This window comes from Pithys albifrons, chromosome 6 (genome assembly GCF_047495875.1).
Source record: "Pithys albifrons albifrons isolate INPA30051 chromosome 6, PitAlb_v1, whole genome shotgun sequence".
Classification (NCBI taxonomy): Eukaryota; Metazoa; Chordata; class Aves; order Passeriformes; family Thamnophilidae; genus Pithys; species Pithys albifrons.
This window is the reverse complement of record NC_092463.1, coordinates 65,096,898-65,166,617: the sequence shown is the minus strand read 5'-3', so window position 1 is coordinate 65,166,617 and position 69,720 is coordinate 65,096,898. Positions and strand designations below refer to the sequence as shown.

The following is a 69,720-nucleotide window of genomic DNA, read 5'->3' as shown; positions in this document are numbered from 1 at the left end:
TGGTAGCTTAATGTCAACCTCCAGGAAAGGAAAAACAAAACACATTCATAATTTGTTACAGTTTCCAGGTGAGTTTCACCTCTTGGTTGTCATGAAACAGCCAAGTTCTGTGTTGATGGGTCAGAATAACTATTGCCACTTTTAGAAGCTTTAACAAGAAAGATGCACATTTTAAAAACAACTCTCCATACATAAAAAAGAGACAATCTAAAATGTCAAAAGTTCAATTCAATGTCTAACTAAATGCTGTGAAGACTACTGCAGTTATGGAATTATTTTGCTTTTTTTTTTTTAATATTAGATGCTTCCATAATTTCAGCATCTATTAGAGACAATGAATTTTCTGTGTGGAAAACCTTAGAAAAATGAGGTCAAATGTACAGAGGAGAACTTTGGCTTGAAGAACAGCCATACCTAAGTCTATGGAATAAAATCTGCTGTTTGTTTTGCATACATCTACCTGTGGCCAAAACACTCAAGGGCTTGTCCAGGGCTTTCATTCAGAAGCAGGCCCATGGCAATTGTGTAAGTCTTAAACAAAACAATGGCCATCTTTGCAACCCATAATGATACATAACTAGGCAGGGTGAAAAATTGCTTTTAGCCAAGGAGTGGAACAACAGCTCCACTGGTGCCCTTACACAGGAGAGCTGGGGCAAAGGGCATCAACAAGCTCCTGGCCATATGGAAGGCACGGGGGTGGATCAATTATTCCAGGCTGGAAGAGCTGTTTGATGTTTATTCAAGATGCTACTAATTGTTATATTTCACTCTGACCATGCACCTTGATTCTTTTGAACCTTCTAAGACCTCAGAATTTTTTGTAGTCATTTATATTGTCAAAATTAAGAGATGTAAGCAGATGGTTTACAGATTTTTGCCATTACTCCATCCTCAGATGCCTCCTATTATGATGTAAAATAGACTGAGAGTGGAGCTACTTAAAGGGAAAAAAAGGCTAAAATATTCACAGCAAAATAAAAACAGATTTTTAAAGGTACTGAGACCCTGCAGCTCCTTCTATTCAAACATTACTAATTGGTGTGGTGGTGCCCTAGGATTAATTATTCCCTTGGTTCTATTTGCCACCATCTCAAGGGGCAAACCTTCAGTCTTCTGTCTATGACTGTTATTTGTCTTCAACAGGACAACCAAAGAGATGCCACAATTCATCCTCCAGAATAAAGCAGCTCCTTAAAACTGCATTTATTTTACAATTCATTGAAATTATCTTAAAAACATAAGAGTTATGTTCAGCATCTATTAATTAATGAAAGTGAATCAATGAGGAGCTGCCATTAAATATTTTAAGTGTATATTTGCTTTCAGGAAAAAATATTAAACTAATTTGAATTATATGCATATCAAAGTTGTCTTCCTGGCATCCTGGCAGTCAATCTGTACACTGGGAATTTGCAACAATTCCCTGCAGGTAATTCCATGGGAACCTGACCCATCAAGTCATCAGGGCAGATTATTTCTATATGTAAAGTGCTCTCTGATAGTGTGGCACCCAAACACCACGTGTCCCTGTGCCAGCTGTCACATGCATTGGCAGAGGCTTTGATGTCGCTCTCCTTGCAGAGCTTCTCATCTTTCCCGACTGAAACAAAGGAGATGGGTCCAGCCTTTCTTTAGGCACCTGCACACCATTATGTACCTGACTTATCCTCGGGTTTAAGTTTTGCCTCGGTGACTAGGTGGAGTGTGGAGAATTTTTACCTATTTGCCCATTGGTTTCAAAGGTAGTGACATCTCCTTTTTTGCCTTACTAAGCTTCTTTGTCCTTCCTTGTTTTCCAGTGTCCATATTTGTCATGGTTACAGCAAACTCTTCTTGCTTTTTGCCATTCTTCTGGCTGGGGTTTTTTGGTTTTCTTCCCATCAACTCCCTATGATGACCTTGCAGTCTATTCCAGTCATCACCACGGTATTACACTCACAGGAACATTCAAAAATCACCCCTGTAAAGAACAATGTGTGATCAGAGGACAATTTTCAACATCATTTCAGTACCAAAACTAACTGAAATTTGTTATTCACCTCACAACCTAAATGTCAGTCACGCACTCAGAATTACCCTGGCTGGTGCTTTTCTTTCCCTGATGGTAAAGCAGTGTTGATATTGTTAGACATATATGCCTTTATCCAAATTTTTCAAAGGCATGTGTCTGATTTTTCCTGGCAATGAAACAATAGCCTGATTTTCCAGTCCTGCTAGGCAGCCAACATTTTTACTTGCCTTTAATTTTCTGGAAATTCAATTGGTTTGCAAAACCAGTTCATGTAGGATTCTCTTCTTTCTAGAGAGTTGGAACACATGAAATGACACCTATTGTATCAAGGTATCTCTTGGATCAAACATCTATATTTTATACATGCAAACATCCAGCATGCCAATTAAGCACTTGACTAATTTAAAGTGCATGTGACTAAGTCATACTGATGTTTGACCCATTAAAAAGCTTAAGAGCTTCTGATTCTACCAACAGAACAAAATATTGCTGTGTTTAGCTGGAAATCTTTTCTCATACAGAATGAGGCTTTAATGGGCAAAACCATGTTTCAAAGCAGAGGTTTTATTAGCTTCAAATGGATAAATGCTTTAGATAGTGCTGCTCATACTGCAGAGAACAAATGCAGAAAAGCTTTCATAACCTTATGGGTGCTCGAGCTTCAAAGGGAGTCACATAAAAACAGATGTATACATAAAAGAAATTTGTATGTATATGATGTGAAATAATTTTAATAATATATTTTTGAGGAATAAAAACATAAAACTGAGATATGTAGGATGCCAAGCACATGTTTAAATAACTCCCCACTTGAGAAGTGCTGCATTTCCTATTCTGTTCTTGCTCTTCTTTCAGTTATCTCCAGGACTACACTGCAGCTCTTTCCAGCACTAAATATGAAACACAACTTCTTGATGATGATGATCATGAGTAATGCTTATGAAAATTAATAAATTATTGCAAATTACATTTTATTTTTGGTAAAAAATACCAAAAAAAGAAATTATTTTCCTCTGGGACTTGTGTATCCATTGGCTTTTATGAACCCCATACAAACCACAATGGTTGAAGACATCCTGCTCCAGAATCATGAAGTCACTCTCGTGTTTTCAGTGTTTTCCACTACATCTGATGTCTGAAAACACAGAATTAAAAAGCCTACATATAATGCAAGTTGTTGTATGATAAAGTTACCATCATAGATTAAGCTGTAAGATGTTTTCAGGCATATCTCACAGAGTACATAGAGATGCCCTTTATTCTTACCTATCTCTTGTTCCATCTCTCCTCCTCCCACATGCTGTGTCCAACATCTCCCACACGTTACCAAGAGGTTGGCTGGCCTTTAACAGCATCCAATTCATGTCTATATAATTGCAAGTTTGACATATAAAATTGCTTTGAGTGTGTATTGGGACCTTGGAACCAAGACAAACAATATGTTCTGTCTACTGTATTGCAGTGGACATTAGTTTTGTTGTTGCTATTCATATTTCTCTGGGTTTTTTCTAAAATATAATAGCAACCTTCTTCTATTACCTGTCCATGTCATACTCAGTCCTCTGTCATGTGAGTAAACAGATAAATATTAGTCTATCTTGCTCTTTCAGTGATTTTTCTGCACCTTGATATTTACACCGGGTGTGACAGAAGAAGGATGGGTGGAAAAGTAATTTGTAGAGGCTCCTGAGGCATTGTAAGTTAATTAAAGTAATGTAAATATCCAAAGGTTGGATATTTATAAAGGCCAATTACTATTCCAGGTCTTGAGAATAGATTCATTATATTATTTCACTGTTGGAGTACATGCAGTAGCTGAATTTGTTTCATGACTGAAAACATACTTGGAAATATAAATTATATTTTTGTTATGTGAGCCTAAACCAGAGGTTTTATGTTTTTCTTTCTGATCTTATTCCTTGTGGCACAGGGAAAAAAGGTATCCAAACCTCATCTCCAGACACATAATTTGAATACTCTGAAAGATAAAAGTGTTAACATCTCTAATAGAAGGGTCACAAATGAAGTTTCCCAATCCTGTGAAAAGTCTTCTCATCAATAATCAATTTAATTAAGAAATGAGCATTCTCTGTCTTGTGCTTCTCTTTTCTGATCTTTTAGAGTAACATAAAGCTTTGGATGCCCGTGTAACTTAATTAGCAAAGCAACAGGCACTTTCTACTCAACAATTCTAGATAATTCCCTTGGGTGTAAAACACTGAATTATGTGTATGTGTTATTTGCAGCACAACTCTGTGTGTGCATTAGTGACATTGACCTTGTAGTTTGTGTTTAAACTCACTTTAAATAACAGAAAACAAAACACAAATGCAAAGCAGCATGACTCTTAATCTCCCAAAATCTTAATTAAGGGTGAAGTGTGGTTTGCATTATGCCTCAGAAAGTCATGCAGCAACACAGAACCAGTCTCCCCAGCTAAATAAAGGTGATTAATTTGGAATTGTTAATGGTTTGTTTACTTAATGTATGTACAATAGGTGGCTCACACGGGCAAATAAGAAGCCACAGGAAACAAATATCAAGATAGAAGGGGTAAGAAAGGAGATAAATGAAGATACTCACAGCAAGGTACCTGTGGGATTCAAACCAGTATTCACTGTTTTCTTTACTGCAAAGGTAGAAAATTACAGCAGGATGAGACACACATGTATTTGTGTCAGGCTTGGCTTTGGGTGACCTTTCTTATGAAACGGTCACTCGCTTTTAGCTGAGCTCAAGTGCAAACACTGAATGCAATATGTGCCATTGATGTTGCCACCTGCTCTCCCTTGAGCTTTGCTTTGTGTTTTGCATATGGTTTTAGTCAGGATTTAATCTCTTCTTGTTTGCTTTTTTATGGCAGGCAAGGGGAAGGAAGGGCACAGAATCCCAGACTGTTCTGAGTTGGAAGGACCCCCAAGGATCATCGAGTCCAACTCTTCAGTCAATGGCCCACACAGGGGACTGAACCCATGGCATTGTTACAGCCAGGTTTGAACCAACCAAGCTAAGGCCTGTGGCACATACAATTTTATAGATACACATATATCCTTTCCTCTGGCATGTAAGAAGGGTTGATGTGAAGGGGAAAAAAAGTCATTTTTGCAAGTTGCTCTTAGTTTGAAACAGATTAATGACCAACCAGCAAGTTTATCTGCACACCTTGACCGGCAATGTTAAACTTTAAAGGAAAAGCAAACAGTAACTCTTCATTTTCCTCCTGTTGTTGGTTAAGCAAATTGAAATATCAATTACTGATTCGTTAAAAAAAGTCATGTGTGTGCACTCCTAATATCAAATCTAGATGTAGAAGTGGGTATAGTCTGATGATGTGTGTTTTGTAGAAAAATATTGGAAACACAGATGATCTCTTTTGCTCTTTATCATGATGTTGGTTATCATGTTAACAAAGATTGTGAGATTTGGAGACATGAAAGAAATGTCCCAAATAAGGCTGCACCAGAAAAAAAAAGGGAGTTTTCTCCATTCAGTGGGAAAGGAGTGCAGCTGGTGATGTTCCCTGTGTGTCACAGACCTGTTCTGGGAGGTGTAACCCTCCAGTTCACAGCAACACACACCAGGTGAAGGATTGATTGAAATAATGAGCTGGACAATGCTTTGTGTCTGCTGAGAGAAGAGAATGGAGACATAACTCTGCAGTTTAAGAGAGAATATTCATGTTGATCAAAGATTTTACCTGTGAAGTAGGAAACATAGTAAGTTGTATCACCTGTGGTACATGAATTAGACACCAAGTCAGGGGTGCTCCCTATCAGTGCCTAAGTGAAGAGCAGCATTTACTTCAAAGTTTACCTCCCAAATGAGGCTGAAGCAGAAAAAAAGGGAGTTTTCTCCATTCTGAGGGAAAGGAGTACCTGTGTGTCACAGACCTGTTTTGGGAGGTGTAACCCTCGAGTTCACAGCAACACACACCAGGTAAAGGGTTGTCTGACTGAAGTAATGAGCTGGGCAATGCTTTGTGTCTGCTGAGAGAAGAGAATGTAGGCATAACTCTGCAGTTGAAGAGAGAATATTCATGTTGATCAAAGATTTTACCTCAGAAAAATTGGAAGAATAACCAGTTTTATCGCCTGTGGTATCTGAATTAGGCACCAAGCCAGGGGACCTCCCTATCAGTGCCTAAGTGGAGAGCAGTATTTACCTTAGAACTTGTAAACATAACCACACTGTTAATTCAGCAGCGTTTCTTTTTAAGTTTACAAATTCAGGGCTCTAAACAATATTGGATTCTGACCAATGTTAATGTACGACCTGTACCTCATTTAAGGTACAATACAAACCCGAGCATTTATATAGTTATACAATGATACAGCTATATTTGGTCACCGTGATTTTGCAATTTAAAAACATATTTTTCTGCCAAAACCAACCCCGCCTCTGAAACTCCTTAAGTAAGTGCAGTTTCCAGCGTGCCCTGACCCTGTAACTCCTTATGCCACTGAATAACACCCCACCGCGAGCCGCGGTAGAAAGCTCCGGCGTCTCAAAATTGTACTTGGAGCCGAAACAAGCACTTTCACAGCCCCGGTTGGTCGGTCGGTCGGTCGGTTGGTTGGTTGGTTGGTCGGTCGGTCACAGCGGGACAATTCCGTCCCCCCCCCCACTCTCACCGCCCCCTCAGGGCGAGGCGGGGGCGATGCCTCGCGCGCCTGATTGACGTGTCCGCCGCCCAATCGCGGTTCGCGCTGCCCGCCTGGCCGCGATCCTATTGGCTGCAGAGGTAGCGGGGGGCGGGCGCAGCGCTGAGCGGGGCCGGGCCGTGCTCGTGGTGCCTCCCGCTACCCGCCGGTGCCGCGGGGTGACAGGTGACAGCGCGGGGACAGCGCGGGGACAGCGCGGGGACAAGGCCCCAGGGCGACCTCTGCGGCGCTGCCTCCTGGCTGGGAGCCCGTGCAGTCCCTCCGCTCCGGTTCTCCGCAGCTCCCGCTCCGCTCTGCGCCGCCCTTCCTGCCTCGGGGGTCGCCCGTCACCGCAAAATGGCCGACGGGCGGGACGACGCCGCGGACCAGCTGAAGCACTGGAAGAACCAGCGGGGCTCGCAGGTACTCGCCGCGACACCCCGGGACACCCCATTCCTCGCGTCCCCGGAGCGAGCGGGTGGGAGCCGGAGGGGGTAGAGCCCGGGTATGCCCAGGGGACGCGGGGCTCGGTGTGCCCGGGGGATGCGGGGCTCGGTGTGCCCGGGGGATGCGGGGCTCGGTGTGCCCGGGGGATGCGGGGCTCGGTGTGCCCGGGGGATGCGGGGCTCGGTGTGCCCGGGGGATGCGGGGCTCGGTGTGCCGGGTGTGCCCGGGGCATGCGGGGCTCGGTGTGCCCGGGGCATGCGGGGCTCGGTGTGCCCGGGGGATGCGGGGCTCGGTGTGCCGGGTGTCCCCGGGGGATGCGGGACTAGGCGTGCCCCGCTGTCCCCGGCTCAGCGTAGCAGGGAGAGCCGCCCTGGCCGCCGCTGTTTGGTGCCGTGCCCGGGAACACCGAGGCACGAAGGGCATGGGAGCTGCCAGCTGGCCCCGAGCGACAGGGGCGGTCAGCGCTGCCTGGCCCCGGCCTGCCCTGTCGGTCAGGGCTGCTTGGCCCCGGCCTTTCCCCTGGGCACGGATGGGACTGCTCTGATACTGTGCATTTTTCTCGTCTCGAATCAGGTTTCACTTTGCTGTCACGTCGGTAGAACGCAGTGAAAATGTAACTTAGGGATTAATATACGAGATAAAGCATGTTCAGCACTATATGGGGACTCGCTGACCAGGTCGAAGTGAATTTTTTAGGAAGAAATCCTTCCCTGTGAGGGTGGGAAGGTCCTGGCACGAGTTTTCCAGAGAAACCGTGGCTGCCTCATCCTAGGAAGTGCCTGAGATTGGACGGGGCTTGGACCAACCTGGGTTGGTTGGAACTAAATGGTCTTCAAGGTCCCTTCCAGCCCAAACCATTCTGTGATTCTGTGGATTGGGGCAAGTGGTTGACTGAAACCATACAAGTGTGTAACCAGCAGTGTGGCACTCAGCCATGGGAAGATGTAGGCTATCTCCAGAATATTTGGTTAAGTGCATAAATGCTGGAAGAGTTGATTTCCTTTCATCATCAAATTCCTGTGACAGTTTCTATATGTATTTTGTGACAGAAATGTATATTTGGCACTGAATACTCTTCCTGCTGGTTTTACTAAACAGCAGTCACACAAGATTCAAGTGGATGCCTCTGTTCCCACTGTCTGTATCTGTTAATCCATCTTAATTTTATTTTATTCTTTTCTCAGAAAGCTGCCTGATGCATTGTGACTTCATCATATCCTTGCATGTGTCCTCATAGTTCCCTTTTTTCCATGAGTAGTGTTTTTGTAGGGATGTCAGCCTTTCTGTAGCAAAGCAGCATTTGAAAACAGGCCAAGGTTAATTTGAAGGTTGGGAGGCAACCCAAAGTCTGTGTTGCATAAGGAGTCATGAGACTTTAAGATAGAAAGTAGGGAGGACTTATTAGACTTTTAAAGTGGGTTGTATAAGGTCCAGAGTATCAGTAATGCCTGGAAGTGTGTACTTTGATGTGTGGTGTTTACAACAGCAGTGACTAAAATTCTCCTGGCTTTGTTTCCCTTCTTTCTGTCATGGCAGGTTGGTGCTGTAATGAAACAGAAATTCAGTAGTTCTTATCTTTTAAGGTTTGGACTGTATGCAGATCCCAGCTGCATGAAAATACAGGCATCAAACAACCTCAAGCCCAAGAGTAGCATGAGAATACTTTTTACAGCTACTGAGTAGTTTATTTTCCTCTCCCTTGGCACTGATAGAACTTATTTTGTGTGTCCCTGTTATCCTGAAACAGAAGTGAATATGTCCTGCCATTAAACAAATAAATATTTTTTAATTCTAATGAGAATGGTAGAAAGAACCTTTCAAAAAGTCTGCTTGCACAAAAGAGACAGCCACAAAGCTGTTAATTTTTTATAGTCTTAGCTTCAACAAGCTGTGGTTTTAGCAACCCCTTCTGCTAGTCCTAAATGTCAGCATTCTGGATGAAGTGGGTTTTAGCCAACAGTGTTGCCTTTTGGGCCGAGGAGGGCTGTGTTACCCCCACAGACCTTTGCTCTTTGGTGCAGGGCTCACAACTGACATGCAAAGGTTTTCTCTACCCTCGAGCTAATCCCAGGATAGGTATTGTGCAGGCATAGCTGACTCTGAAAGATTCTTTAAGGATACACTTTCCCCCCCCTTCTGTCTTTTACCAAGCCCTTGCATGGTAAAAGAGGAGAAGGTCATAAGGTGAGGTGTGTGCACTGTAGTTCTACCTCTGTGGGTTTAAACCTCCTGGGCTGCTTAGAATGCATGTAGAACTCCAGGATAACCTGGGCTTTAATTCCACAAAACTTCATGTTTCTCAGTGGACTGAGTGAAACTTGGTTGGTGCTTCAAGATGACAGAAGTATTAGTGGCATTAAAAGGTCACTGTATGAACTGGAGGGGTCTTAAGAGTTACGTGTCATGTTGAAACAGTTACCAGAATCCAGGCCTCAGATTTTCTATTTTTAGTATTGTATTAGTGTGATTTCATAAATGGTGCTGGAACTGTAGAGAGGGGTTTGTGTCACAGGCTGCCTTCAAGTGAGGGGGATGTGGAAGTCTCTGTGTTCGTGGAACACGTGGGAAGGATGGAAAAGTCTAATGGATAATAACACAGGGAGGTTGGAGAGGAAAATTCACACTTAGGGTGCTGTTGGTGGGAGCTGTTCTTTTTTGTCACATTCCAGCAACCTCCCGTCTTAGATGAGTATGTCAGTCATCAATTAAAAAAATACATTTAAAAAAAATCAATGAATCTATGATTAGAAAAACGAATATATTGGATTTTATCTGTGAGAAGCTTGAAGCTTTTAATCAGCAAAAGTAATGAGTTCCTGGAGTATGGTGGTGTCCTTCCACTTTAATATGCAAAATTAAATTTAATTCAAAAAATCCAACTAGAAATTGTAGTTGCCATTACAAAGGAAGATGATGGCTAAAGCTTAACAAAGCATGCATATTTAAGGTTGCTAAATTGTACCCCACAGGACTGAATTTGAAGAAGTTGAGCTCTCAGATTGATTTGAGATTGAGGAACTTCCTGTGCAGTCTAAATAGGTGATTTCTCAGAGCAGGAATGGAAATGTTTTCTTTGGCTCATTTAAAATTGAGCAAAATACAAGGTAGGAGGTGTGTGATAAATAAACAGTAAAAAACCCCACTGGAAACAGTTGCATATTTCCATTGACAAACCATAGATGATGTTTTGAGTTAAGCAGATGTTGCTTTGACTTAATACACTTTAAATAAAGCTAAAATGGTAACTTTCCTGTCAGTTTCTGAGCTTCGTGTCCCTGTTTGTTGTCATATGTTGTGTTTTTAAATGTGTGCACACACTTGAGTGTCGGTGAGGATTCCAGGCAAGCTGAAGGAATTGCATTCATGCTTATGGCCTTATGCTAATGGAGTGGTGCAGGAAGAATAAAGATCTTGGCTGTTTTGGGAATGCAAGCCAGCTGAAGCAGTGTGTACAGACTGTGTTGCACATTAGTAAGAACACAGTGGAAATGCAGTTATCCCTCAAATGCCTTTTATGTGGTTTTTCACATACCTGAGTTAAACAAAGTGTGTGTAACTCCCTGTGTTCTCTGCCTCATCCACAGCTCTGGGTGTGGATGTGAATAATTGTTCTCCTCCCTTTGTGGGTTGCCTCCTGGGGAAAAGAAAAAAAAATCTTCCATCAGATGAGAATTTTGTCTGTTTACAGTAATTAAACCCCTAAAAGCAAAACTCGGGCTGTCAGTGTGAAAATTGGAACCCTGTGAAGTCTCTGATGGGAAATCAAGGTTTTGTCATCCATAGTTGCTTTTTCCTTCTTTTCTCCATCCCTTTCATTTATAGAATTTAAAAAGAAGAGCTGGTCAGGAGGGGGCTGAGTGTGTGCTGGTGTGTGTGCTGTGTCAGGTGGGGGGGTATGGACAGGGAGCCCACATGGATTAGTGTCAGTTTAGTGCAACATGGGATGGATTTAGTGTGAACTGCTCCTGATCTGTGACTCGAGTATTTCAACTCACCCTGTTGCCAACCTTTTCCTTTTATTTTTCTTTGTACTAACTTCTCTTCTTTTCTTCTATGTCCTTTATATGCATTGCCCTGGCTCTGAACCATAAAAGTACTTCAGGAAAAACTGGCACCTGTGACCATCAGGTCTCTGGGGCTGGTGTATTTCCTACAGTACCAGTAAAATAAGAAAATTGCCTTAAAGGAGCGTGTGACCCCGTATGTGATGCAGATAAAGTCCTTTCTACTGGGATTCTTTTTTGAGAAAATAGGAGTACACTCAATTATAGTGCTGCAGAGTTCCAGTGGTGATTCTTGAAGTTGTCTTGGAGACTTTTCCAGTTACAGGGTCATTCCTCAAAGTGGCCTGTGAGAGTGATTGACTTAAACTCTTAAGGTGTGGAAGGGAGGGGAGAAGGAGGAGTATGGGCTGTCTTGGCAGTTTCTTTATGGACGGTAACAGTGTTAGTAAAAAAAGACAAGTTGGTGGTTGCTGTCATTCTGACAGGACGTTTCCTGGCAGTTTTCCTGACACCAGGGCTTCTCAGAGCTTGTGTAATCATGGCCCTTCCATGGGTGATTCCTCAGGTGCTCCTGCTTCTGTTATTTGCCACAGCTCCTGCAGACCGACAGTAATGATGGACACCCCCTGTTAATCTTGATGCTGTGTGACTGTAGTTCTTTCCTTGTGCCTCTCTCCCTGTGCTGACATTACCTCCTTCTTCCTCTCCTTTCTCCTTTATTACTTTCCAGCACTACTCCTTTTTTACCTCTCTCCTCCCATCCTCAGTTTTTCTTGATGCAAGATGGAATAGTCTCAACAAGTGATATTTCTGAACCATGAGAAACATTCTTGGGTTATGTGACCTGAACACACAGCCCTGTGATGGAGTTGACATCAGTATTTTCTGTATGTGCCATGTAATGGTTGAACAGTCATGCACATTATGTGAGTTAAATATAGAGGGCTTTTAATTTCTGATACTGATTGACTGTCTGCTTTCAGAAACCAGATGTCTTGACCACTGGTGCTGGGAACCCCATAGCAGATAAACTGAATATTCTGACAGTGGGGCCACGTGGACCTCTCCTTGTCCAAGATGTTATTTTCACTGATGAGATGGCTCATTTTGACAGAGAGAGGATTCCTGAAAGAGTTGTACATGCTAAAGGAGCAGGTATGTTTAAACCTTTTCTTTGTGTAGAATTACACTCAAAATCTTTTGAGTTAACATGTACATCATGACAGATAAATGACTTTGTTACCTATAATGTAGTGTTATCAGTTGTAATAAATGTATGTAAACAACAGTGGTAGGACCAAAACTTGAAGCCCTGAAAAATTGTTTGAAAAAGTTAACATACTTTTAGTAATTTGATTTTTATTGTATTTGCTGTAATCTCTGCTTCCTCTGCCTGTTCCTGCATAATGCCCTATTCCTCTGGAAGGGAAGAATTACCATCCCTATCTTAATGTTTGTTTGCAAGTTATTTAATAGAGAATGTAGATTTTGTCCTCTGGTGTGTCTATCTGTCAAAGCAAGCTGATGATCTAATATTTGCATTTTAAAAACTAAGCAAGTTTAAATTTTGTTATTAATCTTAGGAGGGTAGAACTGTTTACTCTGATTTTTGTTGCATGTTGCCTTAGAAGGAACAAGTACAGGTCTGAATTTATAATGTGCATGCACATGGGAAAAGTTGCTCTGTGGGGGTGGGAAGAAGTTTGTTGCCTCATCCAGCTTGCAGGTGCACCAAAGGTTCTGCAACACGTAGCAGGATTGGAGAAATAATAAATACCCAGATCTTGGCAGAAGAGCATCTTCTGTGCCTCTGCTGGGAGCAGTGAACAGTCAGTGAAGGAGCAGAGGGGTCACTGTGCAAATAGCAATTTGTGTTAAAGAAGTTTCATTTTGTGGAGGCGAGTGGAGTGTTCAGTGCATGGATATAAACTGTTTAAACTGCTGTATTCCCATGTGCTTTTGACTTCAAGTTGTATGTTGGACCAGAGTAGAACAAGAGATGAGTGGAAGGAAGGGACCTAGAGCTGATCTGTTGGAATTACTGTTCTTCAGGAGCCTTTGGCTATTTTGAAGTCACTCATGACATCACCCAGTATTGTAAGGCGAAAGTGTTCGAGCACATTGGAAAAAGAACTCCCCTTGCTATTCGCTTTTCCACTGTTGGTAAGAGTTCAGAGTTACTGTGTATCCTCTTCCAGGTGTCTTGGTTACCCTGCTATTAGTGGGGCATCGTGGGGCACTTCAGGTAGTTTCTGCCAGTCAGTTCCTCCTCTGTGAATTCCACTTAAATGTAAGACCTTCAGCAGCTTCTGCCTCTTTCTGTCAGACCTGTCTGGAGACACTTTTCTGTCTGAAATGTGAGAGGAAAGGTGGCCTGAGCTGTGTTTGTTTCCAGCAGAAATCCTGCTTTGTTTCTGGTTGGATCATAACCAACACTTGCACAAACACTTGGAAGTTAAATACATATAATCTCTTATGCCCTGGGAATGTTTTGGGGATAACTGATGTAACCTAAATACTGGGTAAAGGGAAAAAAACAATCTTCCATAAATAAACTCTGATTTCTTAAAGAGCTAAATAGCAAAATCTTAAATGCCATGAGCTAAAACATGCTCTGTGATCAATATCTGGTCTGATAGAAAAACTATAATTCCTAATGTGTGTGTTATTACTTTATCTGTATTTAGAATAATCCTAAAGAGGATTCTGTTGTGGAAGTACTGGAGAGAAAAAAGTAGTCCAAGAAGGCTCTGTCACCAAAATTTAGGGGGTCCTGATAGAGAGTAAAGACACAGAGCTGGTTTGATCTGTGGATGTTGCTGCAGGAGCTGTTGCCCAGTTCCCTTTCCCTGCTCTGTTTGAACACGTTTCTTCCTTGCTGTTCTGAACAACACTGTGGTTTTAATGAGAGGATGAGTGTCCTACTTCTTTTGTCAGGGTGTTCTGAACACTTCTGGAACATCTTTGCTCAGGTGTTGTGTTGGCACTTTTCCTCTGGTAGAAGTTACCCATAGAAAATTCCATCCTGGATGAAGCAGGAGGAATTTAAAGGATTACAACCCTGCCATAATAAGCTCCTTTTTATTAGGCACGCTGTTTAGATTGCTACCTTCTACCTGGGAGCTTTCACACTGGGATTTGTTGCACAGAAACAAATGTGGGTTTAGATGATTCATCCTTATAATCTGATGATGTCTCTGTTAGTGATAATGCAAATTCCCCTCTTAATTGGTTCATGTGGATATACTTGTTTTTTGTTTCTTTTAACTTTAATATTTGGGTGAGTTTCTTGCTCACACTTTAAAGTACTCTTGAAAATATGCCTAAAATTCCTTGGTATAGAAAAGACTTGAATAAACCCTGCCCATTTAGGATATTATAGCCTATTTTCAAGTTCTGTGGGGTTTTGCTCACAATTTGTATGCACTTCCTATCCTAAGACTTCTGTGTGTTCATGTGTGTCTTCAAGCTGGAGAATCTGGGTCAGCTGATACAGTTCGTGACCCTCGAGGCTTTGCAATGAAGTTCTATACAGAAGATGGGAATTGGGATCTCGTGGGAAATAACACTCCCATCTTCTTTATTCGGGATGCAATATTGGTGAGTGAGCACCAGAGCTGGGGCTACTCAGTGACAGGGTCCAAAAGTTCATTCACATGATCTTCTTGCCTCACTGAGAAGCAAAAGCTGTTATTTTGACACACTTAAACTCTGTTGTCAAATGGTCTGAACGTTATTGACTTGGAAAGATGTTCCTGGAAACCTACACTGGAGAACTAATGCTTGATCACTTATGTGTGTTCATACTTTTCACTTTAACTTTCCACTTCAAAAACTTCTTGCAGATTCTTTTTTTAAATCTAATTTTTAAAAATATTTTAATAATTTTAGCAGCCCTTTGTAAGTAGAGCAGCTTTCCTTGAGTGGTGGAGTTCTGCACAGATTTTTTATAGTATATCTGTATTCATTTATGCATCAGATACTCAGTAAAGTTCAGATATACAAATTTGAAAGGATTTACCTCTGACCTTACAGATAACAAAATGGAAGTGTTACCTCTGAACAGCCTGTTTATCCTAATTGTAAATGTTTGACTTTACCCTACTTTTACTGGGCTGTGAGTGAATTTGGTTGCAGGAGAGGGGTATGACAGAAGAACATTTTTCAGTGATCTCACAGCTTTGTCTCAGTTCTCAGTGTGCTGTTCCTGTCATGGTGGAATGTATTGAGAAACTCTCTTGTTTTTTACCAGATGGTGCTTAGTTTACCTCATATAGTTTCTTTTTTTTCTTTTTTCTTCTCTGCTTCTGGACAAATTAGTTCCCATCCTTCATCCATAGCCAAAAGAGGAACCCTCAGACCCACCTGAAGGATCCAGACATGGTGTGGGACTTCTGGAGTCTTCGCCCTGAGTCTTTGCATCAAGTAAAGCTTCTCCTTTGACAGCATATTTTTAACCATCTCCTTTCCATGTTTGATCTAGAAGTCTGTGTAGTTTTGCTTACATTTGTAATTTAAATTATCTATGCTTACCTCTTCTGTGCTTATGGGGAAAATCATAACATTCTCCTGAGGTTCATGTCTTTTTCTTGTCGGCATAAACCTTGACACAGGTTTAATCCACAGTTGTTCCTTGTGCAAAACCAAAGCAGTTTTTTCATTAACACTGTTAAAACCTGAACTAGAAATTCCTCAAGGGATTCCTAACATTAACATAGCTTCCAGTGATGCAGCTTAATGCAATAAACAAACTCAGTCTCAAATGATCCCTGTATCTTTGGTCTGATGAGCCCATTAATATTGCCTGGTCCTTCCCTTTAGGTGTCGTTCCTGTTCAGTGATCGTGGAATTCCTGATGGTTATCGCCACATGAACGGATATGGATCACATACTTTTAAACTGGTTAATGCTGAGGGAAGAGCAGTTTATTGCAAATTCCATGCAAAGGTAATCTTTTATTCCCCAGTTATGTATTGGAGCTATACATCATGTTGGATGAAAAGCATAAAAATGCTCTGAGACTTTCCAAGTTTAATTTAGAGGAGACTTGTTAGTGCCAAGACTCACTAGTTGTGTGGTGTCCTTGTTCAGTGCCAGTTGCATACCTTGAACCACAATGGGGAAGTCATTGTTCTTGCTAACCCAGCAGCCATTTAATAGACTGTAAAGAATTCTCTTCTTTGAGGAACTGTCTCTTTATTAGAGCCCTATCAGGTAACTCATTTTTATCTGGAAGACAGCTGTTGAATGTACTACAAATCTGAACTCAAATTATTGGAAGTTGGAATATGGACAGTCTCATTCTTTGACTACAACTTTTGTAAAATTCATTCTGGTTAATGATTTCTGTAATACTTTATGCACTTTGTAACTGATGCTTCTGCTTTTATTGCTTTTAGACTGACCAGGGCATCAAGAACCTTTCTGTAGAAGAAGCAGGAAGACTGGCTTCTACTGATCCTGATTATGCCATACGTGATCTTTACAATGCCATTGCCAAGGGGGACTACCCCTCGTGGTCCTTCTACATTCAAGTTATGACCTTTGAAGAAGCAGAGAAGTTTCCATTTAATCCGTTTGATGTAACCAAGGTATACCAGATCCTGTTGGGAACATTCCATTTCAGCTGGCTTAAGAGAGGTCAGGAGATAATGTAGCAACTGCCAAAACTGAGCTTACCTATAAAAGAAGTGTCACAGATCCCGTGGAGTAGCACTGTTCTCTTACTAGTTCCTTAAATAAAGTTAATCTGTCCTTTTTATTCTTCCCTTCTGATTTTCAAATGTGCTGTTTATTTATATAGCCATGATAAGTCAAATTCTGGAGATGAAATTGTAGTGATGTTGTATCTGATGTTACTCTTCCTCAGGGAAATATGATAGGGCTTGATACCAGAACTGGATGGCACTTCAGATCTGGGATCTCAGATCAGAGAGTCACACCCTGAGCTCTATTGATCTAATTTTGTCAGACTTCCAGTAGCTGTTCCTAGGAATGGTTTGTTGGAAAATTCGTACATTAATTTGTCTTGCTCTCTTCTCCCCCTCTAATATTGCTCTCCCCAAATGGCTAAAGACATTTGAACTTGGAAATACTGGCTCAGATGGCAAAGACAAGGCCAGTTAATCATTTTGAAGTAGCTGAAAACAATTGTGCCACCAGCTCCACCTACCAGGTGCATTCCTAGGCAGTTTTTCAAGCCCCTGTGGGTATTTGATTTAAGTGCTCAAGTGCTGAGATTATCCTGGGATGATGAAATAAGTTGCATTAATACTCTGTATTAGTTGCAAAAGACTTCTTAAAATAAGACATTTCTCAATGTTTGTTAGCAAAAAAGAAATTCAGATTTTCTCAATCAAGATTTAAATCAGGCAAATGCTGCCTGGCAATTAAGGTGCATAATACTATAATGGTGCTGGGTTTAATGTGTGTGTGCTGTATCTTACAGGTTTGGCCACATAGAGACTATCCTCTCCTGCCTGTGGGAAAGCTGGTCTTGAACAGGAATCCTGTTAACTACTTTGCAGAGGTGGAGCAGATGGCATATGATCCGAGCAACATGCCACCCGGGATCGAGCCCAGCCCCGATAAGATGCTGCAGGTAAACTGCAGTGTGTGCAAGGTCTGACCTAATGAGCATTGTTTGCTTTGCTGGTTGTGAAAAAACATTCCTCTCCCTGCCTGTGGAGCAGCAGTAAACCAGGGGGATAAAAAGCAACTGATTATTTATTTACCTTGTGGTGGTTGTTTAAGGATCACCATTTGATGTGCTCATGCAGAATTGAAATATAAAGAGAATGAGACAGAACTAAAGGAAGAGAAAATCAGAGGACATTTGCAGCAATTACCAAAGTTGTCAGTCTGGGATGGATGCAACCTTAGCAACAATGTGTGTTTGTTCATGTTCTTACAGCAAATCTTAGAATTATAAACTCTTACGAATGAGGTGGACTTCAGTATTCCATAATACAGATTAGAAACCACAAGACTATTCTTTAGAAGTAGTACTGGATTTCTTACAGCTCAAAATATTTGATAAGGCTTGTTGCAGTCATGCATATTTGCATGTTACCATTTTTCAGATTGAATCCAAATTGTTGTCACAAGTTATATCTCTGAACTAAGAAGGTATTTTGGCAGTTTTGACTGGATAAACCCTTGAACCATCCTGCAGTTCTCTTGTTTTGGCTCTCTTCATAGCCAGGTGTAGTCTGTTCTCTTGGTATTTTTTGTGTGTGGCCAGAACTGCTGAGGGTTCAGTTCAGTCAATAATATATTTAAAAATCAGTAATATAAGGATAAATGCTTTGAAGTGCTCTCTCCTGCCAGCAGTGGTTGATGTTTGTGATGTTTTAGGGCCGCCTGTTCTCCTACCCCGACACTCACAGGCACCGCCTGGGCCCCAACTACCTGCAGATCCCCGTGAACTGCCCCTTCCGAGCCCGCGTGGCCAACTACCAGAGGGATGGGCCAATGACTGTCACTGACAACCAAGGTATAAATACCAAAATACCTTTCAGTATAGTCACACTTGTTCATGGATTGCAGAGTTGTCTTCTGTTCAGTTCCTGAGCTTCGGAATTCCCAGCCTTCATCACTCCAGCTGGCATATCCACTCTCTCGTCAGTCTTGTACAAGTTTTAAGAATCAAAACTTCCTGTAAAACAAAATTTCTTCTGTAGATTATGGAATGCATTATATATATTTTTAAAAAAGAATTTAAAGGATCTCATGCATGTTCCTTACACGACTTCAGGCTTGTTTAAAATAGTTGCTACTCTGAAATGTAAGTGGGTTTTGATTCAATGTGTGTAACTTCTGCTTGCTAAAAAAGCAGAAGTTACACAGCAGAATTTACAAAGCAGAATTTACAGAATTTACAGAAGTTACAAAGCAGAATTTCTAATTTTGTAAACAGTTTGGGAGGGAAAAAGGAAGCTTTTGCTACCTGAAAATTAGAATGCTTGTTATCTTTACATAGTCAGAGTTGTTTAGAGTGGGTGTATTTCTCTTCTGTTAACCCAGGAAAGGAGACTTTGGATGTTTGGATACAGGATGGAGAGTTTGTTTAAAAGGGGAGCTTAAGATGGGTTTAAAAGCTTAACAAATAGGCCTTAGAGAGAGGGTTTGCAGGAGAACACATGCAGTTAGATGAATTCTGTTGTTTGTCTCTAGTTTATGTTCTTTGAAAGACTTCTAGAAACATCCTTGGTAAGAAGGAGTTCTTTGAAAATTTTCTAACTTGAAATGAAGAAACTTCTCATAGAAGTGGTTTCATGGAAGTGAACTGCTGCCTCCCTGTTTCAATTTCTAGGCAAAATCTATTCTAAAAACGATAGAGATGGCCCAAATGTCCTTGAGAATTCTGTACTTGCATCTTTTAAATTTAACAGCTGACTTTCATATGCTCAGTCCCCTTCACAAAACTGCTTTGCTTTTCTGATCTCCAAGAGATTGCACAAGGCAAGAGTGAAAATGGAATGTAACTTCACCTGCACTGAGCAGCTCAGTGTTTGCCCAATAGTGACTGTTTTACACCTGAGAGTAAACAAGGATATACTTAAGCTATGGCTCGTGCCAAAATATATATTCCCTTGGGCTAGGAGTTCTGATACTTGCTGAGGGAGAAGAAGGAAATACTTGAGAAAGAAGAACTTGAGAACAGCTGCAGTTGTCTGAGAACAGACCAGTTTATTTTTATACAGTTCTGTAAATTTGTTATGTGTTTAAAATACATCCCCTATATAGGGAAGCTTATATTCTTCTAAGCAAAGAACATTGTCTTCAGGCTTAATCTGAGATTGCTGGCATCTGATTGTTTGTGTTTTTTTTGCTTCTTTGTTTTCAGGTGGTGCCCCCAACTATTACCCCAACAGCTTTACTGGCCCAGAAGATCAGCCCCAGCTCAAGGAGAGCCGTGTGTGTGTTTCGGGGGACGTGCAGCGCTTCAACAGTGCCAATGAGGACAATGTCACTCAGGTGTGGGGCATGGAAACACAGGATGGGCTTGTAGGGGCACTTCAGAGAATATTCATAGGGTGTCAGGCAAACATGGCTCCTTTCTGAAGCATCTGGGCTGACCTGAAGGTCTTCATACAGCAGAATTTCATGAATAACCAAATTTTTGCTGCCGGGACAATGAGTGAATTCTCCCAGAGCTTTGCCATCCCTATTTTGGGCATCAGCATGTAAGAGGATGTGACTTGACTTCTTGTCACATTTGTGTCTGCTGAAATGTGGGCTAGAGTATGTCATGTCATCGTCATCAATTCCTGAATTAGGCCCCAACAGCAATATTTGTTCTCATCAATTCTGTAAGCAACAGTTCAGTTTAGAACCAGAAGGAATTGATAGCAGGTTTGCCAAAGGAAAACCCTCAAAGACTGGTTGCCTTTTGAGTTTAAGTATTTTGAGTGTTTTCTGACTACTTGCTTTTGGGAATTTCAAAAGAACCATTTTTTTTTCCAATGGCAAGGTACGGGAGTTCTACCTCAAAGTGCTGAACGAGGCTGAACGCCAAAGGCTGTGTAAGAACATTGCTGAACATCTGAAGGATGCACAACTCTTCATCCAGAAACGAGCTGTAAGTGCCCCCTTTGGCTTTTAGCCTTTGCTCTTTATTCCAGGTTTTCTCCCAGTCCAGTAATTCTGTCAAAATGCCAACCTGCTTATGGAAAGGAGGATCAGGAGTTCTGTGAGAAGGCCAGATTTTTTTTTACACAGGAATTCTCAGTACAAATGTGCCTATCAACATAATAGAACATAAATAACATGCAGCATGTTGAAGTAACTTTTTCCTGGTGGGAAGAATGGGAACATCAAGGATGGCATTATGTGTTTAGCTTGGTGTTTCAGAAATCACTGCCAGTGTCATGTTTTGCTCTGAACAAGGAAAAGGCAGTGAGGGCCCCAGGGCTGGTTCTTTGTCCTTCTCAGTGCAATTTGGTTTAAATTGGGAATGAGCTCTATGTGAGTTAACAGAAATAGTGTTTGAAGGTGTTCATATTTCATTTCTGGCTGGTCAGAACTAAACTTGTAGAAAAGAGTTTTCATCCTCCTTTCTTATGATACAAGTACTGTTTATAAAACCACAGAGCAGACACATGGTAAGGAATATGTTTGAAATGGAGCTTTTCTGTTCTGTCTTCCTGTTTAGGTGAAAAACTTCACTGATGTTCATCCTAACTATGGTGCCTGTATCCAGGCTTTACTGGACAAATACAATGCTGAGAGTGGGAAAAAGGTATGGACATGATTTTTGTAGCTGAATTTTGCTTGGCTGTGAATTATTTTGGCTTCTCTTGTAAACCCCGTGAAGTGAGAAATTGTTCTTGTCCTATTTGATCTAAAGGGCAGAAGTCAGTGCATGTAGAATTACAAAATAAGGAAACATCACTCTAATAACACTTAATTAAAAGTTGATTAACCGGTGATTTACAATTACTTTGTGTCAGTTGGGGTTTGTAAAGCTTCGGGAAAATAACTGTATGTGATCTGTGAGGTGTTCAGGTTAATTACCCACTCTTTGTAATGGTAATGAAGCATTTCCACAAGCCTTTCCTGGGCTCGGTGCTTGCTCCAAAGAACAACATTGTTGATTCAAGCACTCATTTTTTTCCTGGAGTTCTCTGTTAATGCAACTGTTGTGTTATTTTTAGGATGTGATTAGGACATACACACAGTCCACATCTCGTATGTCTGTCAAGGAAAGATCCAACCTGTGAAACGTCCTGCAGAGATTTGCTCCATGAATTTCACGTCCCTACAACTGCACAGGAACCTGTTGAACATCTTCATGAATGTAGCAGATCTTGGCCCAGACACAGGAGTGTTTTACAGGTGTGACTTACTGATCTTCCAAGTGCTTGTATCTTTGTTGGAAACCAGGTAACACAAGCTAATCATCCTCTCAACAGTGCCTTTCAACACTAGTGCTTTACTGCTTCATGTGGTGTTTTTAAAGGCAATTCCTGGTTAGAAATTCTCTTCTGATCAAAATCCTGTTTAATTTTGTTGTGTAAAACCACACAATAGAATTTCTGTAACAGCACTGTGATTATCCTTATGGATGAACTTGTGATGTTGAAAAATTGGTGTTGCTCAATATTTCTTACAAAGTAGTTATCTGTATGTATTTTTAAATGCCTCCTTTAAATTTCAATTTTGGCCTTCCAGAAGTAAAATGTTATGTAGCAGTTTGAGTAAAATACTGGTATTTCTCATTCCTTATAGTAGAAATGAAGTTACATATATTCAGATGAAATTTGTAGTTAAATGTTACTCCCAGTATATATTTTAAGATAATCTTTGCTTGCTAATGCTGGGTTGGGATATATATTACATAAGGGACACAGGAAAGGATATTTCCTTATTCCATACACTGCCCAACTCATTTGATTACATCTTACAGTCCTTTCAGGGGTAGGGGGTAAATTGTTCTAATTTGTAAGAATTTAAGTAGAAAAATATAACTACACCAAGTGTTTGACAGATTAACCTCCAAATGCACAAATATGTTTGTCTTGGTCAAATTCATGCTCAAGGACTTTCAAAATTATTCCACATGGCTCCTGAAATTCTGTTACTTTACTGCAGTAATCTGATACTGCTATTTCTGAGTCAAGCCAGAGCTAGTTTTTAGAGTTAAAGTGGCATGGTCCTATGAATTAGCTAGAAAATATGTATCAAACCTGATTTTGGCCATGTTGTAATGCTGCCTAATACATTCAGTGCAAAAGATTTTGGAGCCCAGTTATGGAATACTCAGTGTCCATGCTAAGTGCAAAGCATTTCAGAGCACAGCTACTAACTCTTAACTGAGGTAAATGTGATAAAAATTTCAGGTCATGGTAGTCTGGGGGAGAGTTTTCAATATTCAGTGCACCTCTGGGTGTCTCCTGTTGTATTTTGAAGAGGATTGCTTCCTGATTTGGTGTTTAAGTGCAAATTCCAAGGAGTGATGGCAGATAGAGGAGCGTAGATACCAAGTGCTGTTGCAATAATTTGGAAAGTTACTTACTAAAAGAAAAACCTACAATTAAACTTAAGTAGAAAGCTACTTGTTCTGCAACTCATTTATCTACTAGCCTGTTAAGAAAAACTAGCTGGGATAGAGGTGCAGTGAAATAAAATGAACTGATAACCTACTGTATTCAGAAATTCCATTGGATTTTCACCTGATCAGGCAGGTGGGAGCCAAAAGAAGTACATGATTTGGTCAGAATATTTCTTGCTGGCACGTTGAATTCTAATGAGTTTTGGAAAAGAGTAAACAAGGCCTAATCTGAATTTTGGTTGTGTCTGCTAAGTGAATTAAATCGTTGTCTTCTTTTATTTCTGAAATAAACTGAATTTAAAAATCTCTTGGCAACATGTTTTCTGTGCAAATGTCTTCAAATAATGCCTTTTAATCTAGGGGGGTTCATACCTTCATCTGTTGGTTTTGGAGATGGTACAGAAGTTGTTGAAGTGTTGGGTGATTGGTATCAGTTTCCAAATGTAGTTATTTTGCCTGCACCACTTCATTCTTAAATCCTTGGCTTTTTCAAAAGCTGCTGAGAGGGTTGGGCAGCACTGGAAGTACAATACTATCTCTTCAAATAAATAAGACAATAAATCCATTTACAGCCACTTACCATGAGATTTGAAAGACTGTTGACATGACACAACCTCAGACATTCTTTTGAGAGGTTGTTTCATTACAATTTTTAGTGATCTGTAAAGCAGAATTGTTCAGTGTTTTTCTGTTACTGTTTTGTTTTAGATGCACATCCCTAACAGTGGAATTAGGAATGAATTTGAAACTAATGTTTTGGAAATTACACCTCTCCGGGAGTACCTCTCCTTTTTATGGGCCTTTGTTCCCAGTTGTTTTCCACAGTGTTTGAACTTGAGTATCCGAGAACTGTGAGCAGATTCCTGAATCACATTTGTTCAAGTTGGCTGTGCCAGGAGGTGGGATTGCTGAATGTTATCCCGGGGAAAAAAGAGTGAGGTAGGTGTGGATCAGACTGTTCCTGTTGTAAATATGTTGGGAAGAGCCCTGTTTTCCTCTCTTGGCCCCAGCTGACTCATTGCCTGGTGCAAGCCATGGGTGGAAATGACTGCTAAGCAGAGCATAGGTATCCAAAACTTCAGCATCCATTAGAGCAGCAATCATGTTCATTTGCCAAATAATGTTACTCCTCTTGGAGGAAAAAGCTGTTTGCTCTGTTTGGAGATCTGAGAGGTGAATTCTCAGACAGGCAGGTGTGTGAGTCACCAATTTCTCACTAATTGTTTCCTGTGAGGGTGGGCAGGCCCTGGCACAGGGTGCCCAGAGAAGCTGTGGCTGCCTCTGGATCCCTGGGAGTGTCCAAGGCCAGGTTGGACAGGGCTCTCTGTCCCTGGTCACTGCAGGGGGGGTTGAGAGATGACCCTACGACGACTCTTTTCTGCTCTTGGAGTTTGGTTTGGGGCTTCAGACCAGCACAAGTGATAGGTTCCAGTGATAGGTTCTTATCTCCTGTTGATAGTGTATTACATGAAGATTTGCAGTGCATGGAAAAGCTGACCTTTCCCTCCAGGCAGTATTGCAGAACTTAATCTGAGCCATGTTGGCACTCAAAATTGTGTGGTCATGACACAGGTCATGACAGGCAAGGGTGGACTTTGCATAGCCTTGACTTGCTTGGCATCGAGGGTGCAACCTAAGCAGTTGTCTAAGGCCATTTTTACATAACTGGGAAAGAACTAAGGCTCTATTTTGATTATTTTACCTGAAACAAGGGCAGTTTTTCCAGATTTGTGGTTTGTGTTTCAGTAATTGCAGGATTTTCACTTAGCTCTTGAATCCAGTCTAAGAACTAAAGACTTCCGGTCCGTGCTGTACCATCATCTTCCAAACAGCTGTTGGAGCCACCTGCAAATGTGTCACATTCCTGTTTTCTTTTGTGCCATACCAATTTTTTCTGTAGAAGTTTCTCTCACATGAGGAGTCCTGGAATTTTCTTGCTCAGGATCATTCCAGTTGTGGGGTTGAATCAGTCAGACTGAGGAATATTTCTGAAAAAGCCCTGAGTTTGCTAAAGCAAAACGTTGCACAGTTACACAGTGTGGGAGAGCTAATCAAGGCTGACCAGTGAGGCAGTGATGTAACAATAACAGCTGAAGGATCCTGACAGTTCCCTGTTAATGATGACACTTTTGCAGCCTGGATTGCTGAGCAGAGCCTGTGTGGTTTGGTTGTGTGGTGAAAGCTTGGGCTTTGTCATGCTGGAGTTCCACCCAAAGCCAAACTCCAGCCTCAGGGCAGCTGGAAATCTCTCAGGAGCTGGGCTGTAACTTATTTTCAGGTCTCACACCTTGGTAAATTGACACCTTTTTAATGAAAAAAAGTAATTTTGCATCTTGCTTTCCAGAGGGAAGTAGCTGGTTCAAGGAGGTCAGAGAGGACAATGTTCATAAATTCTTACAAACCTCAGAAATTCACCTTGACCTTTGTCCATTTCATTGAAATATTTACAAGATACAAGATTATGAAAGGCTTTTTGCTTAGTTGGATCCAGTGATTCAAATACTGTAAATCTCTAATGGACCAAGTCAGAGAAAACTTTCATTTCCCACTTCATAACATGTGATAAACCACGGAAATGCTTTATATAGATTTGCTGTGTCAGTGTTTATTTTTCGCTCATTTCTCTCAGGTTTCCCCATTTTAAAACTTTGACCAGTATTGGGAACTTAGTTATTATTTTATTGGGGTTTTTTTCCCTAGAGCAATAAACCTTGTCTCTGTGATTGTTGTTTCAGGATTGACACACAAATGGATACACTTTTCTGCTTTTCTGGAAACCCAAACTATTGCCTGATTCTATTTTCCACACTTCGGTGCTGGGAATCTGTGACCTTGTGCATGTATGTTGTAAGAATTATTGGTGAGAGATTCTGTTTGCAGACTAAGTTGCAGTTGCAACACTCCCCAAAGAGACTGAAAAAAAATGCCTAAAGCCAGCCTTCCCTCTCTTATTCTGTGTTTGAACTGTGTCTCTGAGATGGTCTCTGGAAGATGGAAATAACTGGAAGACCTGAATCCAAATATTCACCTTTCTCTTCCTCTTTAACTTGCTTTATTCCATCCATTGCAGTCACTTCAACCTCCAGTCTTCTTTTTGATTCCTCCTCACTTTTACAGAACTCAGTTAAACATGTTGTTTCTTCACCTTGGCATTGTCTTGATAGAACAAATCAAAGCAAAACATGCAGAATAAATGGCCTGTTTGGCCAAACATCCTTATTGTTGGGTGCTGGAGGGAAGGTCTGACCCCACCTGAGCCAAGGTCTGCACGACCTGTTCCAAGCACCTCTGCTCAGGCCCTTAAATTACACAGTGCCAGCTCTGCCTAAAGGGAATCTTTAACAGAAATTGAATGTATTTTGCCTCACTTTGCACTTTTCCTTTTCATCTTTGTGCTGTACAGTTAAATCAGGCAGTGAGTCTGGTGTTATTTTTTGAGTAGCTTGAGGTGAGGGGGAACATCGATACTGTGATATGTAGCTCTGCTTAATCACTGTGCTGCCTACAATGCCTTAATGCTCTTGATTTTGGGGAGGGAAGTTGGAAAACAGGGATGAAGGAATCTATTCTTCCTTGCTGTGCTCACTGCATGTGTGCAGAGCCCAAGGTGCTCAGACACTCAGTACTCTGCCTAAATGCTCCTCTTTACTATTCAGAGTTTCCAGCTTTGTTTAGTGAAGTTCGACATCTGATAGGTCTGCATGTACAAGTTTGTGAGGGCTGCAGAATGAGGAATAGTTTCAGCACTTCCATGAAATAAACACTATGATCGTGCTATAAACATTTTGTCCAAGAGCTGTCAATATTTAAACAGACACAGCTTTTTGTTTAAGATTTTTTGTTGTTCTTATGTCATTTTTTTAATATCTAGCTGTTAATGTGAGGTGCCATATGTAAAAATAAATTAGTGAGGCACGTTGCTATTTCTTAAAACAGACCATTTTCCAGAGAGATTTATTGGAAAAAATACTTCACTTTAAATTCAAAATGTCACTATTATTTCCAGTGGAAACTCTTTCCTGAACCTCTGATTCCAAGATGTGACCATTGCAAAAGAACAGAATTTGCCTTTCAGAGTTGGAAGAACGAAGGGTGTGTTTTAGAGTAAGTCAGGTAATACTTTTTATTATTTTCATCCATAACATTTAGAGGAGATCCTCTACTGGTGATGCTAATTTTACCTTCACCCTATTTTCGTGTCCCGTAATATCTTTCCGTGGGAGGGGTTTCGTGGTTGGTGTGTCCTTTTCTGTTGGGTTGTGTAACTCATTTGTATGTGCTCCCTTCTGTGGCCCTCTCAGTGATACCTTTGTGAAATCTCACCCAGCCAGCAAATACTTTCCTGAGGGAATGCAGGCAGCCTTTCATCTGGGGCTGATTCTGATAAGATTGGTCAGAGACACCCAGGGAAAACTTGGCAGCTCCTCCTGTTTGCTCTGGCATTGATCCATATTGCTTAGGCTTTATTCCATATTTTTTCACAGCCCATCATCGGTTTTGCTTGACTTCCTTACACTACACACCTTTCCTCATTTGTGCTAAAAGTATTTACAGCTCTCAATTTTTAATTGCATTTTGACTTGCTGGGTCCTGACTGCAAGTTGCACCAGGAGCCAAGTGATGCCAAAAGTCTAAAAAAATCAAATTTTGGGCTTCAAAATCAGGCCTTTCATCTATTCAATAGATCATTTTCAAAGACTACTTAAGGTCATTTAAAAAGACTTTTTAATGCAGTGGAAATGAGTTTGTTACTGATAGTGTTGTGACTCTTGCTTTGCACAGTTTTTGGGAATTCTTTAACTCCCATAGGTCAGGAGTTGGACTTTGTGCTGTTGATCTCTAAACATAATTGCACATTTTCCAAGGCAGAAAATGGTTTAATAGCAAGTTTTTTACATGTTCTGGCTGCCTGTGAAGGGGTTAAAGGTTTTTAAGTAAAAGCCAGTGCTGAGCACAGCACATGCAGTTCAATCACTGCACAAACAACACAAAGTCCATTCCTTATATCATCAGAGGCTTTTTACCTTCTGAGATTTCTAGTTTTAACTTGATACTGTGAAAAGTGGTTGTAACTGCCAATACTTGGATTTTGGTATTCTCACAGTCCCCTTTCCAAGAGCTGCTCTTTTATTTCAGGATCTGAGTACCGTGGAGCTCAATTTAGACAAAAAGCATGCCTCTTACTAATTAATTAATACATTTACATTGATTAATGGAAAGATACTGCCTCCTCTCAGGGCTGATTCAAAGTGCTGGATCAGCCTCTTTCCCTGACTCACCTTCTGCCTGGCACTGCCAAAACCTGAGCCCACTCAGGTAATTCCATTTACCTTTCAACTCTCAAAATTGCTTTAAGAAGCTTGAGTTTAATAAGCTTTGTCACACAGCAATCCATGTCTCCCTGAAAGCCTTGGGGCTGGATCCTGGACTTGTGTTCCCTTATGCTGTGTGGCCATTTCCTGAGTCCAGCTTTAAAAAGTAGCCAGGACCTAATCTTGGATTAAGACCAGCTTTGCATCATGACCAGTCCATGTGGCTGTTGTTCCTGCAAACCAGACTTGCAAACCAACTGCAGCTCTCCCTTTTCCCTGCTTTCTTGTCCCACCTTCCTCAGCTGGTTTTATTTGTAATCCAAATTCAGGTGGGAAGGGAAGCTCTCTGACCTCCAAAACTTTGTAGGATGCTTAGAAACACAATGTGACTTTCTGAGTAAGCTCCAAAAATTGAAATATAAACTTTCCTCTCTGGATCAAAGCTTAGGAAGTAAAAAAAAAAAAAAAAATCCTCAGATCCGTTTTTTAATGGTTGGGGGGTTATGTTTACAAAGACAGAGACAAGGAATGCTCAGAAGAGGAATTAAGCAGGGCCTACATGCCAGAGAGATGTTCTTCAACTGCAGCAATTCTGAAATTGGTTCTATTTTGTCATTATAGTGGGTTTATGGTTGATATGAATCATATTGCAGCCAAATTTGCGTTGTGTTTGCAAGGCCTCAAAACTGAGGCTTCTCAGACTCTGTCTGCTGTTTTACCTGCAGCTTTTTATTTGGTTTAGCTGCAACAGCAACTTCTCTGTTTGACCACGTGTCTTTAGATATTTTACTTCTGCTTTACCTTTCTATGGTATGAACATAGGCATTTATAGACAGCAGTACCAAGCAGTAAAATAAGAAATAGCTGTCTCTCAATATGTAGAAATATGGAATTGCTGTAATAGTAGCAGCTTTGAGAAGTGAAGGCAGAGAACGTGGCTTGAAGGACTACAGGAATGAAGTGTCTGAGAAAGTAATGAAGACACATTTACATTTATTTGTTTGTTAATTATTTTTGTGTTCAATCATTACATTTATTAATTTATTTGACTGCATAGTACACTTGCTACACTTTAATTAGGATTTGTAGTTTGTCATAATTTATTATGATTTAAACACCTTGCTGGAACAAATTCAAGTTGCAATTTCGAATGGCTTGAAATATGCAAATGTTGTATTAGACTTTTAAGCCTCCACATGAAGAGCTTAAACCTGTGGACAGAGGACTCTGGCATGAAGCTGAGTGTGTGCAGCTGCACCAGTCCATAACCTGACTTGAGCCCATGCTCAGACACATTAGCAAAGAGCTTCTCCCTGTCCTAACAATTCACCTTCTGCTTGCCCTCCCCACTCTCAACAGCTCTGAACCAAAACCCCAGGAAACACCAGAAGTAAAATTCAGGTGGCTTCATCTCTATTTGAATTGTATCCTTTAATTCTTACTCATTTCCCTCTGCCACAGAGTCCCTGGTGGTCTCTGCTGCTCAGCTCTGCTGGGAACACAGACGTGGCAGGCTCTGAATGGTACCACCAAGACCTGGCTTCTTACTTGTGCAGGTAGGCATCGAGCCAAAGATCTCCTGAGCTCTTCAGGGAGCTGGGAGAGGGAGAGAGAGGACACAGTGCTCAGGGGGGTGTTGGTGAGGACTCCTCCTGCCTCTCGGTATGTGTTACTCACCGCACGATGTCTGCAAAGGCCGTGAGCAGTGGCTTGCACTGGTACTCCAGGCCGTGCTTGGCACACAGGGACTTCACCAGAGGGGCCACCTTCCAGTAGTTGTGTCTTGGCATTGTGGGGAACAGGCTGTGAACATGAGACAGGCAGGTTCTCTTCCAGTGCCCCATGAGAAGTCCTGCCTTTCCCATGCTCAAATTCCTTAGTCCTGGTCTCGGGAATCATGCAGCTCGCACTGAGCCGCGTCTGTAGCTGCTCCCAGCTCTTCTTGGTTTTAGCACCAGTGACTTACATGACTTTCCTGCTTTCCCCATAGGTTTTTCCCCCGCCACAGTTTAGCATCTCCAAATCAACATTTCTCCAAATTAAGTAGTGCTTATAGAAGAAACTACTTCGCCCCTCCCCTTTTTCCAGGACCAACCATCTCCAGAGCACAGAGAAGATGAGCCCATCCTTCTCAGTCTCTAGAGTGACAGCATAAACAGTCAGCATAGGGAGGCTTAAACTACCGTGGCAGACTATAAACAGGTGATTTAACATGGGTGTTTTCACTAACCCTTACAAGGTACTACTTGGGACAGACCCTCTTGTTGCCCATATGGTTCCATGGGTCTTGCCCATGTTCCACGGTCACTTGTCATCCTGTGAAAATGGGATGTGGGTCCAGTGGATCCAGTGAAGGTTTTGAATTACATCAGGATTCTCTTGATGGCTTTCAGTCTTTTTAAAGACAAACACATTGCTGCCCCGCAATTATTTGTAAAATTCAGAGCAATGAAGAATAGGGGAAAGAAAAAATCAGCAGAAAAATTATTTTTAACCAAAAGGAGGTAAGAAAATGCTCTCTTGTGTGTGTACTCACTGGTGTTCAATCTGGAAGTTCAGATGCCCAGTGAACCAGTCATTGAACAGTGACTGCTCCACGTTGCAGGTTGCCTGGAGCTAGAGGAGGGCAAAGGAGAGCAAAGTCAGTGCAGGTTCGTCACTCCAGCCTTTCTCATCTCTCCCTAAGCTGAGCTTTCTCCAGCCAGGGGTCATAATCCTCCTGCAGCTTTTGGGCCAGCTGCTGAACAGAGACAGGCTAAACTGGACCATGGCAAAACCAGGAGTTGGCTCTTGCAGTGAGTGAGGAGGTGGGTGTGTTCAGGAGCTGGAGCTGGGACCTGGATTTGGTTTTAGATTGCTCATTAATGTGTCATTGCTGTCCTTCCCCATTTCCCGAAGTGAATCCATTGCCTGCTAACCTTCATTTCCCAGTTACCAACAGGTTTCACAGCAGAAGTCATATGGTTAAAATTTGTACCTGTATGGCCATAATTCTTAGGAATGGAAAAATATTTTACCTGAGTAGACATCCAGTCCAAGTTCTTGTCGTAGTAAATATCCATGGGGATGTGGTTCATCTGTGAAACCCAGACAAACCAGCTGCTCTCCAGCATCCTGTGCAGTCAAACCAGAGGCCAGAACCCATGTCAGTGGTGAGGCATTGAAATAACAGCACAGCCACACTCACAAAGACAGGGCTGAACACCAGCCTTGCTAAGCCAGCACCTGGAAGAACGTCCAAACCCTGGAAGTTTCCTACTTCCTTGTGAAACTCATGATTATTTTGCTATAACACTGACATAATTTGTTCTATCTGTAGCCAAGGACCAAACTGATTAAAATCAGTGAAATGATCCAGTTGGAGACTGTGTTGTCCATTCAAGCCTGGGCATTTGCAAGCCCAGACTAAGCTGTTTTAGTTACGTGTTCTCTTTAACCAATAGCAGACCCAACACCCAAAGCACTGAATGTTATTTAAGGGAATTATTTCTCAATTTGGTCAGTATCCAGTGAAGTGTCTTTGCTGCCACAGCAACATAAAACTTGTCCTGACAATTGAGCACACAAGTGTTAGTTTAACTTTATGGAATTAAACCAGTAAGCAAAAAATGAGGTGGTAAAGGATTATGTGGAAAGATAAGCAAAGGCAGACAAAGGCAGGCAAGTACAGATGGATAGAATGTGTAGAGGAGGGCTAAAGAGACATCACCTGAATATAAAATAGTATGCCAGGACACTCTTTATTTCTAATAATGATCCATAAATATAAAAGAATCTGATGTAGAAGGTCATCATCCAGGCCAAGTCCTACGAGAAACAGACAACAAGAAAAGAAAAAAAAAGTGAATTACATTAGCTTAAATCTTTTTCTAAGCTTCCTGTTAGAGGTACAGGAGAATAATTTACATTGGGCTTTTATATCTTTTTTTCTGAATGAAATAATCAGAAGCAATTCATCATAACACAAGTTAATGATACTTTTTCACAGCCTGTGTAAGAGATGAATCAGAGTTTTTACACCTAGTGAGGTTTTCATAGCCACAGGTTGTCCACTGAGTTCTGGACAGCTCAGAAGGAAGGCTGCAGACCCCCAGCTGGCCCCTTTTTGTCCCACAAGGAGCAGTACTTACCACCCAATACCCTTTTGTGTAAGCAATGTAGAATGTGTGGCAGTGGAAGTAGGTGGGAAACAGGAGCGGAGGAAGAGCTGCAAGGGAAGATCCGTTATCACCGGGAAGGTCATGGACTGAATGGCTTGGTCTGTCCATGGATCTGATAGTTCTTACAGACCTCAGACTTCATTTTAGGCTTTTAACTGAGGAACAGCCACAACTGAGTATTTTGGGAAGCAGCTTCCACAGCCCAAGGCATATCTGGCTTATCCCCATGCAGTTGTTCAATGCAGGGGAACAATGGGAATACATATGAAATGCCTCATGGGATTGGAGAACTCAAAATTCAGCCTTCCAAATAGACATCTTACTTGGAAACAAAACAAACTCCCCAAGAAAACCACAACACCCCCCCAACCCCAGATTATTGTTTAAATTTGAATATTACTGGAAGATGTGGTAACTCAGAGCCGATGTGGGAGATCTGGGATAGGATCACCTTCCCCAAGCAGGCACCTTGGAGTTGTGTATCTGAGACATGCTCTTTATGTACTCTGTTAACCATGATTATACAGCTCCCAAACAGCCCCTGGGGCCTCATCTCAACTTTCTTGATTAGGGAGATAAGAGACTTTCTTCTTTTCTCTGCCCAAATAGATGCACACCCACTTTTGCAAAGCCATACAAGTTTAAGATGACCTGGTATAAGTGTATGCCACTACTTTTTTGACCCTGGAACAAGCTAAAACCATTTGGCTAAAATTTCTCAAATCAAATTAACGTGTTTCAAGTCAAAAAGGACACAGAAATCTGGTCTCACACAGATATGATAATTCAGGCTGAAAAGGACCTGAGGATCTTGGAGCAGTACCAGCTCTGAGGTCAGACCAGTTACTTGAGGTTTTATCCGGTCAGGTCTTCAACTCTTTCAAAAATTAGGTTATTATTATGTTGTTGTATTGTGTTCTTTAACACAGGTACCTTTGTTCTGCTCAACTTCTGCAGGATGAAAGCAGAATCTTACAAGCCCCATTAATACCCACCATGGTATTGCAGGAGAATGGAGATACTCACTGAAGAAGAAGTATTTGTGTTGGTGATTGTAGGGCATGTACTTTTTCTTTTTGATTCCAAGCTGTGGAAAAAAACCCACAAAAACAGAATCACTTAGTGGAAACTAAGAGATTTGGACAGGTAACTTCTGTTTTACATCTTTTTTTCCCCAGAGGCACCTTCTTGCACACTTCCCACAAGCTTCATTCCTTCTGTCTCCCTCCTATTAGTTTACAAACATAGTATTTTCTATCAACTCTCATTGCATTAATGTAGAGGTTTGATGCCTTTCATCCATTAAAAGATAGTGTGATCTTGTAGGCTGTGGTAAAAATAATACTGAGCATGGACAGAGGTGAATTTTAACTGGTGAATTTCCTTGGTTTTATGTTCTTGCCACATTCATAATTTATTTTGTGAAAGATTAGCTATTTCAAGGCTAAATTGTATTATCAGACAAAATAACCCCCTGGGATATTCATTCCTGTCACAGCAAGGCTTTTGCCTTCTCCTGGAAGACAGAGCCATGCCAAAGCCTCAGACATGAATGCACATAATAATAAAATATAAAAAAGGCTATGCAGACATGCTTTATGTTAATGTTTACAGGTTATCTATAATCACTAATTACTGAGTTGGTGTTCCAGGTCGTTAAGTTTCTATAACCATTAGCAGTGGTGGATTTTCCACCCTATATATGATACACGTACATCCTGTCTATTTTATTTACAACTTGTCAGCTGTTAACAATTTTTAAAGGGTTTTAACATGAACTGTGAAGAAAACTGACGCAGATGAAATCAATCTCTTTTCAGAAACTGCCATCACAGCTCAGTGTTAGATCTTCATGGTCGAGGATGGTTTTGCTGTCTGGGGTGTTCCTCCCACACTCACATACTGACCTCCACTGAGAGTTTTTTCCCCAGAGTGAACAGGAAAGGGTGCATATCGATGTCAGGGTCTTTGTGGAAGCAGTTGGGTTTGGAGTGGTGCTGGGAGTGCAGCAGAGTCCACCAATTGGCTGATGCCCCCTTTTTAAAAGAAGAGCAAAGTGTGAAAAGTGTGATGCTTTCAGAGCCAGATTCTCCTCTGTTCCCCTCCTTCCCCCAGAGCTGGAGAGAATCCCCCCCAGAGTCTTCAGAACACACACTGTTACACAAAACACCATCAAATCTCAGCAGCTTTCTAGAGTCAGGTACTCACAATCAAATGGCACATCACAAACTTGTGCAGCAAGTGGTTCCACTTGGTCTTCCTGAATACTGAAAGGTGTCCTAAATCATGTTGTAACCATGAAGCCTGGACCTGGAAGAGGGGAAAAAACCCCAGCTTTGGGAGGGGAGAAGAACAAGGAATCAAACCCAGGATGGTGCCACACCCATCCTTTGCCTCGAAATATCCAGTTTCTTTCTCAGGCACTGCTCCAAAGTCACCATCAGAAACAGACTTTGAAATCCTGATTCTCTTAAGCCTTCCCCCAGAATATATATCGCTGAAAGAATCCCAGACAAGGTTTGCTGGGAGCTCCCTACATGCAGAATTTCTTTATATCCATATATAATTGTTGCCTTCCTATGACAAAGATTGTGCTAAGTCAGGAGATGGAGAACTAAGAAATGCAAGTGTGTGGAAGTTGATGGAAGTCCTTGTGCTGTGGACTCCATTGCTCACCTGGGAAATGGTCAGCACCAGCAGAGACACAACGAAGGGCAGTAAGGATGTGCCAAAGTAGAGGAGAATGAGCCAGGCAGCAGAGTCCAGCAGGAGGATGTGAGCCAGGTGCAGGAAGAAGAAGAGCTGATTGGGCTCCAGAAGTCCCATTTTCTCAACGGTATCGCGCAATTCCCGGAAGTCTCTCACCAGCAGTTCCTGGGGAAAGCAAAACGGTGAGACATTCTCTGTTTTAGAGGGTAGCCCTGCAGGCTCAGAACCCAAAAACCACTGCAGTGGGGGAAAGAAAGAGCAAAGAAACTGGCTAAAAGAGCAAGAGCTGGGCTTGTACACCAATCACTGGTCTCTTGGAGCTTCACTGTGTCTTTGAGAAGGTGCGCAGAGCAGAGGAGCCATCAGGCTGTATCCTCAGCACTAAGAGTAATCCTTGGTACTTCTTCCATCATCTCCTTGGCAGGGGGAGAGGACCAGAAGGCTCAGGTGGAGGTTGTGTCTACTGGAAGTTGTACTTCATGTGCATGAGCTTCACATGCCACCTTGTGGTCGGTCTTTGGATGAAATTACTCCTCTTAAGATACATCTTCACTTTCACTTTACCCTTCCCAGGATCAACAGGGAAGGGTTAAATGCCTGTATTAAAAACCTGCACCTCCACCCCAGCTGGCCCCCAGCGAAATAAGAATTACAGTGATAAGAACAAAATAATCTTCAGGAAGAAAACAATCTTCTTCTCAACCACATAATGTGGATTTAGACTAATAGTCATCTCTTGTTTCTAAGTGGTGGCACAGAAATTCAGAAGATACGGGACAACAAGGTCTAATCTCAGAATATCATTTTAATCTGCCTTTGATCTGATTTATGAGGACAGACTTACATTTTTAGTGGGCTCAACACTGGGTTGATCTGGTGCCAGCTCCCCAATCTGGAGGGACTTCAAGTACTTGCTCACCAGCACCTTGTCAACATGGAATGCCACAAAGGCATCCTGCAAATGCCAAGAGTAAAGAAAGGGGTAAGAAAACCAAATTCCAGGTTACTAATCTCAATTTGCTGTGCATGGCAAGACATTCCCTGTGGAGGAACCACAATAGTAAAGATCATTCACCTTTCTAACTCCTCAAGATTTTGCTGCCTTAGCCTTCTTGTGTTTGTCTTATGCTGCTCAATGAAATCTTATTTCAGGAGGGGGCTGCTGCCCAATACTGCAATTTCTGCAGGTATCCAAGATCCATAATACAAAATTAACTGAATCTCTACCATATGCCTCAATCAGTCTTGTGCAGTGTCACCCTGACCGATATTGTGGCATTAATTACACTCATTTTCCCATTCCTTACTGAGAGCCTTCTGTGTTTTTTCATCCTCTCCCGAGTTATCACCTTTCATGCCTTTATGCTCTTTGTTAAAATGTTTCAGTCAAACTAAGGTAATTTCTCGACTTTTCATGAGCCTTAAACGTCCTGTATAAGTGGAAAATCAGGACTATTTGTCTTCAGGTTTTTTCCCTTTCTTTCAAAATATGCAGCAGCAAGGAAGCAATCACATTGGTCACATCCTTGTCTAGATGTTAATTGACCACTATTTTCTACTCCTCCTGTGATACTAAAAGGCACGAACTCCAAGGAATTTCGTGTGTGTTTACGAGTTTCCATGGCATTAAACTAACAGACAAGGAAACCTGACTAGCAGAAGTCTTTTTGCCCACACAGCAACTCCCCAGTCTTTGGAGGTGTTAACTGGCCAATTCTTTCCACTTTGTTCATCCCAAAGGTCAGAAGGACCACAAGCAGTGACTGCAGAAACTTTTCCTGGTGGCAGTTTGGGAAAGCACCCTGTCTTTGCTTTCCCTCCAAGTTACCCTGGGCGGCATTTAGGAAGGATACCCTCCCTAAAGGATGTTTCTGGAAGCAGCTCCTGTTGTTGCCATGGAACTGCTGCACTACCTGTGTCAGCTTCCCCACTTTGCTCTGGCTGTGAGCACTCGCTGCGGCTCACAGCAGATGCACAAGCAAGATCAGGAGACAGGAGTAATCCTAAAGGCTTAAGAATCATAGAACTAGATAAAACTAGACGAGGTTGCTCAGAGTCCCATCCAACCTGGCCTTGGATATTTCCAGGGACGGGGCATCCAGACTTTCTCTGGGCAACCTGTGCCAAGGCCTCACTGTACCCTTGCTGTAAAACTATCTTCCTTATATCTAATTGAATCGACTGTCTTTTAGTTTAAAGCCATTCCCTTGTCCTGTCACTCCATCCCACGACCCAAGTCCCTCTCCAGCTCTCCTGAAGCCCCTTCAGGCCCCGGCAGGGGCTCTAGGGTCTCCCTGGATCCTTCTCTTCTCCCGGTGAATCCCCCAGCTCTCCCAGCCTGGCTCCAGAGCAGAGGGGCTCCGGCCCTGGAGCATCTCCGGGGCCTCGCTCCAGCTGTTGATCTCATTTAGCTGGATGAACAGAGGGCGGCTCTTGGAGAGACTCGAGACCCTGTTCCCGTACCTAAGGGGACTCAACGAGAACTGGAGAGGGACTTTGGACAAGGGTCCGGAGCGATAGGACAAGGGGGAATGGCTTTAAATTAAAGGAAACTTGAGTTTAGATCGATCCCGTCGCCCCACGGGCTGAGCCTCCTCATTTTCCCGTGTCCACGGGGTGGGGCTGCGGGGGTTCGCACGGAGCGGCGACTCTTCATTGCCCTGACCCAGTTCTATCCCTGGAGCGCCCCCGATTCCCGCATCTCCCCCCGGCCCTGGCTGCACCGTCCTCGCATCCTGCATCCCGCATCCCGGCCGCTCCATCCCGGCGCCGCTCACCGTGGCGTCCTGCCCGGCGTGGCTGATGAGGAGCCGGGTCCCTCCCGGGTGCCTAAGGCAGAAGTGGCTGATGTCGTACACCTTCCTGTGGATCACCAGCCAGCGCTCCTGCGGGGCCGCTCCCCGCCCGTTCCGCTGCCCGATCTCCTCCCAGGTGAAGCGCCGCAGCCCCGCGGGGTCCCCGTCCCCATCCCTATCCGCATCCCTATCCCCGTCCCCATCCCGCACCTCTCCGCCATCCCCAAGCCGTGCCATCCTCCCTCCTCCCTCCCGTCCCTCCAGCCCAGCATCCCGCTCGCCGTGGCATTTAAGGGTGGGACCCGCCCCGGGCACCCGCAGTCTCCGCCTCCGCCCTGCCCCGGCTCCTCAGCGAGCTCTGGGTTGGCTTTGTCCCCCCAAAATTGCCCCTTCTCTGCCCCGCGTCTGCACCCCCAGCGCAGCCCCAGCACCCAAAGCCCCCGCAGAGAGGGACACCTGACCTCTTACGGGGGTTCTGGGCCGGCTCATTCTTTTCGCAGGACATGCTCAGACAGGGAGAACTTCCCTGAAAACACACCCCTGGTTAACCAGAAATATAGTATCGCTCTGCAGTTCAGCTTTTGATGTTATGGTCCCCGAAGCCTTGGATGAAACACAGATTAAGCACATTCTTAAACACAGATGAAAAAATCCCCAACAACCAAACCACCCAATCTCCAGGAAACTCAGTATTATATTTAGCACCCAAGGAAACCCAGTTCTGTTTTCAGTTCTCCAGCACTCACAGCAAGGAGGGAGCAGGAGACTTGCACTGGATGATTCTGTCACCTGGGATAAACCTGGGATGGCACACACGGAATGTTGTACCAGATTCTGATGGTAGATTGTGAAATTGCATTTTTTATTCCCCTCTCCCTGCCCACTTCTTCTTTGTAAAATTAGTAAGTAAACTCTTGCCTTGGGGACTCCAGGAAATGAGTATTAATTGCAAAACAGCACTTGGTTCCACTTTTCTTGTCTTCCTAGACAGTCACAGTATCCACACAATTCTCTCTTTTTAAGACAGACTGCGGTCTTGAAACTATAAAGCTGTGATTGATTTAGTGATTTCTGTATTTAGTGTTAAACCCCCTATCAGCAACAACCCAGATGGAGGAGCCGACAATTAAGACAGAGTTTTGAAAGCATGTCATCAAAGCTGGAACTAATTTATTAGATTTACTGTCTTTGATGATTAATTTGAATGAATTCCTTTACATGTATAATATTTCTCACACATCTACTTGCCTTTTTTTCTCCCTTAGTGCTCATTTGCTCTTGAGTCTGCTTGGGCTGGTAAAGCTCTCACTTGATAATGATTCTTCAGTTTATGCTGGATACTGGCAAGAAATCCTACCCTGGGAGGGTGGGCAGGCCCTGGCACAGGGTGTCCAGAGGAGCTGGGGCTGCCCCTGGATCCCTGGAAGTGTCCCAGGCCAGGTTGGATGGGGCTTGGAGCAGCCTGGAAGTGGAAGTATTAGGCAGCACTGAGAATCTGGGGGTTTCGGGAGACACCAAGAGCTTGGCTGGAGCTTTAGGTTTTAAGAACTGCCCTCAAGCACCTAAAATAGTAGCAAGTTATTCAGATCTTTCATTGATTATGTCCAACCCCTGGACAACTGGAGCTTTGATTGCTTCAGGAGGAGCCACGTAACATCTTGAGAGCAGGAACTGTTAGGGTGGGTTGCAGGACACTCTTGACATTATTATCATATCAGCCTATTTTCTGATAGAAATACTGATAATAACAGTAATTTCTATTGTATCAGCAGGTGCTTACAAAGGAACAATACACTTGGTAACAAACCCTTAATTAATCTGGACCACAGCTCTTGCATTAAGGTTCCAGCTGCTCACTTTTCAGCTGGAACCCCACATAAGCCAAAATTTGAGCATTTCCAGTCTGGCAGCACTGGCGTTTTGCAATCTGTCTTTGCACAATAAAGGTCTCAGCTTCTAGAAAGATAAACATCAAATTCTGACTTGACATCTACCTGACACCCACTTGTTGTCTCACACAACCCAGTTTTCTGCTCTGTAATCCCTCCTTCCTTTGCCTGCAGCAGGATGCAGTGGGCCAAACCTGCATGATGGTCCTTTCTGGAACTCTTGTGGTAAATAAATTTGTCATCAAACCTCAATTAAAACGAATATTTTTGGCAAGGCTAAATGGATCTTTCATGCAGGTTAAAATTAAGATTTTCCCAAACTGATCTGCTGTACCTCCTAAGGAGTCAATAGATTTGCTGGTTCCCAAAGGAACACCAGAGAAACAGCTGGATGGGTGACACCAAAGATACAGGGAGGTTAAGCTTCCTGGTGGCAGGGAAGGATGGGATGGGATGGGATGGGATGGGATGGGATGGGATGGGATGGGATGGGATGGGATGGGATGGGACGGGATGGGATAAGACAGGATGGGATGGGATGGGATAGGATAGGATAGGATAGGATAGGATAGGATATTTGAGTTGATTTGAGTTGAAAGGGACTATCGTTTAGCCACTTGGATCATTTAGTCATTTAGAACACTACAACTGGTATTTAGTCCAACTGCCTGATCACTTCAGGAATTAAAGCTTCTTATTAAGGGCATTGTCCAAATGTTTCTTAAACACTGACAGGCTTGGAGCAGCACCCACCTCCTGAGGAAGGCTCTCCCAGTGTTTGAACGCTGTCTCTGCAAAGAAATGCTTCCTGACATCCGTTCTAAACCTCCCCTGGCACTGTTTGGCACCATTCCCATGTGTCCTGTCCCTGGATCCCAGGGAGAAGGGCTCAGCACCTCCCTCTCCTCTTACTCTCCACAGGAAACTTTGAGAGCAATGAGGTCCCCCCTCAACCTCCTTTGGACCTTGTTTCTAGACAAATCCAAAGTCCTCAGTCCCTCCTTCCAGCCCTTTCAGCAGCTTTTTATCCTCCTCTGGATGTATTCAAGTTAAAGTTCATGCCATCAACAGATTCCCAATGCTCCAATCTATCTATATCCCACTGCAAGGCCTCTTGTCCCTCCAGAGAACCAGCAGCACCTCCCAGTTTAGTATCATCAGCAAACTTGCTATTCTTGCATTCAAATGCTGCATCCAGATCAACTCCTGCATCCAGACCGGAGAAGCACCACTGGTGGCCAGTCACCAGCCTTCAACTGTAAGATCATCCATAATTGTGGGAGCCTTTGTACTGAAAGATTTCTTATGCTCCTGCCTCATAAGTGGCTACTGCACGTCCCTCAGGATGTCACAGAGGGAACTGTGCTACAGCTGCTGTGTTTGCACAAGGCTCCTGACCTGAAACACTGGTGACAGGTTTTGCAGTATGAACAGAAGGGTGGCACTGACACAGCTGCATCCCTGCAGCTCCACGTGATCTGGCATGTTCTTTCTCAAGAGCAGATCTTATCCACTGCGCCCTGACAAGCACCAGTGTGTGACTCAACATTTGCAGCACAGAGTTGCTGAGTGGAAAGTGATATGATCTGATTTTTCTGTCACACCACGTTACGCCCTTTTTGGCCAGTAGAGCTGATGATGCCCTGTTTTGGTGAAGCTGCACCCACAGTAGTGAGGTGGATGCCTTAATCCCTTGATGAAATTATGGACACATGGAGCCATTCTCCCACTGATTTTCCTCACTTTCAACAACTTAAACTCTAAGGGAAACCTTGCATTATTCCTATTTTCTTCATTTCAACTTGCTTCTCAAAGCACAAGACAACCATACTTCCATCTCAGTCAAACCAGAAGTTCTCTGTCACAACTTCAGGGCTGAGGAGGCACTAAATATGCAGCTCTGCATGTCTGAACAAGGCAGGTGTGAATGTCAACATGGACAAGAAGCTTCCACGGAAACTCAAAACATACCTGAGTTGTTTGAAACAAGCTATGAATAGGGAAGAGAAGAACAAAAACTACAAAGAATGTGGCTTCTTGGGGTGTATTAGCATGGAATAACTCCTAGTTAATGGGATATGTGGAAAATAAGGTGAAAAGATGCTGGATACAGAAGTTATGGAAGTGTCTGTGCTCACATGCCTAAAGTTGCTGCATAATGGATTTTGTAACCTTAATGGGGAGGTGATTTCTCTCATCAATCTTGTTTCTTACACCTCAAACTTCACCAGGCATGGCAGCAATTACCTTGCTCCTACAGCAGAGGACAGAAAGGGAAGTCCTAATGAAGGATCACATCCCACCTCTACATGAAAATTACACTGATCACTTCCTCCCACAGGAAGCATTAGGTAGTAAGTGCAGCAGCTGAAAGCTTTGTCAGTCCACATAACTTTCCCCTGTGTTAGCCTGATCCATTTAGAGAGCAGCTGCCCTACAAACACCAGAAAATCAGTGAAAGTATTTCACAACCAAAGCACTTCAGATTTGGTCCTGCGAAGAACTGAAAGCAGAGTTAAGGTTATGCTCAGTTCTATTGGAATGATGTGCAAATCTGCCAGTCCCTCTCCCTCTGTAAACACAGACACTCTTCCTTTATTTTAGAATTGCAGCAGAGAGAGGATTTGTCCAGATTTTGGTTTTGTCCCTTTGATTTTCCCTACAAGGCCAAATATTTAGGTTTAGACTCATAATACCTAACTTTAAGTGTCAAACTTCAGGTCACTGCTGACCAATTAGACTCTCCCTGTCCAGTGCAATGAGATAAGCACTTTGAGAGGATGATTTGTAGGTTTAGATTGGATATGGAGGTTTAGACCAGATATTAGTAAGAAATCCTTCCTTGGGAGGGTGGGCAGTCCCTGGCACAGGATGCCCAGAGAAGCTGTGGCTGCCCCATCCCTGGGAGTGTCCCAGGCCAGGTTGGACAGGACTTGGAGCAGCCTGGGAGATGTCCCTGCCCATGGCAGAGGATGCAATTGGGTGATCCCTTTACATGTAGCACTGTCCTCTGTGCTCAAAGGGCTCAGAGAGAACCTGAAATCCCTTAGGAATTCTTGTCTCCTCCAGAAGATCCTGTGCCACATCATTGCTGAACTCAGCATCCGATTCATTAACTGATTGTATTTTAACTGTACTTGGAATATTCTCAGCTGATTTCCACTTCACCTTGCCAATCTCTGAGGGAGAGAGGCATTAATATTGCATAATTCTTAATTTCTTAGTCCTATATATCATAACCACAATTACTTCCCTTCCTAATCTGCAGAGAGTGATGTTCTACTGAAGAGAGTACTTGAGAAAGGCCAAAGGAACAGCCTAGAAACTCTAAATATATTGGAACCATGAAGAAAAGGAACACAGTCAGTGTCAAATTTTATGGTATAGAATTATGAAAGGAAAGGAACAAAACCAGTGTCCAGTTACGTGGTGTTGGTGAAATATGTGTTTCACTTGTGGTGGAAACTCAGTAGAGAGATTTCTTAAAGGTTCTGTTGCCATCACACCACTGGCAAGCAAGGGGAAGGACAGGAAGACCTGGAATCATGAAATCATTTAGGTTGGAAAAGACTTACAGTCAAAACCAAATCTATAGAGAAACTTGTGACAGTGTCCCCAGTAACTGCACATTTTCTCCTGGAAAGGAAGACAGAGAGGCACATTCCTTATTTTTGGACCACTGCACCACTTCTTTTTCTTATAAAGGAGAGGAACTGTGAATTCCAAGAGCTGAAGAAGCATGAGGAGATGAAGAAGTGCAAGGAGCCAGCAGAGATTTCCTGTACATTTTAGTCTGTGTCCACACTCAGACTCACATTGTCTGTAGGAAGCTTTTTCTGGGTTAGTATTTGGAGAAAACTGGTCATTCCAAGCTAAGGATCCACCCAGGCTTCCCATCTGAGGTGTGGCAGCAGGCACAGACAAGTCACAGCACTGAGAGGTGCAAACACATTGCACAACACCCCAGGGAGCTCCCTGAGAAGCCTCTTTCAGGTATGGACACAACATGTGCTTCTCTCACTGGGGCTTACAAGAACTTCCTTTGTATTTCCTGACACTTAAAGGCTCCTACAGGGAACAGCTGAAAATCACATTATCCTCCAGAATTTAAATACATACGTATCTATTACAGGTTTTCATGCATCATTCTGTGGAACAGGCAACCAGCACTTTGCACAACCATCTCCAAGAGATTCCCCCAGGCTTGTACGAGGCCAATACATTTTCCCTTTCACTCTGATCATTCCTTGACTGGTATTTGTTTCTTGCTTTTCCAGAGGTGCACCAAAGCACTGGTTTGCAGACATTGCTGCTCCCCCATGGCTTTTCCCCTGTTGTTTGTAGACAGTGTCCAAGGCCAGGTTGGATGGGGATTGGAGTGATTCAGGGACCCCTCAAGAAAAAGGATTTTATCCCTTATCCATAAAATCATAAGGTCTTTACTAATTTTTAACAGAGCTGCACCAACTTTGTATTTTATATTAATTTTTGATTTTAGCTTGTACCTTAGTTTGTCAGTGATCTTAACCATGCAGAGCTTTAGACACGGAGGAATTTAACCCTGTAAGCTGTAAGATGACTTTAAGAAGTAAACCAACATCTTGTTTAGATTAAAGGCTGAGCTGTAAGAAATAAATCAGAAAACCTGTCTAGGTTGATGCTTGAAGCTGTACCATTGTTCAGTTAAAAGGCAATATAAGGCTGCAGAGATAAGAGCAGCCCATTAGAGCTGTTAAAAGTGATCCTAAATACGCTGCTTAATTTTGGAGAGGGGTAATCAGCTGTAACTGAGGATATAAACCTGGAAACACAAAAGTCGGGTGGAACATCTTTGGTGGAATTACCCCCCATGTTCCCAGCGCTGAATAAAAGGAAGAATTTTGTTCTATTCTATTGGATTTTATTATTTCTTAATTCAGGAGCAGCCTGGTCCCTGCCTGTGGCAGAGGGTGGAATGGGATGGTATTTAAGGTCTCTTGCAATCAAACCATTCCATGATTCTGTGACTCAGCCACTGGAAGCCACATGACATTTTCCTGGGCCAATGAAGTCAGCATGGCAGCACTGCAAATATGTGTATTTTTTAAAGGGTGTGTTAATAATCACACTAAATATGTACAGGCTACTGAATGTGCAGCCAGTATAAAAAAATACTTTTAATTTTGGCATCTTCCTTTTCTGTTTGTGACTACCACAGAACCAGAATGACCTGAAAATGAAGGTTGGAGAAATGAGACTATATAAGAATAAAAGACTTACACATAGTAGTTGGTAAACATAGATATTTTTAACTCATGTTTATTTCACTCTATTGCAAGTTGATAATTTCGTTTAACAAACTAACCTCTTTTTATCAACTGCAGGTTTAAGGGTCATGCATAGATACAAAAAGTGGCACAGGTATAAAAAGTGTTTCACGCCATCTCTGTCTCCAAACAGGATGATGGGAACATCAGGTGAGTTCAGATATGGTAGATTAATTAATTCCCTTAGCTTTAGCTGTCTTAAAGTGCCTAATCTAAATGATTTATGCATTCTTGCTCTATAATCATGGAAGAAAATGGGCAGCATAAATTACATCTGGAGATGATTATCTCACTCCACAGACAAGAAAACCATTTTGGACCAGATGCTTGACTTTATAAAGCTGGACAAGATGAATACAATTTAATGAGTCCTTCACTGCTTGGGCTGATAAGGTTCTTTTTCTAAAAAGTCATTGCTGGAGGCAGCACAAGTTTTAGACTTAAAGAAAACTGAAGTACTTGAGATCTGGTCTTTGTTTCTCTTTGTGTTCCTTCCATTTTTACGGGCAGTGACCAACTTACTGCTTCATCTTCTCTTTTGTAAGTGAAATAACAGAGTTCTTTAAGGAACTGTGCTTTGAGAAAAAGTCTGAGGAAACAACTGAAATAGAAAATCAAACAATCAAACTAACCTTTTGCAGAATTACTCCCTTAAAATTAACTTTTGCAATCTCCTCACCTTTAGGGATGAGTCTAGATGATTCTCCTTTATTCTCCCCAAGGGAGACAGAAACTAAAATCAAGTTTGTCAGCCAGACTCAACTGAAAATTGGTGTTTTCTACACTTAGAATTGTCTTGCAAAATCCCAGACACCCACTCACTCTGTGAGAACAGTTTACCCATTTTTATTTGAGGGAAAGGAGGGGGAGCAAAGCAGAGGAGTGTAATTCATTCTGTCACTTCCAAGCCATTATCAAGATTAAAAGGGAGGAACTATGTTTTGTAGTTGGACCAGTTGCTTGCTCAACCTGTACCCAGCACCAGCTGGGTTACCCAATTCCCTTGTTTCTCCTGGAGCCACATTTCATCACAACTCAGCCTTTCTTTTGGGGTCTTCTTCCTTCTCCCTGCCAAGGAGAAAGAGGCAGAAATGGGAAGTTAATGCTAACACCCAAATCGTTCTCGCTTGTGAAATGGAAACAATTTATCCAACTTATTGATATTTTGGCTTGCAATTGCATGTGGAACCATCAGTTTTTATAGGTGGCAGCAGGTGTTGGGTACACACCAACTTAATTCATATCCCCAGGTCCACAAGTGCAGCTCCCTCTGGGAACTACACAGATTTAACAACTTCCATTTCAGTTTTGGGAAGCAACTCAAACAGTCGATGGCACAACAATCACAGAGGACTCACCTTCATTGGTGCCTTTGAATATGTGCAATGATAATCAATTTCTGTTGAAAGCCTCTTACGTGTTGATGAGGAACCAGAAAAATAATTATATAATTAGAACTCCAACCCCCAAAGAGCAGATAATGTCATTCAGTCAGCCATTGCAAGTGGTGTTAAGTAGTTAAGCATCAAGTAAATACTGCATTCCAGTACCTCTTTTTTTAATCTGATAAACAACTTTTTCATCATTTTATACTATAAATGTCTTTATCTAAGGGCAGGAGATGGTCATATGTTATTGTTCCTGCTCAGGGACAAAGCCTTTGCTCAGTTAAGCTCAACTTTTCCTTTATCCTAATTACCTATAATCAAAGTTTCTTATTTTCAGACAGAACTTTCAATTACCTTCTCCAAAAAGAATTTTCAAAGAATCAATGACGTTAAAATCTATCTATAAATGTAATTGAAGGTAGCAAAACTCTTTTCAACATCTCTTTTTTTTTGCTGTTGGCTTATTTCAGGCTGGGAGATTTTGTATTTACTCCTCTGGTACAACCGTCATCCCTTTGCTCCTTAGGGTTGTTTAATGCTCTTCATTCAAAACTGACCTGTATATTGAGGGAGAAACTGGTAAAAGTACATTTGACCTGCTCCCAGTTGGTTTTAACTTCAGCTTTTTCTCATTATGGGTCAACAAAGGGTAACAGAGAGTAAATGTTCATAGGAGTTTATTCGGAGTATGCACAATTTAAAACCATCTGAGTAAAACAGAAGGTTAAAAGTGTTTTTTTGAGGAAAAAGCATCTTTAAAATGTAATGTTAGAACTGAGACAGATAAAGCAGCTATTGAGGGAAGCAAAGACTCAAGAAATAACTGGGGAAATCAGAATGCCTAATAAGAATAAAGAACAGGGAGAGAATGTGGACTTAGGGTGAAGCTTCATGTGCAGCCCGTCCCCTTTCTGTGCTACACCCCTGAATTGAGGGATTAGGAGCTCTCCTTTCCTGAGACACTAGAGCTTTATTTGGGTTCATGGATTACTTTTCCATGGGTTAACTGGATTAAATGCTTTATTCTTCTAGTATGGTGTTCACTTAAGGTGTTCCATGATCCACCTGGACGGTTCTCCCGGGGAGGAAATCAATTGCATTATAAGACACATTTCCTAAGTCTTTTGCACCAGCCCAGCTTGATGGATATTAGTGGGTATCGTGCAAGTATTGCACTTGACTTCTCTTAATTGCTCCTAATGCTTGATTAGACAAACAGAGACCTTGGACTATGCCCCTGGGATACTTCTGGAGATCCAAGTGGAGTACTAATTGCTTAATCTTAGCCCTGGGCAGCTCCCAGATTCTCCCAGACTGTAAACTGAAGAGGGTGGTGATGCCAGGCACCAAATCACTCCACACATTACAAGTGCTGTCTTTTGGACATGAATCATTGTAGGAAGATGCTGAAATCAATTCCAAAGACATCGCTGGACCAACACCTTAAAAAACTCAGAGACTAAGTTTTAAAATGTAGTTTTTCTGGTTCTGTTACCCTGCCTGGTTTTCGTCTGTGCCTAGTTCTGTTACACCACATCCTGCCTGGTTGTTACCCTGTCTGTGCTGCGTTGATGACCCCCACACCCTGTCCATTGTATCCCTCGAGCCTTCTTTGTTCCCTTGATGTCCCATTAGGCTGTATTGCTTTGTCTTGAGCCAAGCAGTGCTCGCCCCCACCCAGGAGCCCTGGGGGCTTCCAGGTGCCCCCTCCCCTCCCTGCCCCTGCGACTCCTAGGTGGGAAACCCTGTGTGAGTCTCCTATGCCTCGTGGACCTTCTTGGGTTAATGGATCTTTGACCCTGCCTGTTCCTCAGTTTTTACCCAATCCAGCCAGACCTGGGGACTGCCCCTGGGATCTGAGATAATACCTGAGGATTGTTTGAAAAAACACTCTCTTTACTCTCTTGCCTGCAACTGCCTGGAACTCTTTGTCTCCCATCTCTGCCCCTCTCGGACAAAGGAGAGAGCAGACAACCCCTCTCCCTTTCCCTCCACGCTGCATAAAACATCAAGCTTGCCAGCAGCTGGGATTATCCTGGGGTTATTCTGGATCCTGCAATACGACCTGAGCAGGATTGCCCAATGTCCTGGGATAATTTGAAGCTAGAGGGATTATATCAGGGCTGTAATGCAACTTCATTTCCCATTGGAAGAGGCATACAAGGGCTTTGGGAGCTGCAGATGGAGGCAAAGGTGCCCCCGGGAGTCAGTCCCAACCCCTGCTGATCTGTCACAGGATATCCCATGGAACAAGCAAAGGAGACACAAGCCTGCTCCTGGCCTGTGACACCACATCCATTCCCCTTTTTGCAAGATGGATTGAAAGAAAAGGCTACTTGTATGAGAGGCCTTGTAGCTATTCCTATGCTTCTTTTCTTGGAGAAGAGGTTTTGGAGGAGTCTTGTGCAGGAGGGAACTCAAAGGGCTGACCTGTCATCCAAATCCTGAGTCTCTGCCCCTCAGAAAATGAGGCACCATAAGCTGGTAGCAAAGAGGCCTTTGTGGTAGAGAGACGGTGTCCTCAGTCCAAGGATACTCTAAGCAATCTGCTGTTCCAGTGCCAGTGGCAAACGGAGGAATTCCTGCAGGGAAAAGGGCGCATATCCAGGTGTAAGAGCGGGGCAGTGACGCACGGGGGCGAACTTGGATTAGTTTCCTTACTCTTTGCCGGGGTTTGTCCTGAAGAGACGCTGTGCACCGAAATTGCTGGAATTGCAACTGAATTTTCTCTCGTGGGGATCATGTAGGATCTGCCACCTCTCCTATCCCTTCAGCAGGTGACGAGCTCATGGCACCAAGTCTGCGAGAGCCCGAGGAGCGTCTGGACTGTGCCCGTAGCCGAGTGGTTTAGTTTTGGGTGGTCCTGCAAGCAGCAGGGGGTTGGAAGAGGCATACAAGGACTCGGTGATCCTTCCAGCTCCAGATATTCTGTGGGTTTAGGTGAAATGGGCAGGACACAAGGCAGTTCAAAGCCTGTAAATGCTTTGGGAAGCTCCTTGGCTGATCCCAGGACTCCCTGGTGGCACTCCAGGTGTGCTGCTGGCCTCAAGAGAAGGCTCTCAGGATTGCAGCCAAGGTGGGCAGCTCCAAAAGTGCTGTGAGAGACAGCTGAGGGAGGTTATCCTGGAGAAAAGAAGGCTCAGGGGAGACCTCCTTCTCTACAACTCCCTGGCAGGAGGGGGCAGCCAGGTGGGGGTCGGGCTGTGCTCCCAGGGAACAACCCGTACAACAAGAGGAAACAGCCTCAAGTTGCACCAGGGAATGTTTAAGCTGGATATTAGGAAAGGGTTGTCCAGCTCTGGAACATGTTGCCATGGAGTCACCATCCCCAGAAGGATTTAAAAGCCATGTGGATGTGGCACTTGGGGACATGATTCTTCAGTCATCTCATGCAAAGACCATAATTGGTCCTGACAAGTATCAGTCCATGCTCTACCACGGAGGAGATAAGGAGGCTTCCAAGCACCAGAATTCATCCCTCTTCATGTGTTATTTGTGATAATAAAATTGCTAGTGCAATGTATTCAAATTCAGTAATGTGCACAGTCCTTGTCATCCCTTCCAGCCTCTGATCAAATTCTGGAGGCTCTCCAGCCTTCCTCTCATTAATTGTCCCAATAGCAATAAATTGTAAAGTCAGATGTTTCTTCCTATGGGCTGAAGAAAGACATAAAAATTTTCTCCAGATCTGCATGTAGTCAAACACTCGTTTGAAAGTACTTGGTAAATAAAATTTTAAAAAATGCTATGATTTGACGTAGTTCATAAGGGCAACTGCTGACTCCTGAACTGAGGTAAAATCCACCCAGTAGCCCAGGATGGCACTCCAAAATAAGGTGATTTAACATTTTGGGTTTAGAAAACATGAAGCAGAATCCTGGCATGTATTTCATGTGCACTTGGATGCATATCCATCAGAGAGAGTACAATCCCATGGCCACTATCCAGGACATGAGCTGGGCAGGACCTGGAGCAGGAAGGGCTTACTCCCACTTCCAGGTGGGAATGATGCTAAAAGGATAAAGCAGTGACCTAAAGGACAAGTTCAGCTTGAAGCTGAGTTCAGTAGACAGTGAGTCCGAGCTATTGGAGAATCTCAATGGGAAGATCCCGTTGCCAGTAAACAGAAGGAGGTCCTACCTCTGGCAGTCCCACCATGCAAACCTTAAGAAAAGCAAAGAATTTTTTTGGTCTCGGCGCTGGGCTCATCAGGTGCCAACTTACAAGTTAGCACTGCCTTCATTTGCCTTTTCCTCAGCATTAATATCACAGTGGAATGTTGTGGAAGGATGTTGGGATGCACACAGAGAGACCCACACATGGTAGGTTGAGACACAAGGCAGAGCCAGGCAGGAAGGGACTGAGTGCTCTTCTCTCCCCAGTGCAAACATTCAGCTTCAAAGGCCTCCAACATGTTTCTAACTTGCTATTCTGAATGTCTATCTTTTTATTTTTTTTAAACACCTATGGAACTCCCAAATGTATTTTGAAGATCAGTGCATTAAAAAAATCATGTGGGATGGTCTGATACTGCTGTTAGAAAGTTACAAAAGCTTCTAGTTACTGCTTAACTTTTCATCGGTGGAGCTCTCAACTTAAATCCCCTCGTAGTAACAGACCAAAGCCTGTAGTCTGGGTACAAAAATGAGCAACAGCCTTCTGGATTCCATGGCACAGATTGCCCAGAAAAGCTGTGAATGCCCCATGCCTGCAAACACAGCCACTCTTATTTTATTTTAGAACTGCACTAAAAGCTGTAGGGCTTATGGGGCCTCTGTAACCTGTAGGGCCTGTGATTGTTCCTGGTTTTCAGTTTGCCCCTTTGATTTTCCCTACAAGGCCAAATATTTATGTTTAGACTCCTCACACCTCTCAGTGCCAAACTCCAGCTCACTGCCTGTGTTAGGAGGCCACTTAGACTCCCTCTGACTGGTGCAATGGGATAAACACTTGGAGAGGATGATTTGTAGGTTCCCTTCCCTTCCCTTCCCTTCCCTTCCCTTCCCTTCCCTTCCCTTCCCTTCCCTTCCCTTCCCTTCCCTTCCCTTCCCTTCCCTTCCCTTCCCTTCCCTTCCCTTCCCTTCCCTTCCCTTCCCTTCCCTTCCCTTCCCTTCCCTTCCCTTCCCTTCCCTTCCCTTCCCTTCCCTTCCCTGTGAGGGTGGGCAGGCCCTGGCACAGGGTGCCCAGAGAAGCTGTGACTTGGACACTCCCAGGGATGGAGGCCAGGTTCAGTCTTGGAGCACCCTGGGCTGGTGGAAGGTGTCCCTGCCCATGGCAGTGGGTGGCACTGGGTGATTTTTAAATCCCTTCCAGTCCAAACCATTCTATGACCAGAGACAACCCCAAATGCCTCCCCACAGTTTTGCTGAAAGTCCATCCAACCTTGCCCTGTTTCCAGGGAAGCTCTGTCACTGGGAAACCTGTTGAGAGGGTTTCTCTGCAGTGACAAGAGGGATTATATTGTGTTAGCAGATTCAGGCATGACAGCAAGAAGAACTCCAGGCACACCCTGGTTCACACAACTGAGTGGTGACAACACGCTCATGGAAGGCAATAAAACAGTCCATGAACAAGGCAGCAACCTTGCTGTTCACATCTGAGGTCATATTTAAGAGTTTGCTGGTGAAGACAATTCCTTTTTCAGGAATCTTCTGCTCCACAAGGATTGCAGTTCTGAGGAAGAAGCAGCAAAGGGAATTATATTCCATAGATTTTTTCTGAAATCACCCTTTCATTAAGAGAAGAACTGAAGGCACATTTTTATTGCTGTGTCCCAGCCACACTGACAGTGGGCCAAGTGCACTCCAGTCTGGGCTGGGCATGTCCTAGGACAAGGGGGAAGGTTTTAAACTGTCATAGGATGGGATGGGATACTGGGAAGGGATCCTTCCCTGTGAGGGTGGGCAGGCCCTGGCAGGGGTTGCCCAGAGAAGCTGTGGCTGCCCCATCCCTGGAAGTGTCCAAGGACAGGTTGAGTCTTGGAGCAACCTGGGCTGGTGGAAGATGTCCCTGCCCATGGCAGGGGGTGGAATGAGATGAGCTTTAAGGTCCCTTCCTCAACAGGAATATTCAGATTTTGAACTGGTGAGTGCAGCAAGGATGTACATTAACAATCCTTACAGAAAGAAAGGGGATGTCAGTGGTAAAAACTACAAGTAGTAAAAATGAGAAACTCATGGCCATGATACAGAGAATTAAAAGGAGTAAAGGGACAAAAAAGAGTTAAGAAGAGTCGAGATTTTTCAGAAAAGACAGGTCCCTAAGTTCATTGGAGGGGCCACATTTCAGAGAAATGGTCAAAGCGTAAATCATGGTCTCAGTTTGAGTCAGGGAGAAGTTCCTTCAGTACTTCTTCTACTACATTATTAGGCACTGCTGGATTTCTTCTCATTCCAGAGAGCAGGATGTGCAATCAGCCTACTCCCCTACCATCTTCTAGGTAATATTTCATTTTCTTTTACAAATCTCTAATAGGACACAATTAATTCAGCAGGATGAATATGAATTCTGCAAGTTTAAACCTGCCAGCAGGTGAAAAGTGAGGACAACCCATGATGTTACAAAAAAAAAAAAAGGGTTAAAAAGTACCCTGAGAACTTCTCTTTTATTTTCACACCCCCACAGCTTTCCAGCCTCATTCCTGGGGTTCAAAACTTGCATCACCACCCCTTCCATTGAGCAAATTTGGAATGCTGCAATATCCCACTTCTAGCTCATGTCCCACAGCTGATATTTAAAGTTATTACAATGAGCATTTTGCTCCTTGCTGGGCTGGGCTGGTGAAAACCAGCCTTTCTGATTCAGCAGTTTGGGGCTTTGTGATGGGGTGTTGAAACAGGGCACCACAAATCCCAGCAGGCCCTGACAGAAAGCCAGAGAGAACATTCCAAAATTGATTGACTCCTCTGACAGGAAGAATACAGGGAATCTCAGCTTGAAATAAGTGCTTCCTATGGCATAGATTTTTTAATATATATTATTTATGTGGCTTTTGCTTTTGCTTTGGTGTTTTTTTTTTCTTATGGCATGTGTAGGTCCAACACCCACTTCAAGAAATATTGAAAAGTAAATCCTTTTGCAGCTTCATGAGGAGCCACAGCCTGATAAATTCACTTCCATTGCAACAGATCAAAGTGTTTTAGGCTATTTCATAATTCCAGAGGAATAGAAGGTTAGATAAATATGTGGGACACCAGGCATGAGGATGCAATTTCCCAGTAAATAAATGGGAGTGCAATGAGTAATTCCTGAGAAGAGCTACCCTTTAAATCTGTGTCTCAGTGGTCAGAGCTGCTCCTTCCCATTGAATCACTGAATATTCAGTCTATATAAGATAATACAATAGACACTGTAATTAATCTTTATTGAATCTGGGTTTATATCCTTCTTCAGGCATGCACTTTTGGACTCTGGGCTGGCTGGACTGTTGCTCTGATGGTCTCTTTTATGCCCCCTCTTGTCTGTTTGTTGATTTAGGTATCCCCCAGCCAAGTAATTGAAGCTTTCACCCGTATGACACTGATACAACAGGTCATAAATTGGTAGAAATGCTCAGGTAAGCAAACCCCAGCCCTACACTGACTGGTATCCAACTGCTCACAAAAATGGAATTATGAGTCAGAATGAAAATGAACATCGTGCAGATTTTCTGTGTGCAGCAATTCCCACAGAGTATTTAGGCTTCATTTGCATAATTAGCTTGTTCTTGCTCAATGGGCTCCATGTGGGGCTGGGATAAACCTGTGTGGATCAGCACAGCATTTTTTTTGGCCCAAGAATTGTGCAGGGATAAACAGGCAACTCTAAAATACACATTTTACATGAGATACTTGAAACAAAGCAGAGGGAAGCTGCTGTGCTCAGTAGACATTGCTCACATGTTTTTAAAATGATTCTTGATGCTGTTATTCTCCTGTCAGGTTTGGAACAGACCAGAAAATAGGTGAAAGAACCCAAAAATCAGCAGTCACCAACCAGGCATGGCTTCCATAAAAAATGAGGCTTATAAAGCAAATCTAATATTAATTCCCACTAGAGTCTGATGCTGGAGATTTGAGATCTTCTATTAGATTTCTTGGGTAATATATGTCATTAAAAACCCCCAAAGGCAAGGAATAGTGCTTTGAAAATTATCCCTTATTTTTATTTCACTAACATATGTGGGCTGAGTCTCTTCTAATCCATCACAGGTCAGAAAAAGAGCCCCAGTGGGCTCCCTTGTGTCAACGCCTTCAATTAAACGTGATTAACTGGCACAAAAAGATAGTGTGGGTCACTGAGCATGTTTCCAGCAGAATGGAAAATCCCAAACCTCAAATATGAGCATATCTGCTTTTCAGAATAACCACATGACCAATAAAATACACTCACATAGTGTGAGTATGATTTGAGTGGTAAATATATTAAAGGATAGGGCAGTCAATAGGGAGAGATCTCGATCCCTCAGGAACCTCAACCACCCCCAAAAGATGTATTTTCACATTGTGTATGTGTTTTTTCAAAGGTTAATTGTTGCTTCCAAGAAGGAATGTAGGTCCTTTAGGGGAGAATGAATTTTTTCAGACCATATGTCACTAGATTCAGTTTAGTGACCAGTCAAATCAATGACGATTATTTCACTTCATTCTCACTTTTCCTCATGTATCCTCAACCAGAAGAGAATATGAGGAAGATGCATTTTTAGATATATATATATTTATATCTTTCTGAGAAGATTAAAAATATACCTTCGAGGGACAGAGGATTCAAGTGAGGAACATCCTCACACCTCATCCAGACTCCAATTTGTACTTGCAGAGCTTAACTTGTAGCTGATTGTACCATAACAGAAGGCATCACATTCCATGGCAGATGTTTCCAGCAGCTCTTACAACAGCACCACAAGAGCCACCCCTTCACATTGCCCAAGCTTCTCTAGGCTGTCCAGCAACCTCTGCTTCTCCCTCCAAGCTGCCCTTGGCTTCTGCACACAGCTCTTTATCCTCCAGCATTCCAGGCACAGGGTTTCATTCCAGCTGGCAGGAATGGGGGCAGAACTGGGCAAAAGATGGCACTGTCACGATTTTAAATTGGTGCCTGACACCCAGCAGTCCCTTGGGAGCAATTCCTCAGAAAGGATGCCAAGCAACATCTGAACAAGTTGCTTTTTAGTCCCCTCGTGGAGTTTCAGCAGGGACAGTGTAGGTTCCACATTGCTCTGATAAGTTTAATTGCAGAGGGTGGAATGATCAGTAGCCATGGACCCTGGGGTGTAAAAATCATCTGAAATGGGGATTGAGTTCCTGCTCCTCTGAGAACCAGATGAGCAATGCCATAAATAAGAGGCTGCTTCCTCCAGTTTGGAAGCCTTTGCTGTGCTGTTTGACACCTTCCAGGGAGAGGGGAATGTGCCACCAGTCCATCCCCGGGGGAGAGGTGCAATTATGAATTTGAACCACTTTTTCTTGGGAGAGTATCAAACCAAGGTAATTATAGTGCCACAACAACCCCATAACCAGCCTTTTATGACATACGTACCATGATATATTATATACTATTATATATGATAGTATACATATATAACATACATATAATATATTAGATATTATATATGTGTATATATTATATAAATATATATAATGTAGATAATGTAGATAAATACATAACATATAACAAAATAATATATATTATATATATATGAACTAGAGTTGGACCAAGGGTTGGACTCGATGATCTTGGAGGTCTTTTCCAACCCAATCAATTCTATGATTCTATGATTCTATTCTAATTCTATTCAATTATTATTTATTTATATAAATATATTATTATACAAATATAGATATATTTAGTATATATTATTATATCTACATTTATAGATATAATATATACACATACTATATAATGTATATAGAATTTTTAAATATCTTGCATAAACATATGTAATATAAAAATATAATATGTAAAATACATACTAATGATAAATATATAAAAATGCATTTAAAATATATATAAAATAAATGAACATAAGGAAAAATGTATATGTACATGTATTTTTATATATATATGCATATGTGTGTGTGTGTGTGTGTGTGTATTTGTATATATACATATTCACATTTCCTCCAGGCCATGCAGCAAGTCACTGAAGAATATCACCAAGCAGGGACTGAGGAACTCATGCAATAACCCTGAGGAACTGGAGCCATTCTTTGCAGGGGTGGCTGGTGAGTGGGATCAGTGAGCAAACTTTTCATGGGAGTCATTTCACCCCTTGGTGGGAAGGTGCTAAGCTGAGGTCCTGTCACCCAGAGCAGGACAACAGCCAAAAAGGGAACTGTTCTTTCTATTCCCAAACTCTTTCCATGAGATCCCACTTTATTCAATCTCATGCCTTGATCTGGAGCCTGAGTGAAGAACCAAAGCAAAGCTAGAAAAGAGCTTTGGCTCCACCTGGATAAGCATCTCAGAAAACTCCTGCAGCAAACAGGATCCTGCACACCATCTCCCTCATTTCCTTGTCTCTTCCAGGTATTCCAGATGGCATATATTGTCTTTCATGGAATATTACAAACCTCAGCAGGTGTTCTCCCACCCCTTGGAGTCTGTGAGCCGTGTTTGACTGAGGTAAATCAGCTCCTTTGTTAACAACCTTTATAAGGCAGATAAAGAAATCAATATTGACACAGAGCAGCCTGTTGAGCCAATTAGAGACAAGGACATTTTAATTAAAATGAAGTTGCAAAATTACAGTCTCAATAAATAATGACACTCAAGCAGGTAGAATTCTAATTAAACACAACAAATAATCAGATTTATAAGACTGACACCAGAAAGAACCATTTTGCACCAGTCCTTTGCTGGTTTCAGTGGCACTCAGGATCTAAGGAGCACAGGTTTCAAGTCCCAGTGGAAGAGGCTGTTGGTGTCTGTACCTTGGGATACATGTGAGCTGCTGCTCTGATGTTCCTGGTGGGATCTCACTTCAAGGTCTTCCACATCTTCCTCCTGTGGTTGCTTTGTCCCCTCGAAGCTCTGGGGGTGAATGGCAGAGGAGAAGAACCACATGGTCTTTGTTTTCATGGGCAAATTGTCTATGTATTTGCTATTACAGACCCACCTTCATGGTTTTAGTTCACTTGAGTGGGTGCAGCACAACACAGGTTCTGCCAGAATGTCTCAACTGTCTCCTAATGGAAAACCTCTGCTCTGTTGGGCTTTGGGAATTATCATTGAACCAGAATTCCTTGCAAAATCAGCAAGATTAATCAGAGGTTACACACTCCTTCTAAAGCAGGTGTTGATTTCAATTTAAAAATCATAAAGAACTTTATTCATAGTTATCTTAGAACTATAATTTCTTAAAATTTCTCCTTTTTCCTATATTTAGCTTTTCTATTCTAGCTTTTCCAAACGACCCCCCAGCTTTTTTTCCCCTGCTGCTAATTTATCACTTAACACACATCTCCTTGTTCTTTCATACATTCTCTATTTCTTTTGTCTGTTATTCAATGCTCATCTCTCCTCCTTGACATTTTACCTTTCCCATAAAATTCAAAGCACTCACAGTGAAAATATCCAACTATAGGCCCACGTTGTCCTTTTATTGGCTCTCTCAAAACCCAGTGGTGTTCTTGGAGAGCCTCTACACAGGTGGACATTACACTTTCCACCAGCAGTCCTTGACCATAACCCCAGGTCCTTGGAATCACCAAGAAATAACCATTTAGATGGTATTTAATACATATAAAACTCAATCAAAGCAAGAGTGCCCTAAACACCCTTGAAATGTGGACTTACTCCTCAGTGCTAAGGCTTATTCTCAGTCTTAATCAAAGCTGATCTACATCAGAGAGCCAATCAGACAGCACAGCGAGCCTCAATTCAAATATATACATGTATTTATGCCTATAAATAATACACACTATACAAACTGTGTTCAAATCAGCTATTACAAGTGTAAACCAGCATGTAGTTACCTGCAGTCATGCAATCCATGAACAGAATGAGTTATAACACTAAGTAGTCACAACAAGTAGTTTCCATATGATCAGTAGTGATGGGGACAAACCCCAGGCCATCTTGTTCTTTGCATCTTTATTTTATCTATTCAAAAATAACCCTTAAAGATTCCCCCTGTCCTAATGTCTCCTGACTTGCTTTGCACCAGAACTTGTGGAGACAAGACAGGGATAAGAGTTTTAAACTGCCAGGGAGCAAGTTTACTTTGGATATTAGGAAGAAATTCTTTACTGTGAGGCCTTGGCACAGGTTGGGCAGAGCAGCTGTGGCTGCCCCATCCCTGGGAGTGTCCAGGGCCAGGTTGGATGGGGCTTGGAGCAGCCTGGTATAGTGGAAGGTGTCCCTGCCCATGGCAGGGGGTCTTTCAGGTGATAAACTTTAAGGTGACTTCCAATCCAAACCATTCCATGAGTCTCTGACACTGTAAAGAATTTCCTTCCAAACTCCTTCCAGAAGCAGTGAGATGGTGCTTCCAATGAAGGTAAACTCATCAAGGTGATCCAAATTGTCCCCACTTTAAAAGCCCATCTCAAAATTCTGAGAGCAGGAAAAATAGAGGTTCGTGGTTGAGATCAAGAAAAAAAATGTATCTTTAAGCCACTTTCTCACTTGATTCTTACTGAAATAACTTTGCCCAGCTCCTGAGCCTCCATGCTTGAAGACACACACATGGATGGTCTGTGCTGAGTCCTGGCAGCAGCTGGTTGGTGAAGGGCTTCCCCTTGAGAGCTGCCAATCTCTACCCATGCAGATATGCCTCGAGCCAGTGCTCCCCAGAATCCTTCAGGGAACTGCAGGAACAGAAGGTAAAATATCACTTATCAGGAGACAGCATCCAACTTTGTGGGAAGCAAACTGTAGTTAAAGGAATAAATGGAAAAAGTAGCTTTTAAAAGTACATGGGCATTTCATAGTGAAGTCTGACTATTGGGAATGAGTTGAGAGGATTTAAGGAAGAGAAAAAAAATCTTTCACACTTTAATACTTAAAGTGCCTTTGGGAAAACCTAAATAAACTCTCTCCATGGACATTGATTTGAAATGGTTGTCTGTGTCCCTCCCTTATACGCCATTGCAGTGTGAAACTACCTTGTTAATTGATACTTACTGCAAAATATCTACAAAGGCTGTCAGTAAAGTCTTGCTTTTATACTCAAGGCCGTGCTTGTCACAAAGGCTTTTCACCAGAGGAGCTACTTTCCAGTAGTTGTGTCGAGGCATTGTGGGGAACAGGCTGCAGGATGGGATGAGACAGAGTCATTGTAAGACTTGGCTTGCACCACTCTCTGTCCTCCCTGCTCAAAGGGAAGAACATCAGAAGGTCTCCTGAGATGGTTTATTCATGGGTGCAAAGAGTGGTTTGCGTTGGAAGGGACCTTAAAGATCACTTAGTTCCAACTCCTGCCATGGGCAGGGACACCTTCCACTGGCCCAGGTTGCTCCAACCCATTCAGCCTGGCCTTGGACACTTCCAGGGATGGGACAGCCACAGCTTCTCTGCCCAACCTGTGCCAGGGCCTGCCCACACTACATGGCCTTCCTCCCTTTTAAGAGAGAACCTGCTCAAGTGGAAGATGTCCCTGTCCACAGAGGGTGAGTGGAACAACAGGATCTTTAGGACCCCTTCCAACCCAACCCAACCCAACCCAACCCAACCCAACCCAACCCAACCCAACCCCAAAACCCAACCCCAAAACCCAACCCAACCCATTCTATGAGTCTAAGTGCCCCATATTATTCCATTCTTGCACCCAAAATCGTACTCACTGATGCTCAATTTGGAAGTTCAAGTGCCCAGTGAACCAGTCGTTGAACAGGGATTGGTTCACGTTGCAGGTTGCATGGAGCTGGGAGCAAAAAAAACCCCAAAAGACATGATTTAGGTTTTATGTTCCTGCAAGGCTGATGTTTGAAACCCAGGAATCATTTCCCACCCTCATCTTGCATGGAAGAAATGTCAAGTCATTGACCTGAGGGATTAAATAAAGTCGAGCCCAGGCAGGCTGAGTCTTCTTCCCTTAACAAAGGAGGAAATGCTTGGAACCCACTACCTGGGAATATATTGCTGGAGGCATTAGATATGTGAGTAAAGTTATAGTTACATTTTTATTTTCATCAGATTTTATAAAATTTTGTCAGATTTATCCTATCTGCAATAAACCTGCACCCTGTAGGGTCAAAATAAAGGTATCGAGTCCCGCTTTGCTTCCCTTTAGTTGGCCTGAAGGGAGATTGACTGTTACACCATTGGTGTTTTTCTGTAATAGGAAGGGAAATGTGCTGCAAAAAAGTATAACAGCATCTTTCAGTGAAAAACTAGGATTTTTTAAATCTAGACATCCTTGTTTTTCAACTGAAGTTTGAAATGCTTGGATTATTACAGAAATGACATTGTCTTTGTCCTGTAGTTCAGAAGTGCAGCCCCAGTATTCCAGGAGAAAGGAGTTTCTCACCTGAGTAGACACCCAGTCTTTGTTCTTGTCATAATCAATGTTCATTGGGATGTGATTCATCTGTGTCACCCAAATAAACCAGGTGCTCTCAAAGTACCTGCACACACAAACACAGAATCTCCAATCCCATCCAAATTTACCATTAGAACACTTTGTTGAGTCTCTTAATCTTAACCAGAAGGGCACTTGTATGTAATTCAGGATTTCCTATTCCTAACTTTTGGAGATTAAGAACCACTCAACTTGTAGTAGCAGATGTTCCTGAGCAGCCACCACCACCCTGAACTTAAACTGCTTCTTAGCTATTTATTACTGAGAAAAATCATAGTGAGTGTGACTCATTTTCATCTATTTCCACCAAAGCTCAATATTGATTCCAAATATTAGTCCTGGGGACTCCAGATGTGCTGTGTGTTACCTGGACAGCCAGTAGTAGATCATGAAGTTCTTAAATCCCATTAAAGGAACATACATGAGGCACATTCGGATGTTGAAAAGCACAATCAGTATCAGGTCCTGTAAAAAAAACCCAACCAAGATGAAAACCAGCCTTGTTGATGAAATCCCTCCACTTCCTTCCGTCCTGTTTACTTCACCTGCAGCTAAAAAACTGTTCTGATATATGGATTTCTGAGTGATTTATCAGGAGGAAGCTCCATGGCACAATTCTGCAGCAGGTTGAGTGTATCCCTTAAATATTCCCACAGCACTCACTTAACCATCAATAACTGCAGACATCACACTCTGTCTAGGTCTGAGTTTTCTGTTAACTTTTATTTATCTGCTAAAAGGCTAAAAAGCCTCTTCTAGACCATTATCCCTTGCTGCAGAAAGCCTAGAACCAGCCTTTTCTGTCTTAGCCCCCCAAACAGAGATAAATGTTGTTATAATGACATTTTGGGGCTTTTCCAGACCCTGAAGCTGTGCTTACCAACCACTTTTTCCTCTTGATTGTGAAGTGGAATATGGTCAGCTGGAAGAAGGGGATGAGTGCAAGTGGGGCCAACACTGAGAGAAGAATGGAAAGAGAGACATTTCTAATCTCATTGCATCATAACTCGTACAGAAGAGTCTTCTGTGAGAACAATACTTCTTTCCAGTGGGTGAAAAACTGCTGTCTTCCATTTACACCAACTTCCGTGCACCCACATAATCTCTTCCTCTTTTTTTTTCTCATTACTTCTTCATTTCTTTCCCATCTCTTTTTTTCCCTCTACTTGTTACACCCACATCTAATACTTACATCATATAACCCTTACAGAGACATAGGGGCAATTCCTCTTCACGTGGACTTTCCTGGACATGAAGGAAGTTTGTGAAGCTCTCACTTCAATGAGAATATCTTAAAACCCCTTAATTTGGGGAGGAGATGCACTCCTGATTTAGGAGATACTCACAGATGAAATACTTATGCTGGTAGTTGTAAGGCATGAACTTCTTCTTCTTCTTTCCAAGCTGAAAAATGAAAATATATTTTAATGGGGCAATGGGAGGCTGGAGACCCTTCGTAAGGTATTTCTTATTCCTGTCTAATGAACAGATCAAGAACTATTTCTTAATCTAAGCCAGCCCCTCTTCTTGAAAAACAGGTTGTGAAGCTCCAAAGCAATGGAGAGAAGCTGATCCCATTTGAGCCTCTGTATCCAGGGAGATTTGGAGAGTTCCAAAGCTCATGGCAGAAAACAAAAATGCTCAAAAGTGCTCAAAGATCACAAAAACTTGCTTACAAGTAATCTGAGTTTTGTAGGAGAATGAAAGTCAATCTAATCTATTCCCCATGGAGTGCTCAGGCTATTGGTGCTCAGAAGGAACAGGCTGTTACCGTGGAAACTACATCAGAGAACTCAGCGGGTTCCAGCTCTGGGTGTTGGAAGTAGGTGATCTGTAAGGTCCCTTCTACCCCAAACCATTCTAGGATTCCATGAATGCAGGACATGTTTGCTGTGGAAGCTGCATCTGAACTTCTGTATCCCAAATTTTTGAGGAATGGTGGTCAGAAATGACATCATTTGGAAGCTGTCCTGTAAAGTCTGTCAAATCATTTCTGCAAGATCAAGGTGCTGAACTGCGTATAAAGAAATCTGCCTTCTTGCTTTGCCAAACACTTTGCCTTCAATTACAGAAATATTTACAAAAAGCACAATTCAGTTTATTTCTTTGCCATGTATTATTTCACTGTTTGCAGAAAAAGGATTCTTAACACCATCTGAAATGTTTGTGCTTGTAATTCTTCAAAAGACAAAACAATAGGGAGGTAAAGCAAAATCCTTCCAGAGCTCCTCTGTTAATGAGACAAAACTTGAACACCTCAGGGACGTCTTCCCTGGATGGAAACTGAAACAAGGAGTGAACTGGATAAACAAACACCCTGGACCCCATTTGGCCTGTCCATGGTGTGTGGTGTTTTGTAATTCTCATTACTGGAGCCTTTCTGAGACAGCAGAGCTGGAATTTTCCACGTGCCTTGGAGTGCTGCATGTTCTTTGCTTATTACCGGCTAAAGGAGAGAGAAGCTTTGTTTTAACAAGCTGATAAACTTGCCATGAGGCTGTTTCATTACCCCGTGAGTAAAGAGAATTACTAGCAAAAGGCAAATGAGACCTTGATGATATCAGAAATCATAATGATGCAGGGAGGATCTATTCCTAGTTTTTATGAAAGCCATAAAATTTAGGATGAAGAAATTGTCTGCTGCCCTTGCATGTGGTGTGTGGCAGCAATACAGGTCCCGAAGGATTTCGGTGCCAACCAGCCAGAAGGACCCAGAGGGAAGATCTGACTCACTGCAAACTAACTAATTACATCTAATGCAAATGCACTGACGCACCCTCTGAGCTGCCTTCAAGGTGCTCAGCCTTACTTAAGTGCTGATTGCAAGACTTCAACATCATAATAACCAGCCTCTCAGACCTTGGAACACTCTGGGAATTAGCACAGGTTCCTGAATGGCTTGTGTGGGAAGGGACCACAAAGATCACCCAGTTCCAAGGCACAAGCTGGATGATTATTATTATCCCTCCCTTTTGTAGCTTTCTGCCATGAAAAGCTCTGCTTTTCCAGACACCCCCATGCTCACCTCCATGGAGAGGGTCTTCCCCAGGCTGAAGAGCAGGGGGTGCATGTTGAGGTCGGGGTCTTTCCGGAAGCAGTTGGGCTTGGCGTGGTGCTGGTTGTGCAGGTGGTTCCACCAGCTGGCAGGTAACCCCTGCAAGAAGGAGAACACCAGGGATTCAGACCAGAGGATCTCAATGCTCACATCACTCTTTATGCCCCTGTTACTGACAGCTGGCACAGCAGTTCCCTCCCCTCTGACACTGCCTGGATGCAGAGCTGCTCCCACCCAGGGCGAGTCCCCACCAGCCCCAGAGGGTTCTCCCACCATGACGCAATTACCTTCAGAACGTTTATCACCACGATCTGCAGGAGCCTGTTCCATCTGGGCTTCCTGAACACAGAGCAGTGCCCCAGATCGTGTTGGAACCAGCCCATCTGGATCTGGAAGACAAAGGGATCCATGAAGGAACAGTCACAGCAGCAACAATTTGCCTGGAGAGTGTCTGTAACTTCACAGTGTGATGCACCTTCCTTCTGCTCTGGGGGAAAACCCCTCCCTGATGTCTGGCATGCTCAGTGCTGGGAACTTTCATCCAGGCTCAAGCTGCTCAATTCCAGATATGGATTTCCTCTGGAATATAGGGAAAGCAGCAAGGCATCATTACCATTAACTCGACTGTTGCAGCACGGAATCTGTTCCTCCCATTACAAATAACCAATTTCCAAGTCACCAGCTAGAAAGTGGAAGAACTTCCATGTCCACAGCTCGACTGCATTCCCTGTGCCCACAGAAACACAAGAGTGCTCTTGGGGGAATATCCACCTTACCAGACACTAGGCAAATAGAACAGATCATTTAAATGAGTTCATTTGCATTTCTCCCATGGAGCAAACCTCCAGCACTACCAAGAAAATCTTGCTTTCTTCTTCCCTTCACCCTCCAATTTACCCCACCTAAGGCCCACAAAGTCCTATTTCCTCCTTCCCTACCTGGATCCTGCCCTTCTATGGCTGAATTACTAATCCAGCAGAAAACTATTCAGGGCTGGTGAGGGCAATTGGGTCATAAAGGATCAAACAAACATCAACCAGAAGGAGCAGGGAGCCTAAAGTGCAGCTGAGAAGAAATATTCCTCTTGTGTGATTAGATCAGCTCATCCCATCTTGTGAAACAGCCAGTTCCACCCCACCCCACCAACCCCAGGGAGAGCTGGTCAGCAAAACCAGGTTTGCTGGAGGCACCAAAAATTGTGACGTAGAACATGGTTGTCATTTCAGGGCAGGTCATGGGACCTGAGGAGAGACAGCAAAGCAGTGCCTGGGATGTGAACATGCCCTGAATCCTCTTCACCTGCAGGAACCAAACATGTCTGGGGTGCTGAGCAGCTGTCAGTGCTTTACCTGAGCAACGGTGAAGAATGCCATGCCAGCCAGAAAGGGCACTAAGGAGATGCCAAAGTACCAGACCACGAGCCAGGAGGCAGCATCCAGGACCAGGAGGTGAAGCAAAATCAGGAAGAAAAAGAAGTAGTTGGGCCTCAGAAGTCCCATCTGCTCCACAGTGCAGCGCAGGTCCCGAAAATCCTCCAGAAGGGATTTCTGTGGGGAAAGTTAAATTTAATGCACTGCAAGTGCAACACAGCAGACCCAGGAACCCCAAACCAGCCATGGGAGCGAGAGGAAGTGTTATCTGAGTGGACACTGCAAATGTAACACAGCAGACCCAGGAACCCCAACCCAGCCATGGCAGCAAGAGGAAGTGTTATCTGAGTGGACACTGCAAATGTAACACAGCAGACCCAGGAATCCCAAACCAGCCATGGCAGCAAGAGGAAGTGTTATCTGAGTGGGGCTCTGTGCCAAAATGAGCATGAGATGGACAAATGCTGCTTTTGCTTTGGTACTGAGACATCACAGTGGGGAGCACTGAGCAGACTCTGGGGCTCTGGAGCTCATCCCTTGCACCCAGGGGTGGGTTTGGTGCTCCTGGGATGGTCATGTTTCCAGGCATGAATGGCACCAGGTGTGTCTCCACCGCCCAGCCTGGCACGGCGTCAGGCGTGCTCCTGCAGACAGGATTCCTGCTCCCTCTCTTGTTTTCCTCCTCCTCCCAGGCTGAAGCCCAAGCCATTCCCAGCGCTGGAATGTGGGACACTCACCTTTTTATTGGACTCAAAGCTGGGCTGATCTGGTGCCAGCTCCCCGATCAGCAGAGATCTCAAGTACTTTTTCACCAGGGACTTATCCTTGTGAAACGCTGCAAAGGCATCCTGAGAAACACAAAGGGAGGGAGGGAGGGAGAAAGAGCACGTGACTAAACCCCAGGTGCTGAGCCTCTCCTTTCCTCAGGCCTTTGATGTAACACATAATGCCGTTCCCCTTGTCCATTTTTATCCCTTGGGGTTCCTCCTGTCGCTCTTTGCTACCAACTGGAGCTCAGCCCAAGGACGCTGGAGAAGTTTCAAGGAAGCAGATTTCACAAAAGTCCTTGGGTGAGGCTGGTAATGAACATGAGAGGCTTTGATGAAAAACTCTCTGCAGAGGGAAAATGTTCTTTCATCTGCTTGTTTCAGCACAGTCTGTCCCTAGAAGGCTCCAGCCAGCAGCCCTTCCCTATGGATGGGACCCAGGAGCAGGAGAACACGTCAGGGAATGGGGTGTGTCTTTGCCGTGCTTGGCATGAGGCTTTTAAATCCTCTTTGGATCACGCCAGGGCCACATAGGGAATATTTGCTGAAGCTCCTTACGCAGCAGGAATAGTTCCCTGTGGGTTTTCAGGTTGGCTGCTGTTTTTGGGAAGTGGGGAACACCAGTGACACAAAGTGGGGCCTTCCAAGAGCCATTTGAAATCCCAGTTTGAACATCAAACACAAGCAACGGAACAAAGGCTGAAACTGCAGTTAAATCAGAACTCTTCTTTTTAGCTCAGTAAATTTTCCAAAAGAAAGGTAAAGGGCCTGGACGTAATCTTTTTAGTCCCAGAAAGAGGAGAAACAGCAAAATCCTCAGGTCTGAGCAGCCAGGCACTTGCTGATTTTCAATGTGAGAAACAACGTGGGTGACCAGGACCCGAAAAAATTGTGCATGTGCCTGGTCAGGATAAAGTTCCTGGAAGAGGAAAGAGGACTTCCTTGCAGTCTGACATTCCTCTGGAGCCTTCTGGCTGGAGACAGTCTCTCTCTGAGAACTTTAGGCGAGAAATAGTCAGAGCAAGGTGAGTTTTGGACCTTTGAGGTTTTTACAGACTTCCCACTCTGTCACAGTGACAAATGACTAACTCAGTCCAGGCGCAGAGAACTGGGGAAATCTTCCCATCCTCATCCCATGCCCCTCATCCTACAGGTTTTTATCCATTTTTATATACCTCTCTCTTGCCAGGGATTCTGATTCAATCCCTAAATAGCTGGATTGCAGGTTGGAAACTGTCAGAGAGAATCCTTTCAAGCAGGAATCCCTATCCACAGGGATAGGGATCTCAGATTCTTATCACTGAAAGCCTCTCAGTCCTGCATGTCCTTTCTCATCCCTGCTCTCAGGCCCTGAGAATCTTAAGGGAGATTAAGAACTATCACCTGCAACACAGATAAATCCCAACATTTGACATCAATGCAATGTTCTTGTCTATATTTCCAAATTAATCCACACAGAGGAAGAAAATTCTCACAATATATGTACAATTATGAGCTCTAGAATAGTCAAGAGTTCTTGGAAAAAAAATCTGGGTCCTGGTTTTAGGTAAAGTCCTGCACCAGTAATTTTTTGAGACACCTTCTGCTCCTGCTTTTCTGTAAAAGTGTGGTTTTTCTCCCAATATTTGAGCAGAGCAGCATTTCAAAAGCAAAAAGAGGGATAGAGATGAGCAGAATACAAACTGAGAATAAGACAGAAGGGTGTTGTTATGATGCAACACAAATCCACATTGTACCCACAATTTTGGCTACTGGTTGTGGTCCTGCTCAAAGGGATGTAGCACAGTTATAGGCTGGAAAAGGCCTTTAAGAGCAAGTAAAATCAGACTGTAATTACTGTAATAATAAAAGCAAGTAAGATCAAAGGTCATTCTTTAAACATATTCACCCCAAACAAATTGACTGTGGTTAAAGCCCCTCTGGGTGTCTATAAATAAAATAATCTGAATGCAGGTCCTTACACTGCAGGAGCTGGGAGGACATTGCCTGGGGCCAAATAATTCCATGCATTCTGTATTCCTTGGGGCCAAAGAATTCCATGCATTCTGTATTCCTTGAATACTTTTGTAAAAGTCCAGTGTGAGAAGCTGCAGGAGGTGGCACCAGGATCCCTGGGCTGGCTTGGCATGGCTGGTCTATATTCTTATGTCATGAGGTAGAGGAGAAACCCAATAAGACTCAAACCCCTTCTCCTCCTTCCTCTGACAACACCAGGTGTTTTTCTGCCCCAGTTTCAAGGAGGGAAATGTTCCATTCAAGAAACAAAATGTGAAAAATAACTGATGCTGATTCGTGTTGGGCCACGAGTTAGGGAGTATTATCCCCTTTCAAACTGAAGCCTGAGGGATTAGTCAGGCTAAGCAGCTTCCTTCAAGGGAAAAAGTCTTGTCATGACAAGAATGAAATCTCCCACACCACAAGTTTATGCCCTAAACCTGGCCGTGGTTTTAATGCTCCTATTTCTGACTATTCACAAATTCAGCCTCTCCTTCCAGCAGAGAGGTCTGCTTAGAATTTATTATTTCTGCCCCACAAGCGACAAAATGATTTCAGAGAAATTTCAGATTTAGAATCTGTGACTTTTTTGGGGGCCATCTCTTTTCAGATACATTGGTGGGAATGTTCCTTATCTGCCGCAGCCAGAGGTCATTGTGCTGCTCTCTCTGGCCAGGTGTGGTGCCAACCCCCACGTCCTGGTGCCCTGACACTGGAACCACCCATGGCTCTTACCGTGGCATCCTGCCCGGCGTAGTGGGCGATGACTCTGCTGCCCCCGGGGTGCTGCCTGCAGAACCTGCTCACATCATACACCTTCCTGTCGACCACCAGCCACTGCTCCCGGCCCTGCCCACGGCCATCGTGGCTCCTGATCTCCTCCCAGGTGAAGAGCTGCGGGAAGGTTGGGTTCGCACCTGCGCCCTTCTCTCTGGAGCCGCTCTGAGGAGCCATCGGTGTGTCCAGTGCTGAGCACCAACCCGGGCTGAGCGTGGCCCATCCCAGCCTCCCGTTATACAGTCCCACTCCCAGCCACTCCCCATGTGTGCTCCCAGGGCTGGGTGGCTCTCCCTGCCCAAGCACACCCTCTCCAGGTGCCCTCCCCTCCCAGGTGTGGACCAGGCACTGGGTCACACCCAGAAATAAAAGCCTGTTCCTCCTTGTGCCTTGGGGAGGGCTGATTCCTTGGGAGAGCTGCAGACACTGAACACAAACCTGAATAAACAGACCAATTCAGGAAGGTCTTGTTATCTCTGAATGGTCTTGTTACTGCCCAAAACTTTCAGGTTGTCCTTCATCTCTGAAATCTCCTGT

At 43.2% G+C, this 69,720-nt stretch overlaps 4 protein-coding genes and 1 long non-coding RNA gene across 10 annotated transcripts in view; 2 read left to right on the top strand and 3 right to left on the bottom strand.

The window, feature by feature from the left end:
• Window positions 1-4,722, bottom strand: part of ABTB2 (ankyrin repeat and BTB domain containing 2) — a 129,874-nt gene extending 125,152 nt beyond the window's left edge. For both annotated transcript variants that reach the window (XM_071559278.1, XM_071559279.1), the window contains exons 1-4: window positions 4,598-4,722; window positions 3,281-3,380; window positions 3,072-3,149; window positions 1,723-1,963 (exon numbers count right to left, since the gene is read on the bottom strand). The gene's annotated coding sequence lies outside the window, so the exon portion shown is untranslated. The remainder of the gene's footprint in view (window positions 1-1,722; window positions 1,964-3,071; window positions 3,150-3,280; window positions 3,381-4,597) is intronic.
• Window positions 4,723-6,781: 2,059 nt separating this feature from the next.
• CAT (catalase) lies at window positions 6,782-23,466 on the top strand. The gene is made up of 13 exons (XM_071559282.1): window positions 6,782-7,077; window positions 12,089-12,260; window positions 13,158-13,268; window positions 14,575-14,705; window positions 15,426-15,530; window positions 15,927-16,052; window positions 16,505-16,696; window positions 17,554-17,706; window positions 18,462-18,600; window positions 19,954-20,084; window positions 20,581-20,688; window positions 21,262-21,348; window positions 21,764-23,466. Exons 1-13 carry the CDS (start codon window positions 7,012-7,014, stop codon window positions 21,827-21,829), a joined length of 1,587 nt encoding a protein of 528 aa, XP_071415383.1. The 5' UTR covers window positions 6,782-7,011; the 3' UTR covers window positions 21,830-23,466.
• A 5,982-nt stretch (window positions 23,467-29,448) lies between these two features.
• Window positions 29,449-38,396, bottom strand: LOC139673525 (acyl-CoA (8-3)-desaturase-like). Of its 3 annotated transcripts, none has more exons than XM_071559271.1 (12): window positions 38,119-38,394; window positions 36,186-36,296; window positions 35,309-35,506; window positions 34,841-34,966; window positions 34,540-34,668; window positions 33,659-33,719; window positions 32,603-32,679; window positions 32,182-32,279; window positions 31,490-31,586; window positions 31,009-31,088; window positions 30,150-30,275; window positions 29,449-30,068 (listed from the first exon to the last, which is right to left on the bottom strand). In XM_071559271.1, the coding sequence occupies exons 1-12, from the start codon at window positions 38,371-38,373 to the stop codon at window positions 30,017-30,019; spliced, it is 1,410 nt and encodes a 469-aa protein (XP_071415372.1). In that variant the 5' UTR covers window positions 38,374-38,394; the 3' UTR covers window positions 29,449-30,016. The 3 variants fall into 3 exon arrangements, with proteins under 3 accessions (XP_071415372.1, XP_071415374.1, XP_071415375.1); XM_071559273.1 differs by having other exon boundaries at window positions 34,841-34,942; window positions 38,119-38,393; XM_071559274.1 differs by lacking the exons at window positions 29,449-30,068; window positions 32,603-32,679 and having other exon boundaries at window positions 30,185-30,275; window positions 38,119-38,396.
• Window positions 33,278-57,384, top strand: LOC139673527 (uncharacterized). Its single transcript, XR_011698132.1, has 5 exons — window positions 33,278-33,778; window positions 45,389-45,481; window positions 54,196-54,274; window positions 56,824-56,921; window positions 57,226-57,384. It is a non-coding gene; the product is annotated as an uncharacterized lncRNA (long non-coding RNA).
• Window positions 57,385-57,392: 8 nt separating this feature from the next.
• LOC139673526 (acyl-CoA (8-3)-desaturase-like) lies at window positions 57,393-69,459 on the bottom strand. 3 transcript variants are annotated; one of them, XR_011698130.1, is made up of 13 exons: window positions 69,142-69,457; window positions 66,382-66,492; window positions 65,624-65,821; window positions 64,562-64,663; window positions 64,245-64,373; window positions 62,566-62,623; window positions 62,100-62,176; window positions 61,587-61,684; window positions 61,169-61,265; window positions 60,483-60,562; window positions 59,824-59,949; window positions 59,337-59,507; window positions 57,393-57,729 (listed from the first exon to the last, which is right to left on the bottom strand). XR_011698130.1 is itself a non-coding variant. In XM_071559275.1 (12 exons), the coding sequence occupies exons 1-12, from the start codon at window positions 69,358-69,360 to the stop codon at window positions 59,456-59,458; spliced, it is 1,347 nt and encodes a 448-aa protein (XP_071415376.1). In that variant the 5' UTR covers window positions 69,361-69,457; the 3' UTR covers window positions 57,393-59,455. The 3 variants fall into 3 exon arrangements, 1 of the variants encoding a protein (XP_071415376.1); XR_011698131.1 differs by having other exon boundaries at window positions 57,393-59,507; window positions 59,824-60,010; window positions 69,142-69,459; XM_071559275.1 differs by having other exon boundaries at window positions 57,393-59,507.
• Window positions 69,460-69,720: the final 261 nt, after the last annotated feature.

Coding starts and splice junctions, on each gene's coding strand:
- CAT (XM_071559282.1), top strand. CDS start 7,012: ATGGCCGACGGGCGGGACGACGCCGCGGACCAGCTGAAGCACTGGAAG. Junction 15,531..15,926: donor GCCCTGAGTCTTTGCATCAA/GTAAAGCTTCTC, acceptor CCTTCCCTTTAG/GTGTCGTTCCTGTTCAGTGA. Junction 16,697..17,553: donor ATCCGTTTGATGTAACCAAG/GTATACCAGATC, acceptor TGTATCTTACAG/GTTTGGCCACATAGAGACTA.
- LOC139673525 (XM_071559271.1), bottom strand. CDS start 38,373: ATGGCACGGCTTGGGGATGGCGGAGAGGTGCGGGATGGGGACGGGGAT. Junction 31,587..32,181: donor GCATACTATTTTATATTCAG/GTGATGTCTCTT, acceptor TTGACTGCACAG/GATGCTGGAGAGCAGCTGGT. Junction 30,069..30,149: donor GCCTTTGCAGACATCGTGCG/GTGAGTAACACA, acceptor TCCCTCTCCCAG/CTCCCTGAAGAGCTCAGGAG.
- LOC139673526 (XM_071559275.1), bottom strand. CDS start 69,360: ATGGCTCCTCAGAGCGGCTCCAGAGAGAAGGGCGCAGGTGCGAACCCA. Junction 61,685..62,099: donor TCAAGAGGAAAAAGTGGTTG/GTAAGCACAGCT, acceptor TTTTTTTTACAG/GACCTGATACTGATTGTGCT. Junction 59,508..59,823: donor GCCTTTGTAGATATTTTGCA/GTAAGTATCAAT, acceptor CTGTTCCTGCAG/TTCCCTGAAGGATTCTGGGG.